This window comes from Melanerpes formicivorus, unplaced genomic scaffold, assembly GCF_026170545.1.
Source record: "Melanerpes formicivorus ecotype bairdi unplaced genomic scaffold, bMelFor1.0.p_v2 SCAF_6, whole genome shotgun sequence".
In the NCBI taxonomy this organism is placed as follows: Eukaryota; Metazoa; Chordata; class Aves; order Piciformes; family Picidae; genus Melanerpes; species Melanerpes formicivorus.
In genome coordinates, this window is record NW_027142358.1 from 28,836,882 (window position 1) to 28,908,386 (window position 71,505).

Below are 71,505 nucleotides of genomic sequence, written 5' to 3' on the forward strand. Positions count from 1 at the left end.
CTGAGAGGGTGGCTCTGAATGGTAACCTGGAAATACCAGTTTTGTATGTTTCTAGGTTGTGTTTCTTATTTGTGTTTCTTATTTAAGTTCTAATGCTAAATTTAAGTTCTAATGCTGAAGACTACCTGATGTATTGTCAGAAGGACTTGTCTTGCTACAATATGGAAGACTTCTCAAGTTTTGCATCACAGAAGACATCTCTTCAAGGACTGTACTTTCCATAACCCCGCAGACATTCAGATCTGGACTGAAGCTCTCACTTCAATTCCAAACTGAAGGACTGACGGGGTGGGGGGGTATGGGTTTGTTTGTTCTCCTGGCTTCCAGGAGGAACAAGGATGCTTTCACCTTGTGTAATTACCTGGTTTAATTTTGTTATATTTTCTTAGCATTGTCAATCTTGTATAAATCCCTGTTGTATACAGTGATTCAACATGTAGTGTCCAACATGCAGTTTGTGTCTAATGATGGTGTACAACAGATTTGTGCTGTTAGCCAATCAAAACTTATGTCTATTGCAAAAATTGTTTAAAACTTCTTTCCTTCCTTTTCCACTTCTTTCCTTTCTTTCCTTTCTTTCTTCCTTTTATCTTTGATTGACGGGGTGGTGTGACAGTCTAATAAGTTTGTCTCTCTCTATGTGAGTCAACAAAGATAAAAGTGATAGCAGAGCCACTGGAAAGAAGGTGGAAAGAATCCTGTCCACCAATCCTGGATGCAAATCAGCTTGTGATTGCATCGTGATAACACGGGACTACAACAATGGACCCAAGGACCCAGCCATCACACCTTTAGGGCAAGATAATCACCACCTGTTTCCTGAGCTTTGTCTGGATGGAGACAGAGTAGACGGAGATTCCCCCCTCCTCCAGCCAGGGTCTTGCCTAAACACACAGATTTCCTGCCACTGGAATTCCTGAGGGACAATATTTGACTACATACCTAAGGACTAAAAAACTGTATAAAAGACTTGAGCAACTACTGGTTTGTAGAGAGAAACAAAGGAGAGAAACAGAGGAGAAAAACGGGGAGAAAAATGGAGATGAAGAAAAACACAGGAGACGGGCCAGGCCGCTGAGAAGCCGGGACAATGCTGCTCCGGGGAACAGAAGCTGCCCGGAGGACCACAGCTCCAGCCCTCTACAGACCCAGGCTGCCCAGAGGAGCCTCAGCACTGTTCCTGTATCAACCCAACATCTCCCCAGAGGACCACAGCTGTTTTCCAGCAAAAGCCTCACCACGGTGTCTCTACAAACCAAACATCTCCTGCAGCACCTTTCCTCCACAGACTTTAACTGTCCTGGGGGGGATGAGGGGTGTGGTAATATAATTCCTTTCCTCTTCTATCTCTCGTCCCTCTCTCTCTCTCTCTCTTTTCTCTCTTTCCCTTCTTATGTCCACTTTCTCTATTTTCTCCCTCTTCCTTTCTTATGTCCACTTTCTTTAATATAATTCCTTTCCTCTTCTATCTCTCGTCCCTCTCTCTCTCTCTCTCTTTTCTCTCTTTCCCTTCTTATGTCCACTTTCTCTATTTTCTCCCTCTTCCTTTCTTATGTCCACTTTCTTTATGTAATAAATAGTCTAGCTGTTGATACTTTGGCCTCGTTTGTGCCTTTAATTTCACAACACGGGAATATTTAAAAGAACTGTGTCTCTGGACCGAGACATCTAATGTCTCCGGACCGTGACAAGTCTACTTTTTAGGTATGTGCAGGAGAACTCTCCCATTAACAGCTTATGTTTTGTCAGAGCTCAGAGCTGGGTTGGCCACCAGAGGCGCGCCAGAGGCTCTCCATGAAGCCTTCTGCATTCCCAAAGGGAAGAGAAAGGCAAGAAGGGACAGAGACTGTTGGGGTAGGAAAGAAACTCAACCAGCTAGGATGGAAAGAAGAGCAATGCCATGGAACAGAGACACAAAGCAGTATGGAACTCAGCCCTTAATGTCAATGATGATGCTATTAGCACCACTGCTGCTGGGGGCAGGACTGGGCAAGCCCCAGTGGGGAAGCAGATTCAGGAGCTGGATTCTGGAACTGGATTCTGGAACACAGGGATGGGAAAGTAGAAGGGACAAAGTCCTTCTGTGAGAGAAGCCAGTGGAGACAAGAGGCTTCTTAGTGCACCCTCAGCTTCCCCCTGCAGATGCCATCCATGGGCTGCAATCTCTTGTTGGGATTGGAGTCCCCTGTTCAAGCCCTATGAGGAGAGGCTGAGGGAGCTGGGGCTGCTTAGCCTGGAGAAGAGGAGACTCAGGGGTGACCTTATCACTCTCTACAACTACCTGAAGGGAGGTTGTAGACAGGCTGATGATGGTCTCTTCTCCCAGGCACCCAGTACCAGAACAAGAGGACACAGTCTCAGGCTGCGCCAGGGGAGGTTCAGGTTGGATGTTAGGAAGAAGTTCTATACAGAAAGAGTGATTGCGCTATGGAATGGGCTGCCCGGGGAGGTGGTGGAGTCGCCGTCATTGAAGGTGTTCAGAAGGAGACTTGATGGGGTGCTTGGTGCCATGGGTTAGCTTTTTGGGTGGGTTGGATTGGTTGATGGGTTGGACGCGATGATCTTGAAGGTATCTTCCAACCTGGTTTGGTTTATTCTAATAAAGGTTTATTCTATTCTAATTCCTCCCTGCAGCTGCAGCATAAGGTGGGGCTCAAGCTGTGGCACTGCCCTTGGTGTGGCCAGGAGCAAGTCTCAGGCAGAGCCTTTGTGCAGCCCAGCCCTTGACAGAACTCTCCCCATCAGCTTCTCCCTGCTAGAAGCAGCCCCTGGCTGTGCAGCCTTGTCCTGAACTTCAGCAAGTGCCTCCCTGAGCAGAGCCTGAGCTGGGGAGTCCCAGCCCTGACCAGAGCCAGCTCTGCTCCAGCTCACACCAGGATGTCTGTGGACGGGAATGTGCCAAATCAAAGCAACCCAGAAGATGCTTACTGCTCATCACTTCTTGTCAAACACTGCTATTCTGAGTCATTTGAATGCTTCAAATCACACCTTTTGCAATTTATATTCCACCCTATTTATGTATTTTATCATTTCTACTTCACTTTGAACATTAAAATCCCAGAATCCCAGCGTGGTGGAAGTTGGAAAGGACCTCTGGAGAGCATCCAGTCCAACCCCCTTGCTAAAGCAGTGTCACCCACATAAGGTTGCCCAGGCTGACAATGTCCAGATGTTCACACATGGAAAAATGATTTAATTCAATAGACACTGGTTTGGGAAAAAAAATCCCAGATGGAGAGTTCAGTGTTTGACAGCACAGCATAGAACCTGCCTCATCTCTGCAATCTCCTCAGGTAAGATGAGCTTCCTTCAGTGAAATGTTCATTTTGAAATCTATTTTATGGGCATATTTAAAACCCTTCTGGATGTTGTAAATTTTTATATCTTATTAGTTGCAAGTGGTTAACTGCTAGCACTTGAATCAGGCTGAGCATTTTGTGCAATATGGGGAATATCAGCTCAGATATGGAAGCTATCTGTGGTGGGATGTCTGTAGGGGTCTCCAGGTGAGCTGTTTGAGACCAAGCAATTAGTGAAGGTAGGACCTTCATGCATGGTGTCCTGCACTGAGCTAGAGCAGAAGTGATTCTGGTCAGGGCTGGGATTTCCCAGCTCAATCTCTGCTCAGGGAGGCATTTTCTGAATTTCAGGGCAGGTTTGCACAGCCAGGGGCTGCTTCTAGCAGGGAGAAGCTGATGGAGAGAGTTACTAACAAGTGTAGACACGAGGCAAATAGTCTATCTTCCATCAAAGTCATAGAGAGCCATGAAAAATACCCATTCCAGGTGCAGGATCTACAGGGCCAGGATCTTTCAGCCATTCTGCTGAAAGAATTCCTAGCACAATATTTTTCTAATATTCATAAGTTAGAATATTGTCTTCTAATATTTCATAACCCAGTTTCTGTTCCATTGCCATTGTGCTCCCAAAGACCTCTTTCACTGTTCCTCTCTTGCTGCTAATTACAGATCTCTAATCAGATAAAAGAATTCCCTGTTGTTGGAGGCATAGCTCTGGTGATGAAAGGGTAGAAGACTTTGAAGTGAAATAAACAGTGAAAGTATGAGCATGAGGAACATAAATGAGATCCCATAGGAGAGGAAAAATTACTGTCACTTTAGATCTTCTACTCTTGAAGTACTGTGTGTTGTGTAATCAGCACTACAGTCCCAGAATCCCAGCACAGCGGGGTTGGAAGTGACCTCTGGAGAGCATCCAGTCCAACCCCCCTGCTAAAGCAGAGGCATCCACAGCAGCTTGCTCAGGATCACAAAGAGCAGGTATGTTTGGAGTCTCTCCAGAGAAGGAAGACCTGGCAGCCTGTTCCAGGGCTCCGGCACCCTCACAACAAACAAGCTTTTCCTCCTGTTCAGATGGAACTTCCTGGGTTCCAGTTTGTGCCCATTGCCCCTTGCCCTATCACTGGGCACCGCTGATGAGTCTGGCCCCATGCTCTTGCCCCCCACAGCTCCTTTAGCTCTTGCTGAGCATTGATCAGATCCCCTCTGGGGCTGCTCTTCTCCAGGCTCAACAGCCTCAGGTCTACTCAGTCTTTCTGGGCCCCTCAGTTTAGGAAGGATGTTGACTTGCTGGAACGAGTCCAGAGAAGGGCAACGAAGTTAGTGAGGGGCTTGGAACACAAGCCCTATGAGGAGAGACTGAGGGAGCTGGGGCTGCTTAGCCTGGAGAGGAGGAGACTCAGGGGTGACCTTCTTGCTCTCTACAACTACCTGAAGGGGGGTTGTAGACAGGCAGAGGTTGGTCTCTTCTCCCAGGCAGCCAGCACCAGAACAAGAGGACACAGTCCCAGGCTGCGCCAGGGGAAGTTCAGCCTGGAGGTCAGGAGGAAGTTTTACACAGAGAGAGTGATTGCCCATTGGAATGGGCTGCCTGGGGAGGTGGTGGAGTCGCCATCACTGGAGGTGTTCAGGAGGAGACTTGATAGGGTGCTTGGTTACATGGGTTAGTTGATTAGGTGGTGTTGGGTGATAGGTTGGACACGATGATCTTGAAGGTCTCTTCCAACCTGGTCTGGTCTGGTCTGGTCTGGTCTATTCTATTCTATTCTATTCTATTCTATTCTATTCTATTCTATTCTATTCTATTCTATTCTATTCCTCCTCACAGAGATGCTCCAGGCCCCTCAGCATCTTTGTAGCCTCCCCTGGACTCTCCCTAGCAGTTGCCTGTCCCTCTTGAACTGGGGAGCCCAGAGCTGGATGCAGCAGTCCAGATGTGCCTTCACTGAGGCAGATTGGAGGGGGAGGAGACCCTCCCTAGACCTGCTGGCCATGTTATTCTTCATGCATCCTGGAGACTGTTGGCCTTCTAGGCCATGGGGGCACATTTTCTTCTTAGCAGTGAGGAGAAGATTTCATTTGAGTCTTAGGTTCAGGATAGTGGGTCAAAGTGGACTTAACAGGTGCTGTTAGACATCACAGCAGTTGGACATCTCAAGTGGTGTGAGTCTGGGTGTGTCCTCACACAGGTTATATGAAATAGAATCTTGGTCCCTGGCCTGTGTGTAGCTGCTGAGTCTTGTGCTGTTGATTTTCTAAAGAATTGCTAGCATTTTTTTTAATTCTCCTTTGTTTTAGTGCAGAGAAACTTTGCAGCTCTGCTGCCTTGCAGACATTAAGAGCTTCATTTGCATTTGGGGCCATTCAGTATCACCAGAGTTTGAGGTAGTCTTCAGAGAAGCTATGTGTGAAACTTTGACTCAAAGCTAAAATAAATGTGCAGAAAAAAACATGGGCATTTTGAAACCCACCATAATTTAGAGCATATTGTGTGACTGGATTGCAACCTAATCCATCATCTTTTTTTCCCCCCTACTTGTCAGAAAAGGTCACACCAGGCAGTAAACAATCAATGTCTCAAACCAAGAAGTTCAACCAGTTTTTCATGAGCTGTGAAGGTTAAATGAGGCACTTGCTAAGATCTATTGAGTCATCCAAGCTTTACATATTTTATGGTATGCTTAGTGGCACACTCATTACCATTACCATTAATGGTTTATGATTAATCAGAAGCACTTGGTTTAGATCCTACATGTGGAAATCCTATCATCCATCTCGTCTTCTGGGGATTATCCTGAAGGAACTGCTCTATGGATGATCTTCCTGTAATCTGGAGTTGATAAATTAGGAGCAGCTCTGCCAAAGTTTACAGACTGAGAAGGAAGAAAGGTAATATTTGTGTGTAGCATCACAGCACGTGGCTTTGCATGAAGGGTTGGTAAAGTTATTTGTGCTGTGACTCTTAGAAACATCAGCCTGAGGACAGGCTGTGAGAGTTGGGGTTGTTCAGCCTGGAGAAGAGAAGGTTGTGTTGAGACCCTAGAGTAGCCTTCCAGTACCTGAAGGGGGCTAGAAGAGAGTTTTTTTCATAGGATGAGGGGCAATGGATCTGAGCTGGGAGATCTAGACTGGATATTAGGAGGAAATTCTTTAGAGTAAGGTTTAGTGGTGACCTGGTAGGGCTGGGTTAATGGCTGGACTTGGTGATCTTAAAGGTGTCTTCCAACCAAAATGATTCTTGCAAAGGGCTATAAGGAGGCTTGGATGTTTGCTGTATGAGATGGCAGATGGGGGTGTTGCTTTAATATTCAGAGTATTCCCCATTAGAACCTTTTGCCAAATGCAGGGTTTAGTGGGAATTGGGAAAACAATTGGGAATTGGTGACTCATCCTTCTCTGAACAAAGAGCAAAATCATGGGGCAAGGGGAAAGGCTCTGTGAGAGGCAGATGACAGGTCTGCAAGCAGCATCTGTCCCTGGCTGCCAACATCTCCTGCCTTTCTGAGATCCACCAGCCTCTAGCATTTCCCAGACTGGGATTTTAGCAGGCCAAAAAAAACCCAAAAAACCAACCAAACAAAAAAGGGCAGGAACTGCTGTGCCTGGAGAGAGAGGCCAGCAGGCAGCAGCTCAGCAGTTCCTGCCTCTTAGGGAGGAGATGGCTCCTGATCAACCCACCCTGCGCTGAGCATGGGCTTTGAGTACCCAGAGGGCTGCTGGATATGGCCAGTTCCCCCCAGATGTCAGTGTTGTGGTATTCCAGAGGTGGGAAAGTGACATGTTGTCATGTGGGCAGAGTGGGCAGCCAAGGGAGAGGGGACAGTTGCAGAGAAGATGAAAAGTACTGCGTCTCGGCTTCTCTGTGGTGCAGCTTGAGTCACCGTGTTTGATAGATGCCACCCAAGAATGCTGTAGGATGCGTTTCTATCAGCTCTACAGTGTGAAGGTGCTGCAGATGCCTGAGTCAAGCACTGCACTGCCAAAGCAGGCCCCCTGCCCTCCCTGTGCTGCAAGCTCCCTTGCAACCATCTGAGAGAGTCATTCGTCATTGGAATGTGCTGCCCAGGGAGGTGGTGGAGTCACCATCCCTGGAGGTGCTCAAGAGGGGATTGGATGTGGCACTTGGTGCCATGGTCTAGTCATGAGGTCTGTGGTGACAGGTTGGACTTGATGATCTTTGAGGTCTCTTCCAACCTTGGTGATACTGTGATTTATCAACACAACAGGACCTCTGGGGAGCAAGAGGCTGGGAGCTGCTTTGGGATGGTTCTTTGAGGGAGGGGATTGATAGGTAGGGCTGTGAGGGTGGTTTTGGAGTTGGTTTTTGTTGGGCTGGGGGTTTTGTTTGGTTTGGGGATATATTTATTTGGTTTGGGTTGTTTGGCTGTTGGTTTTGGGTTTTTTTGGGGGGTGTTCTTGGTTGGTTTTGGATGCTTTTGTTTGGTTTGGGTGTTTTTTGTTGTTGGTGGGTTTCTTTTCTTTCTGATTTGCTTTTGGTTGGTTGGTTGATTTGGTTTTGGTTTTGTTTTTCTTGGCTTGGTGTTTGGTTTTCTTTCCTCTTGTGTTTGAGGGGGTTTTTGTTGGCTTTGTTTTCTTTCTATTTTGCTGTTGGTTGATTTGGTTTTGGGTTTGTTTTTCTTGTTTGTTATTTTTTTTCCCTAGTGTTTGAGGGTTTTTTTTTGTTGGATTTGTTTTCTTACTGTTTTGCCGTTGGTTGATTTGGTTTGGTTTGGTTTTTCGTGGCTTTGTTTTCTTTTTTCTTGGCTTTGTTTTCTTTTTTCTTGTGTTTGAGGGGTTTTATTTTGTTGAGTTTGGGGTTTTTATTTGGTTGGGTTTTGGGGTGCTTTTGCTGGGGTTGGATATTTGTTAGGGTTGGGGCTTTTTTTGCTGGGGTTAGGGCTTTGGGTTTTTCAGGTTTTTGTTTGGGTTTTGTTGTCATTGGGTTTGTTTGGGTTTTGTTTGCTTGTTTTTAAAGAGAGAGAAACAGTTTAGCAAGAAGAGAGAGAATGAGCAGGAAGGCAGAAAGTTCATCTATCAGCATTGGCTCTGATGTAAGACAATGGCCTTAAATGGGTTTCAGGAGTTGCTAAATTTGCTGATCCCATTTTTTCAGTGAGGAAGAAATATTGATTAGTAACATTGGGATTCATAAATAACCACTGAAGCTATTAAAGTTTGATATGAACTTAAAAGTAAGAGTCCATGCTGGTGATAATCCTACATTGTTTCAGCAGCATGAGCAGTCTTTGAACTGCTGCTGGAACTATAGAATTATTTTGGGTGGAAGAGACCTTTAAGATCATCAAGTCCAACCTTTAACCCAGCACTGCCAGGTCACCACTAAATCATCACAGAATCACCAAGGTTGGAAGAGACCTCAAAGACCATCAAGCCCAACCTGTCACCACAGACCTCATGACTAAACCATGGCACCAAGTGCCACGTCCAATCCCCTCTTGAACACCTCCAGAGACGGTGACTCCACCACCTCCCTGGGCAGCACATTCCCTCAGCACACCATCATGTCCCTCAGCATCACATCTACACAGCTTTCCAATACTTCCAGGGATAGAGAATCCACCACTGCTCCCTGGGCAGCCTGGGTCAGACCTTGACAACCCCTTTGGGGGAAGAAATTGCTCCTAGTGTCCAGCCTAAACCTCCTTTAGGGCAAATTGAGACCACTTTTTCTTCTGATATCTCTTGTTCCTTGGGAAAAGAGACCACCCCTCCACCTGGCACCAAGCTCCTTTCAGGGAGTTGTAGAGAGCCAGGAGGTCTCCCCTAAACCTCCTTTTCTACAGGCTGAACAACCCCAGTTCCCTCAGCTGCTCCTCACCAGACCAGTTCTCCACACCCTTCACCAGCTTTGTTGCCCTTCTCTGGACGCTCTTCAGTACCTCAATGTCCTTCTTGGAGTGAGGACTCAAAACCAAACCCAGGATTTGAGGTGTGGCCACACCAAAGCTGAGTGTTAATGTCATGCAAAAACTCAGTCCTTAAACCCATGAGTAGCTGCTTCCTCCTTACTCAGATTTTTCGCTGTGATAAAAATCAGGGGCCTTTCTTTGCCAGCTGGCAAAAGGCTGTGGTTGATGTCCTTGCTGGTATAGGAGCCAGAACGTTTTGCAAGCCAGGTTAGATGTAGCAAGCTGGTCTAGTAGAAGGTGTCCCTGCCTGCTGCTGAGGGAGTTGGAACTAGATGATGTTGACGGTCCCTTCCAACCCAAATCATTCCATGGTTCTATGCCTGCTGAAAATTAAGTCAGCGAATATTTTCCCACATGCAGATCCTGTGACTTGCCTGTGAGCTGGAAGCACTCAGTTTTGCTACTTATCTGTGGTTTGGGCATTTTTTAATTTAGTTTTTGAGTTTTTTCTTTCTCTTCTTTAAGTTTGCTGTGGTGAAGGAGGTAGCTGAGCAGGCATTAGGAGACGTGGATGACTTTATGGGCCTGCTTGCTGTTGCAATATTATTCTGCTGCCAAGGATAACAGTGTAAATCTCAGCACAGGGGCACAGATTGCATCAGGTTGGAAGGGACCCTCAAAGGTCATCTTGTGTCTGCAGTCAGCAGGGACACCTTCAACTAGATCAGGCTGCCCAGGGCCAGATCAAGTGAGATCTTGAATGTTTCCAGGGACAGGACCTCAACCGCATCCCTGGGAAACCAGCTCTGGCCAGCCTGATCTAGTGTGGGGTGTCCCTGCCCATGGCAGGGGGTGTTGGAACTAGATGATCCTTGTGGTCCCTTCCAACCCTGACTATGATACCATGAAACCTGTTCCAATATTTCACCATTCTCATTGTGAGGAACTTCCTCCTGATGCCCAACCTCAATCTATCCTGCTCCAGTTTCAAACTCTTGCCCTCATCCTACCACCACAGGCCCTTCTAAACAGTCCCTCCCCAGCCTTCCTGTAGGTCCCCATCAGATGTTAAAGTGCAGCTATAAGGTCTTCCCAGAGCCTTCTCTTCTCCAGGCTGAATAACCCCAACTGTCCCAGCCTGTCTTCATATCAGAGGTCCTCTGGGCTCTGATCACCTTTGTGGCCTCCTCTGGACCCCCTCCTGCAGAGCTATACACAGCACTCCAGGTGAGGTCTCACCAGAGCAGAGCAGAGTGTCAGAATCACCCATTTTGACCTGCTGTCCTTGCCTCCTGTGATGCAGTGCAGCCCAGGATGCCATTGCCCTTCTGGGCTGCCAGTGCCCATTGCTGGCTCATGTCCAGCTTCTCATCCACCAGCACCCCCAAGTTCTTTTTGGCAGTTTTGCTCTCAATTTCATTATTCCCAGCCTGAATTCTATCTCAGAGAGGTTATATATATGTATGTATGTATATATATATATATATGATTTGCATCCTAACCTCTGTGTGCCTCCCCACCCCAGCAACCCAACAGCTTTCCTGTGCTGCTGCATTCTCAGAGGAGACTTTTTTAGGGATAAATATGTGCTGTAGTCCTTGCAGAATGGAGCCTTGAATGTGAAGCAAAGCAAACCCAAGAATATTGCCACCATCCTTCCTGTTTAGAAAGAATTGGTGCTGAATTCTCTCTGCTGAGGCAGAAATACCTCCCTGGACCAGCAAAAGGCACTTGGCATCCTGGCCTGCATCAAAAGCAGTGTGGTCAGCAGATGCAGAGAGGGGATTCTGTCGCTCTGCTATGCTCTGGTGAGTCCTCACCTGGAGTGCTGTGTCCAGCTCTGGATACACTAGCACAAGAAGGACATGGACTTGATGGAGTGGATCCAGAGGAGGGCCACAGATGATCTGAGGGCTGGATCACCTCTCCTACAGGGACAGGCTGGGAGAGTTTGGGCTGTTCAGCCTGGAGAAGAGAAGGCTTCAGGGGGACCTTAGAGCAGAGTATCTGAAGGAGACCTACAGGAAGGCTGGGGAGAGGCTGTATAGAGGGGCCTGTGATGACAGGAGAAGGGGAAATGGTATGACACGGGAGTAGGGTAGACTTAGGCTAGACACTGGGAAGAAATTCCTCACAATGAGAGGTGAAATGTGGGAACAGGGTGCCCAAGGATGTGGTGGAGGCCCCATGCCTGGAGACATTCAAGATCAGGATTGATGTGGCCCTGAGGAACCTCATCTAGTCTCAGATGTCCCTGCTGACTGTAGGAGGCTTGGACAAGTTGACCTTTGGGGGTCCCTTCAAACCCAATGCATTCTGTGATTCCCTGACCAGGTCTTGGCTCTGCATCATCTGGTCTGTCCCACTCAAAAGTAGGACACAATTTTGGGGGACTTCAAGGTGAAATTGAAGTGACTGTGCTCAGAACAAAAATGCAGAAGCTTCCCTTTTGAGAATGTCCATCACAAGGGCTGGAGGTATTGTTTATGCTGTAAACTCCTCACCCCCTCTTCAGAATGGACATAAAAAAGCCCTGCTGCCTCAAATCCCAAGTTGGTAGTGTGTCATATCAACCAAGAACAGCCCAAAACCAACACTGACAAGAATAACTCCCAGCAGAAGTCCCACTACTGAAGCAGGAGCTCCAAGAAGGCCCTTAGAGATTTGGTTTCATTCTGCTTTATGAGGCAGGAAAACGGGCAAGGAGATGAAGAATGCCAGCTGAAAAGTCTCTAAAATAAATGATAAGGATTAGTTCTCTCAATCCAAACTCTGGGCAGCTGGGTAGGGTTGGCCATAGAGTGGAAAACCAATGTGGGGAGCAACCTGTGAGTCCCAGGGAGCCTGTGGATGTGTCACTGATGCTCATTACATCTAATGAGGACATAGTCTCAAGCTGTGCCAGGAGAGGTTCAGACTGGATGTTGGGAAGAAATTCTACACAGAGAGAGTGATTGGCCATTGGAATGTGCTGCCCTGGGAGGTGGTGGAGCCACCATCACTGGAGGTGCTCAGGAGGAGACTTGATGGGGTGCTTGGTTGCATGGTTTAGTTGATTAGGTGGTGTTGGATGATGGGTTGGATGTGATGATCTTGAAGGTCTCTCCAACTTGGTTTATTCTGTTCTAATGGGGGACATGGGATGTGCACCAGCATGATGGGAAGCCCCTGACTCCCAGGGTCTGCTGGTCCCAAGGGCAGAAGTACCATCAGCTTCCATCCTGGGCATAAAATCGTAGAATTGTTTTGGTTGGGAAAGACCTCTATGGTTCAAAGTCAGACTTGATGTGGCCCTGGGCAGCCTGCTCTAATTGGAGGTTTCCATACTCAGTGCAGGAGAGTTGGTCAAGATGACCTTTGAGGGTCCCTTCCAATATGTGAATCATCAAATCCAACCATCAACCCAACACCACCATGGCCATTAAACCATGCCCAGAAGTGCCATGTCCACACAATTATAGTATCATAGTATCAGTCAGGGTTCAAGGGACCACAAGGATCATATAGTTCCAACCCCCCTGCCATGGGCAGGGACACCCTACACTAGATCAGCCTGGCCAGAGCCTCAGCCAGCCTGGTCTTAAACACCTCCAGGGATGGGGCCCCAACCACCTCCCTGGACAATCCATTCCAGGGCTTCACCACTCTCATGGTGAAGAACCTCCTCCTCACCTCCAGCCTGAATCTCCCCACCTCCAGCTTCATTCCATTCCCCCTAGTCCTATCACTACCTGAGATCCTAGGATTCTTGAATTCTTGAACAACTAAATGATTCTTCATCAAAATACAGTTTGCTGTTGTCCTTTCTGTCACAGATTTGATTCAAAGATTGATGGAGTCACTATCCCTGGAAGTATTCAAAAGAAGAAGTAGATGTGGCATCTTGGGATATGCTTCAGTGGTTATGGAGGTGTTGGGCAGAAGGCTGGTCTTGATTTTAGAGGTCTTTTTCAACCTTAATGGTTTTATAACTAGCAACAACCAAATAGAAATAGTCAGGTAGCAAAGTTAGATGTAATGAGTTAATTTAGCAAGACCCTGTCTATGGTGTCCATAGTTTCACCACCCTTTATCCTGTTGTAAACTGCGATGCTGAGTAACTTCTGCATGTGGTGGCACCAAAATTCAAAGCCTTGTTAGGTGATTTCACTTAGGAGAAACTTGTGACTTGGTGTTTGAGTCCTCCTTGTTTATGAAATATTTGAATATCAAGAGAAAGGCAACCAAGAAGGGTCTGGAGAACAGGTCTGGTGAGGAGCAGCTGACTGAACTGCAGTTGTTTAGTCTGGAGAAAAAGAAGCAGTTGGGGGAGACCTTCAAGCTCTCTAGAACTCTCTGAAAGGAGGTAGGAGCCAGGTGGGAGTCTATCAGTTCTATAGGACAAAAGGAACAACCTCGAGGTGCCCCAGGAGAGGTTCAAGCTGGATATGAGGAACAATTTCTTCCCCTAGAGGATTGCAAGTGCCTGGAAGAGGCTGCTCAGGGCAGTGGTGGAGACTCCATCCCTGGAGGGGTTTCAAAGCCACTTAGATGTGGTGCTGAGGGCCACGGTTTAGTGGTGACCTGGCAGTGCTGGGTTAATGGTTGGACTTGATGATCTTGGAGGTCTTTTCCAACCTGAATAAATCGATGATTCTCTAATCTTAACCCCTTCAGACAAAAGAGACAGGAGCTGTTTCATGTGTTTGGAAGTGTATGGCCAACAGATGCCACTTCTGAAGGAAAGGCTCATATCTGACCTTTCAGGCTGTCTCCTATCTCCTTGCAGACAAGGCATTTCCTTTTTTGCCTCTTGTCAGCCTCATGCAGCTGCAGCCCATCCAACCCTGCCCTCCTGTTGCATCTGATGAAAGGACATCTAGCCTTGAGTATCCACAGAGATGTCACTGAGCTTCTTCACCACATCATCAGTGAAGACAGAAAAAAGAGTAAAAATTACTTTATCCTTAAAAGTAGAAAGGAAGAGGCCTCAGAGGCTGATGTGCAGCTGATGGAAAACTTTGATAGGTCCCATAATGGCAGCACTGTGATGAGATGCAGTTATGGATTCATTAAGTCCTTCTATCTTCATTTCAAAATGATCACTTTCCATTGATGGGTGGCAGATCCTCCATGTCCTGCTGTACAATCCATCATCTCCTAGCTCGCCTTCCAAGGCTGTCTGACTGCTGACGGAGAAAAGATCTGAGGGCTTTCTGCTGTCATGAAACAGATTTAGACTGGAGATTAGGGAGAAATTCTTGACAGTGAGGGTGGGGGGACACCAGAACAAGTAGCTCAGGGAGACTGTGGATGTGCCTTCCCTGGAGGTGTTCAAGGCCAGGTTGGATGAGACCTTGAGCACCCTGGACTAGTGGAACTAAATGATGTTTAAGGTCCCTTCCAACCCAAACCATTCTATGAATTATCATCCCTGGAGGTGTTCAAGAGGAGATTGGACGTGGCACTTGGTGCCATGGTCTAGTCATGAGGTCTGTGGTGACAGGTTGGATTCCATGATCCTCGAGGTCTCTTCCAACCTTAGCGATGCTGTGATACTGTGACAAGAGCTGAGGTTTGTGAACAAGGATTTTCTGCTGGCATGATGGAATGGAGGCTCAGGGGAGACCATATTGCTCTCTACAGCTACCTGAAGGGAGGTTGTAGACAGGTGGGGGCTGGTCTCTTCTCCCAGGCAACCAGCACCAGAACAAGAGGACACAGTCTCAAGCTGTGCCAGGCGAGGTTTAGACTGGATGTTAGGAAGAAATTCTTCATAGAGAGAGTTGTTAGCCATTGGAATGGGCTGCCCAGGGAGGTGGTGGAGTCACCATCATTGGGGGTGTTTAGGAAGAGACTTGATGGGGTGTTTGGTTGCATGGTTTATTTGATTAGGTGGTGTTGGATGATAGGTTGGACTTGATGATCTTGAAGGTCCCTTCCAACCTGGTCTATTCTATTCTATTCTATTCTATTCTATTCTATTCTATTCTATTCTATTCTATTCTATTCTATTCTATTCTATTCTATTCTATTCTATTCTGTTCTATTCTGTTCTATTCTACATCCCTTGCTGTGAATCAGGAAGGGGTTTACTGTGAAGACAATTCCTTCTGGGAATGAGCTTGCACTACCAGCACCTAATAAACTAATGCAGCAGCCTTGATTTCCATAACAAATCTCTGGTGTTTCTGCCAAAAATGAGTCACCTCTTCAACTCTGCAGACAAGAGTTGGTTACAGTTAGCTCAACAAATCTCTGCTTAGTCACCTGAATCTGTCTTGCAGGGATAGTCATTTCCCACGCCCCGAGGGGAAATGAAAGTGACAGATATTTAACCTCTCTGGGAAAAAAAAAGAGATGTTTCTTCTTTCTAGGGAACCCAGAATCTCTATGGATTGAGGCTTGAGAAACTAGTCTGGTAGGAGGTGTCCTTGCCCATGGCAGGGGGCTTGCAACTAGGTGGTTTTGAAGGTCTCTTATAACCCAAACCATACTATGATTCTGTGAATGATTGCTGGCATGGAGTGGTGGAGTACACATCCCTGGAGAGGGTTCAAAGCTATGGAGGTGTGGTGCTGAGGGACATGGTGTAGCAGTGACCTGGCAGTGCTGGGTTGGACTCAGTGATCGAGAGTTGATGGGTTTAAGTACCACAGAATCGTGTCTGAGCACTTGGACCAGGACAAGGTGATCCAAACCTTTCTAAAACAGTCTCATATTAAGCAAGTTCATTTCTGGAAGAAATACTAAGCAGAGCCTTTGTGCAGCCCAGCCCTTGGCAGAACTCTTCCCATCAGCTTCTCCCTGCTAGAAGCAGCCCCTGGCTGTGTAGCCTTGCCCTGAACTTCAGCAAGTGGCTCCCTGAGCAGAGCCTGAGCTGGGAAGTCCCAGCCCTGATAAGAGTCAGCTCTGCTCCATCTCACACCAGGACATCATCTCAGCAGACACTATGGAAACCTTTGTTCTTTGTTATCCCTTCTTGCTCCAGGCTTTAGTCACTTCTGAAGGTGGCAAAACCCCCTTATTCTTTCCTGCAGCAGTGGTCAGGCATTGCAACAAGCTGCCCAGGGAGGTGGTAGAATCATCATCCCCGGAGGTGTTCATGAAGCATGTGAACATAGTTTAATGGCCGTGGTGCTCTTAGGGTGATGGTTGGACTTGATCTTAGGGGTCTTTTCCAACCCAAACAATTCTTGCTGCACCTGCTAATTGTGTGAGGAATAATTCATAGTATGTGCTTGGCAAGATTCATGAAAGCTTCCATGGGAAACTGTAGATCTTCAGGGACTTGCCTCCTTTATATTCACAGGGCTCATTTTCCATAAATATCCAATTTTCTAACTGTACTTTCCTGGTCTGAGCTAGAAACATATTTCTCATGCAGAAAACTTGTTTTCTTCTACTTTTTGGCAAGTGCATTGTGAAGTATCACAGAATGGCTTAGGCTGGAAGGGACCTTCAAGATCATCCAGTTCCAATCCCCCTGCTATGGGCAGGGACACTTTCCACTAGAGAAGGTTGCTCAAGGCCCTGTCCAGCCCGACCTTGAGGGCCAGTAGAACAATAGCAATGTACTGGGGTTAATAGGGCTTAGACTGCTGCTTGTCTTCTCAGCTCTCAGCATTTTGAACTCTCATCATCAGCCATCCTCAGTGTGTTCCTCCCCTGAAAAGGCAAAATACGGTGGCTTTGCGGGTCTCTCTGTCTGACCTTGTGGGTCTTTGCTTCGTCATTCTTTTTCTTTATGGTTCTTGGATGAAGCTGAAGTGTGGTTAAAGCAGGATGTCTCCTGTGCTGTGCCCTCCTCAGTTTAGGGATCACTGGTGGTTGTAGGTGTTTGCCCAACCTGAAGTCTCACCTCAGGTGGGCACCACTGAGAAGAGTCTGGCCTCATTCTCTTGCCCCCCACAGGTCCTTTAGGTCTTGCTGAGCACTGATCAGATCCCCTCTCAGGCTGCTCTTCTCCAGGCTCAACAGCCCCAGGTCTCTCAGCCTTTCCTCCTCACAGAGATGCTCCAGGCCCCTCAGTATCTTTGGAGCTTCCCCTGGGCTCTCTCCAGTACTTCCCTGCATCTCTTGAACTGGAGATCCCAGAATTTGACCCAGCACTCCAAATGTGGCCTCACTGGGGCAGATTAGAGGGGAAAGAGAACCACTCTTGACCTGCTGCCCACGCTCTTCTGAATGCCTCCCAGAAGGCCATTGGCTTTCTTGGCCAGGAGGGCACATTGCTGGCTGATAATGATCTTGTGCCCCAGCACTGCCAGGTCCTTGTCTGCAGAGTCACACACACTGTGAAATGTCACACAGGGCATCATGTTTCTGTGTGAAGAGTGGTCCAGGAGCCTGTGCCCGAGCCCTCCAGCTCAAGTCAGCCAAGAGCAGAGGCAGGAAGTGTCTGATGGGCAATTTCTGTAAGTGAAGCTTTTGTCAGAACTGCAGAGCAAAGAGAAAAACATATTTTTAGGACTTCAGTGGCTGCATCTTGAGCTGATGCACCCTGTCAGATCAGATCTCTCATGTCAAACTACAATCTGACTTCAGATGTCACAACCCAGCACATCAGCTGCAAATCTGCGAAGCTTGGTCTTCATGTGAGAGCTCTTCAAGGAGGACGCTTATGGGAAGAGCTTTTATTTTTGGATCCACTTCTCATAGCCTGTTTCAGACCAGCTACTTCTTCTAAAAGCTTTACTGGATGGGGATGTGTGTGGTGTTTTTATATCTCCATGTTGCAAGACTGTTTCAAGTACAAGACTAATGGTTGATGTCTTTCAGGTCTTGTTTATCTCCAGTTGTCATTTCCTGCTGGCCTCAGGTGTTTGGTCACTCACTGTGTCACCTGCTCAAGACAGGGTTCATTCTGGTGGCACAGGCTGGCTTGCAAAGTTCTGCAGGCATGAAAAGCAGGGTTTAGTTTAGACAAAAGCACTTGGCAAGTCCATGTTGCATCCTATCTTCACTGTGGGTAAACGCACAGCTTTCAATCCACAGAGGCTGCTTTTACCACCCGAGGACCTGTCCCAAAGCTCCTCTTGAAGCTGAGCTGTGTGTTAGTTCTGTGGATAATGCACTGGAGCAAGCTGATGCCAGGGAGAAATGCTGATTTGGCAAGCAGAGAGAGCTTACTGGCAGAACATTTTTACTCTGCTGTACACAGCTGGAGGATGTGTTGGCCATGTCTTGATGCAGAAATGTCTCCTCCTGACTGCATGGGAAGGTCTGCAGAGCAAGTTGGGCTTTGTGGTTATCTGGGCCCTGTTTTGGAGAGATAAAGGTTATCTCTGGTGTTCTATCAGCTTTCTGATGTGCATTCATATAACAGAATCATAGAATGGTTTGGGATGGAAGAGACCTTAAAGATCATCTAGTTCCAGCCCCCCTGCCAAGGGAAGGAACATCTTCTGCTAGACCAGGTTGTTCAAGGCCCTCTACTGCATGAAATAAAAATATGGTAGCTCAACTTGAATGACAGTTCAGGTTGGTGCTGCCACTTGGCTTTTGGTTCTTACAAACAGCAAAATAATGATTCCCTCCTAATTGTGTGTGCATATTGTCCTGCTGTGAGCTGGAGCAGAGCTGGCTCTGGGCAGGGCTGGGAGCTCAGGGTCTGCTCAGGGAGACACTTGCAGAAGTTCAGGGCAGGGCTGCATAGGGAGCAGGGAGAAGCTGACGGGAAGAGTTCCTTGCAAGCATTGGGCTGCACAAAGGCTTTGCCTGAGACTTGCTCCTGGCCACACCAAGGGCACTGCCACAGCTTGTGCCTCACCTTGGGCTGCAGCTGCAGGGACAAGCAGCCAGGACAGGGGACCCTCAACTGCCCAACAAGGGATTGCAGCCCATGGATGGCATCTGCAGGAGAGGGCTGAGGGATCAGCAGGACCAAGCCTCTTCTCCACTGGCTGCTGTTCCAGAAGACTCTCTCCCTTTTGCTTTCTATCCCTATCCCTGTGTTCCTGAATCCATTTCCAGAATCCAGCTCCTGCATCTGGTTCCCATCTACTGCCGAGTCCAAGTCTAGGACTTGCCCAGTGCAGCCTGGTCCCTCACATCTGGTTGATGCAACCTGGTTTATCTCATCTTTTTGAACAACAACAAAAAGAGCCTAATTTCATCCCTGGGAATCATGGTCATGCGGGAAAAAAAAGGGAGGGTATATCTGCAGGATGCATTTTCATAGTGCTGCTGACTACAGATCTCTGCTGTCCCACTTCTGTCACCAATGATCAGACCATTCCAGAGGTGAAAATGTCTTTAAAAACCTCTTTCTCTTTACACTTCATGCTTGTGGCTGTCCCCGGTGCCAAGTCCATAATGTGTTCCCATTATGTCATCAGGCCAGAGTTCAGAGCTTGGGTGCGTGATAGAGAAATGATGTCCCCTTTGTCAAGCACCAACATCTGCCCTAGGAGAAAACACTAAGTTGGTTGCAAGTAGCACTTTTTACAACCTATTTCCTGCACAGTTAATTAACCTTCCAAACCAGAGGCTGAATGACGCATTTTCCTTGGCAGAAGTAGACTTTGAGGACCATGATTTAATTAAGATGACTAAAGGGAGGTGGTTGGCAGGAGAAGGTGTTTGCCTCTGCATCTTCTGACCAGCTTTGGGCATGTAGAGTTTAACAGGAGTAAATAATTGCATTTGGCACCTGCTTAGCACATCACTTCTCCAGCCCTGCTTCTAGGAATTAAAACCATCCACTTTATGCTTTACTGTACATATATATATTTATCTTTTTGTTTAAATGTATTATTGATGGCACCTTCTAAAATGAAATTGCATCCCATTTGTCGTGAGGCAATTGAAGAGTTTCACTCTATTAAGGTTTGATTGCTGGAGGGGACAGTAGCTGCTTGTTGGAGCTTCATGATGCATCCCACAGGGCAGAGAAGTTTGCTGGAAATATGGAAAATTCAGTTCTCAATAAATGTATTCAATTCCTACATCTTGTTCAGGATCGTGGCTCACTTGCACTCTAATGTTATTTTCTTTAATGTTCTGGAGGTGGTGGTGTCTCCTGTGCCTTTCCTCTGGGTACTGAAAAGGTACACCAGGAGCACAATGTTTATTTAATCTTCTTAATATCTCTCAATCAGCAGCGTGGGATGTTGTTGTGAGGACAAGACCTCTTAATGCAGCCCTGTGCTACAATAGCCACAGGGCAGGAAAGACTAAACCTTCCTGAAGACTGTTAAAAGCTTGTCAGTGGTCTGGGCTGGCGACCAGAGGAATGCCATGAAGCCCTCTGCCTTCCCAAAGCAAAGAGAAGTAGAACATTGCCACGGAATAGAGACACAGAGACACAAACCAATATGAAACCCAAGCCCTGATGACAATGAGAGCACCATTGGCATTGCTGATGCTGGAGGCAGGTACTGGGCAAGTCCTAGACTGGACACAGCAGTAGATGGGAACCAGATGCAGGAGCTGGATTCTGGAAATGGATTCAGGAATATAGGGATGGGGATGGAAGGCAAAAGGGAGAGAGCCCTGCTGCAACAGCAGCCAGTGGAGAAGAGGCTTGGCCCCACCGATCCCTCAGGTCTCTCCTGCAGATGCCATCCTGGACACTCCTCCCCACAGCTGCAGCCTAAGGTGAGGCACAAGCTGTGACAGTGCCTTTGGTGTGCTTGGGAACAAGTCTCAGGCAGAGCCTTTGTGCAGCCCAACGCTTGGCAGGAACTCTTCCTGTCAGCTAGCTAGCTCCCTGCTAGAAGCAGCCCCTGGCTGTGCAGCCCTGCCCTGAACTTCAGCAAGTGTCTTCCTGAGCAGAGCCTGAGCTGAAGAGTCCTAGCCCTGACCACAGCCAGCTCACAGCAGGTCTGAGCCCTTCCTAGCCCAGTGCAGCAAATCACAATGCTTTTTGCCATGAGTGTTGCTTCTGGGGATCAGTTCCTTGCTTATTTGTGACCATTTGCCAGGCATACATTTCTTTCCCTGTTTCTCTTTAACATGCAGTTGGGACTCAGCAGTTGAGGCACAGACAGCTGCTGCTGGTTAAGGAACATGTGCTCATAGTTGCTTTCTCCTTGCAGGAACAACCCACTTCCCAATCCTCTCCTTTTGTGGAATTATGAACTCCAAATCTCCCCTTGACACACCTGGGGAGAACCAGTGGGAAGGTGGGCACGGGCTGTTGTCTGAGTGAATCATCATCATCATCTGCCAGGTAAGGGATGTTTCTTCAGGGAGGTGAGGAGTCCATGCAGCTAAAAGCCTGCTCTCAGATGGGAAAAATGACTCTTTAATAGAAAAGTGAGGCTCAAACTTAACTTTCTTGCCAGCCTAGCTGTTGAGTTTGCTGCAATGAGCAAACTTGCTGAACTAAAATCAAAACTCTTTTGAGATAAATATAAGGAAGAAATCTTTGACACTGAGGGTGGTGAGAGCCTGACCCAGGTTTCCTTGAGAGGAGAGAGATGCCCCATCCCTGAAGCCATTGCAGGACAGGTTGTTTGGGGCCATGAGTAATCTCTAGTTGCAGATGTCCCTCCTGCCTGCATGTGGCTGAGACTGGATGAGCTTTAAGCATCTCTTCCAATCCAAAACATTTAACAAATCTAAGTGCCGAGTGCTGCACTTTGGCCACAACAACCCCATGCAGTGCTACAGGCTGGGGTCAGAGTGGCTGGAGAGCTACCAAACAGAATGAGACCTGGGGGTGCTGATTGACAGCCAGCTGAACATGAGCCAACAGTGTGCCCAGGTGGCCAAGAAGGCCAATGGCATCCTGGCATGCATCAAGAACAGTGTGACCATCAGGAGCAGGGAAGTCATTGTGCCCCTCTACTCCGCACTGGTTAGGTCACACCTTGAGTCCTGTGTCCAGTTCTGGGCCCCTCAGTTTAAGAAGGACATTGAGACTCTTGAACGTGTCCAGAGAAGGGCAACAAGGCTGGGGAGAGGTCTGGAACACAGCCCTGTGAGGAGAGGCTGAGGGAGCTGGGGTTGCTTAGCCTGGAGAAGAGGAGGCTCAGGGGAGACCTCATTGCTCTCTACAACTACCTGAAGGGTGGTTGTAGCCAGGTGGGGGTTGGTCTCTTCTCCCAGGCAATGAGCACCAGAACAAGAGGACACAGTCTCAAGCTGTGCTAGGGGAAGTTTAGGCTTGAGGTGAGGAGAAAGTTCTTTCCAGAGATGAGTTGTTAACCATTGGAATGTGCTGCCCAAGGAGGTGGTGGAGTCACCATCCCTGGAGGTGTTCAAGAGGGGATTGGACGTGGCACTTGGTGCTATGGTTTAGTCATGAGGTCTGTGGTGACAGGTTGGATTTGATGATCTTTGAAGTCTCTTCCAACCTTGGTGATACTGTGGTTTTATGAAAAAGGATTATTTTTTTTTAAGTTAAAAAGGGAAAAATCAATGTTAAATGAAGTAAATTTGGTTAACATGGGATCTTCCCCCCCTCAGAACTACAGGAAAGCCAGTGCAGAATATGAATTTCATTAAAAGGTGAGTGGATTAATATTATTAATACTGTAAATTCAGCTAAAGAAAGGTATATTTATACTGATGCAAATAAGCAAGTCCCTGTGGAATTGCAATGTCTGATCACACCAGAGAAGTGGATGGTGCATGGTGGGTCAGAGCTGCACCTCTTTCATCATCTCCTTGTCTAAGAGTTGGATTTCTGAATGAGTCACAATTTGAGGCATAAAACCCAAACTGTGGAGTAAAATAGCCAGTGGCCTCATCTAACAAATAGCTGTGTTATTTCTGCTGCTGCAAAAAGAGCATTTGCAGGATGCCAGGCAGATGGGGAAAAGATGCTGTTCACTTGGCTGAGGTAGGTTTTGGGGTCATATTTCAGACTCTGTTCTCTCCCAGTTTGCATCTGATGGTCTCAAAGTCCCCACTTGGGGCCATGTGTTGGGTTGCAACAACCACGCAGAACTTTACAGCCTTTGGGCAGAGTGGGTGGAGAGCTGCTTGGAGGAGAAAGACTTGGGGGTGTTGATTGATGGTTAGTTGAAGGTGAGCCAGTATGTGCCCAGGTGGCCAAGACGGACAACAGCATCTTGGTTTGCATGAGTAATGGTGCGGCCAGAAGGCCTAAGGATGTGATTGTCCCCCGTACTGAGGGTATTCAGTATCACTAAGGTTGGAAGAGACCTCAAAGATCGAGTCCAACCTGTCACCACAGACCTCATGACTAGAGTAGGGAGGACACTACTGCTCGCTGCAGGCTTGAACTCATCGACCTTCCCATTATAGTTTCATAGTTTCATAGTTTCATTCAGGGTTGGAAGGGACCACACGGATCATCTAGTTCCAACCCCCCTGCCATGGGCAGGGACACCCCACACTAGATCAGCCTGGCTAGAGCCTCATCCAGCCTGCTCTTAAACACCCCCAGGGACGGGGCCTCGACCACCTCCCTGGACAACCCATTCCAGGGTTTCACCACTCTCATGGTGAAGAACCTCCTCTTCACATCCAGCCTGAATCTCCCCACCTCCAGCTTCATTCCATTCCCCCTAGTCCTATCACTACCTGAGATCCTGAGAAGTCCTTCCCCAGCCTTCCTGTAGGCCCCTTTCAGATACTGGAAGGCCACAATTAAGGGTCTTATGTGCTACCAACTCAGCCACAGTGTCCTCTCAGCACTGATGAGGCCACACCTTGAATCCTGGGCTCAGTTTTGGGGCCCCTCCCTCTAAGAAGGACATTGAGGTGCTGGAGCATGCTCAGAGAAGGACAACAAAGCTGTTGAAGGACTTTGAACACAAGTCCATTGAGATGCAGCTGAGAGAACTGTGGGGCTGCTTAGCCTTCAGAAGAGTAGGCTGAGCAGAAACCTCATCATCACCAACTCCCTGAAAAGAGGTTGGAGTGAGGTGAGTGTCACTCTCTTCTCAGAGGGAACAAGTGATAGGGTGAGAAGAAATGGCCTCAAGTTGTGCCAAGGGAGGTTCAGGTTGGATATTATGGACAATATTTTCCCAGAAAGAATTCTCAAGCATTGGAATGGGCTGCCCAGAGAGGTGGTGAAGGCACCATCCTCAGAGGGGTTTAAAGCTGCATGGATGTATGCTGAGTGACATGGTTTAGTGGTAGCAGCTAGGTAGCAGTGGTGGGATTGTGAGCTCTCAGCAAGTGGTGGGGTTGATGACCTCAAAGGTCTCTTTCAACCTCAACAGTTTTATGATTCTGTGATTTCTGCTGCTCCCCAGCACTGTGTGTTCCTCTTCCATGTAATCTTGCTTAAGCTAAAATCTGTGTATGCAATGGAAGCAGAGATGTTCTCTTCTTCAGGGAATAAAATCATCTCTCAGCTACACACAGGTATGCCCAACATCAACTCAGAGGGTGCTTTCTCTCCACTCTTTGGTTTTCATCTTCCTCCCCATGAAAACAAAGCAACAGCGAGCCCAGGAGTACAAACTGCTGTGAGGAAGGCAAAACAAACATCACTCACTTGAACCCAGCCTAAAGTTAAGCTTCAAAAAGCCTAGAGTTAAAACCCCACTGGATTTTTCGTGTTCAAAGGAGGAAGATTTCCCCTTCTAGTGGCTTAAATCCTGTTGGCAGTGTTGAAAGTTTGCAGGTAGAATCTTCCACCAGTTGATTTGAGTCCTGGTCTCCAGTGTGAGAGAAGAGCATTCCTTGGTGAGAGTTCAAGTGAATAAAAACCATCAAACAAATGCAACTGAAGACACTTCCCAAGTTTATAGTTCAGTTATTTTTCTCCTTTCCTTATTTTCCTTTTCAGCAAAATCAAATCAAATTTGTTTCTTTCTGGGTATCTTTTTTTTTGGTTGTGGTTTTTGTTGTGTTCTGTTTTGTTTTGGTTTTTCCCTTCTGGGCTGCTGATGGCGCCCACAGGTGCTCAGCAGAAATGTCCCTCTGACTGCGAGCTGGAGGGAGCTTCTTCCATACAGCTCCACACCCCACAGGCAACTAGTCCCAGGCCATTTTCTTCTTGCCCCTGCTGTGTTTCCATGGCACTAAGCACAACATGGCCCTGGGCTTCCTTGGAGCAACCCTAATGCAGATAACAAGATGCTTCAGAGAGAGGAGCTGCAGCACAGCTCTGCTCTGCTGAGCTTCCAGAGGTCAGGGATTCCCACAAGGATCCTCCAAGAGCAGAATAAATTAGAACAGCCTTGAAGCTGTTGTAATTCATGCTCAGGCTGGCTGAGAGTGCCCATGGGACCTGGTAGTATCTCCAGTGTGCTCTGCCAAGGAGAGCCCAGTCTCAGGATGTGTTCAGCTGGTGCTCTTTGCTCTCCAGCTTTGGGTGAGTGTGGGAAAGAAGATGTAGAACAGAATCATGGACACACAGACTGGATGGTGTGGGAAGGGACCACTAAAGGTACTCCTGTCCAAGCCCCCTTCAGTCTGCAGCAAGGGCAGGATGCTCAGAGCCCCAGACAACCTGACCTGCAGTGGTTCCAGGGATGTGGCATATTCCACATCTCTGGGCAACCTGGACCAGGCTCTCACCACCCTTAGTGTCAAACATTTCTCCTTTTCTCCTGTCTGAATCTCCCTCTTTTAGTTTAAAACCATCACCCCTAGATCATCAAGTCTAACCATTAATCCAGCACAGCCAAGTCCCCACTAAACCATGTTCCTCAGCACCACATTTCCACTGCTTTGAAACCTCTTCCAGGCCTTGGCAACCCTTTGGGGAAAGAAATTGTTCTTCATATCCATTCCTCAACCTCCCTGGGGCAACTTGAGACTGTTTCCTCTTGTCCTATCATGTTTTCCTAGGCAGAAGAATCTGATCTCCACCTGGCTCCAACCTCCTTTCAGGGAGCTGTAGAGAGCCAAAAGGTCTCCCCTCAGCCTCCTCTTCTCCAGATTGAACATTCCTGTTTCCTTCTGCTGCTCCTCACCAGACCTCCAGACCCTCCACCAGCTTTATTGCCCTTCACTGGACCTGCTCCAGCCCCTCAATGCCCTTCTTGGGAGTGAGTGGCCCAAAACTGAACCCAGGATTCACGGTGTGGCCTCACCAGTGCTGAGTGCAGGGGCACGATCCCTGCCTTGGTCCAGCTGGCCACACTATTGCTGAGAGAAGCCCTTGGGCACAACCCTACCTAGTCTTTGTTTTGCTGTAGCTGCATCTACTTCGCTCCACCAGCCTTTATATTTTCATGTTTTTTGGCAGGGTGCTGTAGGAAGCACATCTGCAACCAACAAATCATTGCTGGGCTTGTGGTCCAATTTGCCAACGCCAGAAAGATTCTCTCTCCAGCAGGAATGATATTTATAAAGTCTGAGAGGATTAGCTCGGCATCTTTTAGCAATTCAATAAAGCATTTTATGATCAATTTTAGCTGGCCCCAGCGTTTCTGCAGGTGATTGGTCTCTGCTTCTGACAGGAGGTTGGGTGGATCTTCACTGATGTGAATGAGAGCTGAAGGGCCTCACCACCTGACAGGGATTAGGTGGTTGAAAACAGCAATCAATTGCTGCAAAGTCCAACTTCTGATGAAACTCCAGCAGCAGAAACAGCCAAGTGTTCAGCCAGGATCAATCAGGGGAGTTCCACTGGGTTTAGCAAAGCTAGCTTACATCACTGGGAGGTGTCATCTGCTCCTGAGATGCTTTTTGAGACAGCAACAAAAGGATTTTTGTTTGTGTGTTTCTGAGCCCCTGTGTGTGTTTCTGTGTTTTTCTGAGCCTCTCGAATTACCAGATGAACAGGCCAGGCATGAACAACAAAATGCAGGATGATCCAGAAAGTCTTTTAAATTCATAGATTTACAGAATGGTTTGGGTTGGAAGGGACCTTGAAGATCATTTCATTCCAAACCCTCTACTGTGGGTGGTGACACCCTTCATTAGGCCAGGGTGCTGAAGATCTCATCCAGCCTGGCAGATGAGGTGAAAACACAGGACTTGCCAACATTGTGATGAAACACATTTCCAAATTTCCATCTAACTTAGAGAGGCTTCACTTAGAATTGGAGAATCATTGAAGCTGGAAAAGGTCTCCCAGTCCAGCATGCCCAACCGTGATCCAACGCCACCAGAATCTGGTGCCAAACCACATCCCCCAGCACCTTCTCTGACTGGAGATTAGGAAGAAGCTTTTCACAGTGAGAGTGGGGAGACACTGGAACAGGTTGCCTAAGGAGTTTGGGGATGCTCCCTCCCTGGAGGTGTTCAAGTACAAGTTGGATGAGGCTTTGAGCAACCTGGTCAAGTGAGAGGTAGCCCTGCCCATGGCAGGGAATGGAAATAGATGGTCTTTAAAGTCCCTTCCAACCATTCTATGATTCTTCCAGCTTAGGGGTGCCTGTGATGACGCTTCATCCTGTGTTTAGAAAAAGAAATCAGTCACAGCTAGGTGGTGTTTTAAGATGCAGCTCTTGCTCAATGCAGCCCATAAGATGATGCTGATGTTTATATTCAGCAGGAACTGATAGTGTTTTCTCACCCCTGAAGATTCAGCCACTCATAGCTCAAATTTGGAGACTAGTAGCATGCAGAGGGATAATTTAGTCAATGAATTAATCAAAAATGGAGCAGTTTTAGCGATACAAAGAGGAATATATGTTACTGCACAAGTGCTTGTGGTGTCGCCTCTGCATGCTGTGGGTAAACCACTGTGCTCAGTGTGTTTGCTCTCTCTTCTGGAGGTTCTTGATATCCCAGAATCCCAGCATGGAGGTGTCAGAAGGGACCTCTGGAGATCATCCAGTCCAACCCCCCATGATAAAGCAGGGCACCCCCAGCAGCTTGCCCAGGATCACAATGGCCAGGTGGGGCTGGAATCTCTCCAAAGAAGGAGATGCCACAACCTCTCTGGGCAGCCTCCTGCATGACTCCAGCAACCAACCACTAAAGAAGTTTCTCTCTGGTCAGATGGAAACTCCTGGGTTCCAGTTTGTGCCCATTGGCCCTTGTCCTTGGGCATCACTGACCAGAGTCTGACCTCATCCTCTTATGTCTGCCCTCCCACCCCAATTTTAGCTCTTGCTGAGCACTGAGAAGATACTCTCTCAGGCTGCTCTTTTTAAGGCCATTTCAAACCACAGACAAGGATTTCTTGTGATACTTTTAGGCTCAGGCTTAGCTTAAATTTCAAGGTTAAAAAGTCCCATTATCCCTTGTGTGGAATTATTCCTGTGTCCTGCTCAGACCTGCTCAGTTGGCACCTGCAGAAGCACAGAAGAGCTTCTATATCCAAGGAACTTTGGTCCCCCCATCCTTTAGCTCTTACTGAACATTGATTATCCCCTCACAGGCTGCTCTTCTCCAGGCTCAACAGCTCCAGTTCTCTCAGCTTTTCCTCCTCACAGAGATGCTCCAGGCCCCTCAGCATCTTTGAAGCCTTCACTGGACTCTCTCCAGTATTTCCCTGTCTTTCTTGAACAGGGGAGCCCAGGGCTGGACCCAGCACTCCAGATGAATCCTCACCGGGGCAGAGGAGAGTGACAAGATTTGATCCCCAGAGTTTTGGAGTTGATGGACACAGCTGCCAACTGCTGCAGGGAATTTTCCATCTGAATCAGGTAGGAGATAGCTAATGCTGCATCCTGTGGGAGTAGACACACGATGGCGTGGGCATTAGCAGCTGCGTAAAGAGAGGATTTAAAGTGTTCTACTCTTTATTTCCCTATAAAAGTTTCATATCTGAGGTGGTATCAAAGATGCTCTTCTGGCTTTTGAATCTTTTTGGGCTTGTTTGGTATTTGGATGTTGTGTGTGTGGTGTCAGTAGTTCAGTATCTGGAGGAGCAGCATTTCAGCAGCTCAGCCTAAAAACTGCAACTATTCCTTTTGTAGCTGTCAGAGTGTGCTTGGTAGAAGGTGTGCAGAGCAAAGAGATGATTTTGCTCATGGAAGGCTCTTTAGGAACACATTCTGTTGGGTTATCTAACAGAATGTTTCTTATTAGTGCAGGGGATGTTTAATCTCCTGCACACTAGGTCTTTCTGAGGAACAAAATAGCTGAACTCCTCAAGGTTTAAAGTCTTTTAAGAAGAAAATAATCCAACAGCAGCAAGAGTAAAATAAAAACACTGCAGCAGGAGGAACAGACACTGTCAGCTCGTCCTAAGCATGGTGAGATGGATTGAGAAGAGGCTACACAACAGAGCTCAGAGGGTTATGAGCAACAGTGTAGAGTCCAGTTGGAGACCACTAGCTGCTGATGTTCCCCAGGGGTCAATACTGAGTCCAGTCTTATTCATCACAGAAGCATAGAATTGTTTGGGTTGAAAAAGCCCTCTAAGATCATTGAGTCCAACTTTCACTACCATGGCCATTAAACCATCCAAGTCCCTAAGTGCCATGTCCGTATGTTTCTTGGACATCTTCAGGGATGGTGATTCCACTGCCTCCTTGGGGAGCCTGTCCCAATGCCTGACCACTCTAGCTGATCCTGCTCTGGCAGAGGGTAGGACTCAAGGGATCTTCTAAGGTCCCTTCCAACCCCTAATGTTCTGTGATTCTGTGTGGATAGAGTGGACCTTCAGCTAGATTGCTGATGATACCAAAGAGGGAGGAATGTCTGACACCCCCTTAGGGTGAGCTGCCATTCAGCAAGATCTGGGCAGGCTGGAGAGCTGGCTAAAGGGGAACCTTATGAAGTTCAACAAGAATAAGTGTAGAGTCCTACACCTGGGTAGAAATAACCCCACAGAGCAGTAGATGTGAGGGGTTCACCTGCTGGAAAAGAGCTCCATGGAGAAGGAGCTTGAAGTCCTGCTGGACAACAAGTTGCCCATGAGTCAGCAGTGTGCCCTTGTGGCCAAGAAGGCAAATGGTCTCCTGGGGTGCAGTAAGAAGAGTGTGGCCAGCATATCGAGGGAGGTTCTTCCTCTCCTTCTGCTTTGCCCTACTGAGGTCACAGCTGCAGTACTTGGTCCAGTTCTGGGCTCTCCAGTTCAGAAGCAACAGGGACCTACTGGAGAGAATCCAAGGGAGGGGACTGGAACGTCTGTCTGATGAGGAAAGGCTGGGAGACCTGGGGCTCTTTAGTCTGGAGAAGACTGAGAAGGTACCTTCTTAATGTTAATGAATATGTGAAGGGTGGGTTTCAAAAAGAAGGGGCCAGATTCTTATCAGTGATGCTCAGTGACAGGACAAGGAGTAACTGGCACAAACTGGAACCCAGGAAGTTCCATCTGAACAGGAGGAGAAACTTGTTTGGCATGAGGGTGCTAGACCCCTGGAGCAGGCTGCTCATAGAGGTTGTGGAGTCTCCTCTCCAGAGACTTTAAACACTCATCTGGTTACATTCCTGTGTGACTGTCTCTAGGTGATCCTAGTTTGGCAAGGATGGTGGACTGGATGATCTCCAGAGGTGCCTTCCAACCCCCACTGTTCTCTGATTCTATGCTTTTTGCTCAGGAGATCGAACCCACTTCAACTTTTAAATCAATTCAGCTCATAGGATTCCATGGTGGCCAAATAGGAGAGGATGCTCCTAGAGTAAGGAGGATGAAGAGTGGGCAAGAGGGAGGCTGTCCCCTTAACAGGAAGAAAGCGAGCAGAGAATAACTGGATTGTTTTTCCAGTAAGGGACAGAGCTGTGGCTTTGTTTTGTGCTTCTGGTGTGTGGTTTGTTGTTGTCTTATTTTTTTTTCTCCCTGAGGGAAATAGCAGATGGTTCGAAAAAGAGAGAGGAGGTTTGGCTGAGGTTTGAGTGCTCTCTGGTTGGGGAGTTTGGCAGGCTCCTGGTCATCTGCTCTGTCTGGGAGGACTCTTAAGAAATTCATCACTACAGGAGGGAGGGGAAAAAAAAAAAAGGCTCATTTAGTTCCCCAGCACAGCTTGTAGCCTTGTGAGGGACAGCAGTGATGTCTGAGCAGAGCCAGCAGGAGGGGGGCATGGCAAGAGCAGGCAGCTGGCATTTCCTTTTCTTCTGCTTTTGCATTTGGGTTGTCTTCTGAAGAATAAACAATTCTTGCAAAGACAAGTTCAAATAATATCAGATACCAGTTTCCTTCCCAGCCTTGAATAGATACTCAGAGAGCAACTTCAGTTAAGCCAGAGCTGGGAAGTGTCTTTTCAAAGAGACAGACAATTTAAAGAGGTTTTCCTGAATGACAAAGATTTTCTGATGGTAAAAAATGCTGTTCAGCCTAAGGATACTTTGAATGTAGCTTCTGGTTTTGATACACAAACATGGAATGATTTGTGTGCTGCAACAGAAGGAATCCTTATTTTTACCTCCTGGCTTGTTGCTGGGCTCCCCAGTTCAAGAGAGACTGAGAACTACTGGAGAAAGCCCAGTGGAGGCTCCAGAGATGCTGAGGGCCCTAGAGCATCTCTGTGAGGAGGAAAGGCTGAGAGACCTGGGGCTGTTGAGCCTGGACAAGAACAGCCTGAGAGGGGATCTGATCCATGCTCAGCAACAGCTAAAGGATATGTGGGAGGCAAGAAGATAGGACCAGACTCAGTGGTGCCCAGTGACAGGACAAACTGGAACTCAGGACATTCTACTTGAAGGTGAGGAAAAACTGGTGTGAGGATGCTGGAGGCCTGGAGCAGGCTGCCCAGAGAGGTTGTGGAGTCCTCTTCTCTGGAGAGATTCCAAACCCACCAGGGTGTTGTGATCCTGGGCAAGCTTCTGTGGGTAAGCCTGCTTTAGCAGGGGTGTTTGACTGTATGATCTCCAGAGGTCCCTTTCCAGCCCCCTCCATGCTGGAATTCAGGGAGTCTGTGATTGTTGGCCAGTGTAGGTATTTCCCTCCACTTCCCAGCCCGAGGAAGAATACCTCTGCCCACTTCCTTACCACCGTGTCTGACAGATGAGATCTGGTGTCCCTCTCACTGCTGCTGCCAGTGCCATGGGCAGGGACACTTCCCACTGGACCAAGTTGCTCCAAGCCCTATCCAATGTGGCTTTGAACACTTTCAGGGATGAAACATTCACAGCTTCTCTGGGCAACCTGTTCCAGTACCTCACCACCCTCATGGGGAAGAATGTTTTCTTACTTCTAATCTAAATGGAGTCTCTCTCAGGTTAAAACCATCACCCCTTGTTTTATCACTATGCTCCCTGAGTGCACGTCCTATATTTCCTCAGGTAATATCTTTGGAGCTGTTTCCCTGACTCTCTGTCATTTTAATTTCTTCAGTGGATAATAATTTTTCTCCTATCCTGTTAAACAAAAATATTTCAGCTGCTAAGATCCTCATGATAGCCAAGAGAAAACAGCTTGTCTGGGCAGCAGATAAGAATATATCTTCTTTTGTTGCCTCCAATTCCCTTAAACATTAAGAAAAGGGATTGGGGAAGGAAGCTGTAAGAATATCTCCTGCAGGCCCTGGTTATGAGGGTGAGCATTGTTTGTGCCATGGGGCTTTTGTTTGTTTGTTTGTTTTATTAAGAAGGAAAAATGCTTCACAGTTTACAAAAGATCAGAACCGTGCGGCGAGATTGGATGTTAGAGCCAGAGGCACGCAGAGATCTACAGATAGTTCTATTTTATATAGCTAAGTAATTTCTCTTTCCAGAGCTGTGTCATAAAGAGGGGGGATTATTGTGACATGTCACAACAGCATGGATCGAAGTCTGACAGCTCCTGCTGTCAGCATGGGGTGTGATGGGTGTGATGCTTTCCGTGCTGGATGTGATGCTCTCTGCGGCAGATCACATGAAAGCCTGGGGAAAATCTTTTGCTCTATCCATGCAGCAGTATCTAGGGTTTGTAAACCTTGCCATAAATCTTTCTTAATATTCAGGGGTTGGGTTTTTTTTTTTTGAGCAAAGGATTTGTTCTTCTGCTTTATGGAGATGTTTTTACCATCTCAGTATCATAGAATCACACAGAATCATAGAGCTGTTGAGGTTGGGAGAATCCTCCAAGAGTTCAACTCCTCACCTGCAGCTCACAATCCCACCACTGCAGCTCACAATCCCACCTCTGCAGCTCACAATCCCACCTCTGCAGCTCACAATCCCACCACTGCAGCTCACAATCCCACCACTGCAGCTCACAATCCCACCACTGCAGCTCACAAGCCCACCACTGCTGCTAACAATCCCACCACTGCTGCTAAACCATATCCCTCAGCACCACATCCATGTACCTTTTAGATACCTCCAGGGATGGTGATTCCACCACCTACCTGAGCAGCCTATTTCAATGCCTGACAATGCTTTCTGGGAGGAAATTTTTCCTCATATGCAGCCTGAAACTAACTTGGCAAAACTTGAGGCCATTTCCTCTTATCCTCAGCTTTCTCCTGCAGATGCCATCCATGGGCTGCAGTCCCTTGTTGGGCAGTTGAGGGCTCCCTGTCCTGGCCACTCCTCCCTGTAGCTGCAGCCCAAGGTGGGGCACAAGCGGTGGCAGTGCCCTTGGTGTGGCCAGGAGCAAGTCTCAGGCAGAGCCTTTGTGTAGCCCAGCTATTGACAGGAACTCTCCCCATCAGCTTCTCCCTGCTAGAAGCAGCCCCTGGCTGTGCAGCCCTACCCTGAACTTCAGGAATTGCCTCTTGCTGGGAAATCCCAGCCTTGCCCAGAGCCAGCTCTGCTCCAGCTCACACCAGGACAAATGTGTGGACTCTGGTCCTTGGTGTGGTACTTAAACCAGCAAATATAATTAGGAAAAAAAAGGGTGCTGGAGTGTGATGCTGCAAGCATTTTCCTGTTGGCATGTAATTAGAGCATTCCTGAGGGTGAGCTCTTCGGGTCTGAACAACAAGATTACCTGTGGCCATTCTAGCTTCTGAATGTGCTGGTTATTTTGAGTCATTGTCACTCATGTTTTGTCCATCACCCAATTAATTCCTTCCCTTTTAAGTGCATTTGTTACTATGGAGACAGGAAAAGAGATCAGGAGAGGGCAACTTGGCCTATGGATGGGGCTCAGAAGGAAATGAGTTGGTGGAGGGGCTGGAAAATGAGGTGTTGAGTGGTAGATGAAGAGGTGTCTTACATAAGAATTAGATATTTGCAACACAAGAGGATGAAATTCATGTCTCCTTTTGGAGGTTTATTAGAATAACCTGGTCTAGAGGAAGGTGTCCCTGCCCATGGCAGGGGGTTTGGAACTAGATGGTCTTTAAGGTCCTTTCCAAACCAAACCGTGCTGTTTCTGTGAATTTATGACCATACCAAATGGAAGAGATGACTCCTTGTTTTCAGAAGGGAAGTGGATTTGAGGCTGTTGTTGAATTGTCTGCAGCTCTGAGCAGGGTGGGAGCAGAGTTTTCTGAGAACCAAGCTGAGACCTGAAGCTTTAATTAGAACAGAAAGGAACTGAAGTGTTTTTGATGCATATCTACTTTGAGGCATCAACGACTCTGGGTGGAACAGCTGCTGCACAGCCATTTGCCAAAACACCTCCATTTAATTGGACAAATGCTGCAGCATTTGCCAAATCATGGACAAGGCAGACTCTGATTCCAGATACAAGGTCTTGCTTGCTACAGCAATCACTCTGGGGTCAAAGAGCTCCCATGTAAATTGGAAGCAAAGCACTGTGGCTAAGTGACTTAAACCAGCTTTGTTCTGCTACAGGAGATGCCGAGTCTGAGCACCAGGAGAAAAATGGTGTGAAATGTTAACACAGCTGAAGTAGGAAAGCACCAAAACTGTGTTAAGATGTCTTTATTCATGACTTTCAATGTGACAAGTGACAAATCATTGGAATCCTTGATGTGTCAGTAAATTCTTGCAAAGCAGCACAGAAACCCAGCATGGTGAGGTTGGAAGGGACTGCTGGAGATCATGCACTCCAACCATTCCTGCTAAAGCAGGGGCACTCACAGCAGCTTGCCCAGGATCACAATGGCCAGGTGGGGTTGGAATCTCTCCACAGAAGGAGACTGCACAACCTCTCTGGGCAGTCTGCTCCAGAGCTCCAGCACCCTCACAACAAAGAATTTCCTCCTTCTGTTCTGATAGAACATCCTGGGTTCCACTTTGTACCTGTTACCCTTTGTCCTGTCACTGGATACCACTGAAAAGAGTCTGCCCCCATCCTCTTACCCCTAACAAGTCCTTTAGCTCTTGCTGAGCATTGATCAGAGCCCCTCTGAGGCTCTTCTTGTCCAGGCCAAACAGCCCCAGGTCTCTCATCCTTTCTTCCGCACAGACATGCTCCAGGCCACTCAGCATCTTTGCAGCCTCCATTGGAATCTCTCCAACAGTTCCCTGTCTCTCTTGAGCTGAGGAGCCCAGAACTGGACCCAGAACTCCAACTGTGTCCTCATGAGGACCGAGTGGAGGGGAAGGAGAACCTTCCTCAACCTGCTGGCCACAATCTTCTGAATGCACCCCAGAAGACCATTGGCCATCTGGGCCATAGGATCACACTGCCTTAGAATTTTCCCAATGAAGGTACCTAAGGATGGGAGCTCCTTGCTAACCCCCCTGAACTGTATTATCTGTACTTTATTTAGCAATATGAAGCCTGCAAACCCAGTGTGCTGGTCATTCATCAGGATGGTGGCACATTTCCTAAGTTCTTAAGGCCAAGCTGGGCTGGTTTTGTGGTGCAGAAAGGTGGTGGTATATACCCTGGCCTTCCAAGCTGGATTCTGTGAGCAGCTGAGGAAACTGGGGTTGCTCAGCCTGGAGAAAAGGAAGCTGAAGGGAGATCTTCTGGCTCTCTACAACTCCCTGAAAGGAAGTTGGAACCATCTGGGGGCCAGTCTCTTTGAAAGAACAAGCAATAAGACAAACAGAAATTGCCTCAAGTTGTACCACAGGAGGTTGAAGTTGGACATGAGGAGCAGTTTGTTCTCCAAAAGGGCTGTCAAGTCTTGTCCCAGGCTGCCCAGGGCAGTGGTGGAATCCCCATCCCTGGTGGGGTTTCAAAGCCCTGGAGATGTGGTGCCGAGGGACATGGTTTTGTGGTGACCTTGCAGTGTTGGGTTAAAGGTTTGGGCTCTGTGATCTTAAAGATTTCTTCCAACCCCAAATGATTTTGTGATTCTGTGTTGTGGTGTTGAGTCTCCTCACACTTCATTGATTTTGTCTGTCTTTATGGGAAGCTCTGCCTGGAAGGTTTCTTCTTTCATTATTGTTTAACAGCACATCTCTGCTGGAGTCACAGGCTCTTGCTAAAAAGAGTGCAGAAGGCAAAACATCACTTGAAAAGATATTTTACCTTTGGTTTGTCCATCTTCATCATGTGAGGCTCTCTGCCAGGCAGCCCTGTGTGCTCTATCAGGTCTTGGAACTATTTGGTTGGAGAATTTTGGGTCTTCCATGGGGATTTTTGGTTTTGAGAAGTAAATTGGGTCAGCATGGTGATTTGAGGTGAAGCAACTCACTGGTATCATATATATATAGGACTAGGGGGAATGGAATGAAGCTGGAGGTGGGGAGATTCAGGCTGGATGTGAGGAGGAGGTTCTTCACCATGAGAGTGGTGAAGCCCTGGAATGGGTTGTCCAGGGAGGTGGTTGAGACCCTGTCCCTGGAGGTGTTTAAGCCCAGGCTGGATGAGGCTCTGTCCAGCCTGATCTAATGTGGGGTGTCCCTGCCCATGGCAGGGGGGTTGGAACTAGATGATCCTTGTGGTCCCTTCCAGCCCTGAATGATACTATGATACTATGATATTGAGCCCTATCAAGGATGCAAATTCATGGCACCATGCCCTTTCTACCTGTCTTTGGTCCATTTTTCTGTTGCTCCTAAGTAAAAGAATCATAGAATCATGGAAGGATCTGGGTTGGAAGGGACCTTACAGATCATCTAGTTCCAACCCTCCTGCCATAGGGTGGTTGTGGGCAATGTCTCCTCAACAAGGCTGTCACTCCAATGCTTCTCAAAATCTAACTCTGCTTTGGTGAGACCTCACCTGGAGTACTGTGTCCAGCTCTGGGGCCCTGGAAGATCATCCAATTCCAACCCTCTGCCATGGGCAGGGACACCTTCCACTAGACCAGGTTGCTGAAGGCCTCATCCAACCTGACCTTGAACGCCTCCAGGGAGGGCACATCACAAACTCCCTGGGTAGCCTGTTCCTGTGTCTCACCCCTCTTCCTGTACCTCTTGAAATGCTTTGGTTCAGTATCTATGCTAGATATTAAATATCATCTCATAAAATAGGTGGCTACAGAGAATTCCAACAGACACAATATCAAGGTAAGAGAAAAATAATAAACCCACCCCAGTCTCTTTTCTAAATGCCCTGTGGAACCAGGGTACAACACAGCAAAAATGACTCTTTGCCAATAATTCTCTTTCTTTTTTTGGTTCTTTAAAGCAATCCAGGCAAATCTCTGCTGACTTCATTCCAGTGGTTATGGGATTTGTGTCTCTGCTAACTGCAAAATTTAATTCAGTGCTGAGTTGTTGCAGATTTAAAAATCAAAACTTCAGCACGTCACCGAGATTGGGCTGCTTCTTATTAGTCTGAGGTGAAAAAGAGTCTAATTCAATCAAGTTCACGGGCATCAGTGCTACATTGGGGCTTACTAAAGAGGAAATGTGATTTTAATACCAAGGAAAAGCTGCAACATCAAGGAAATTATGCAAATGCAACTGCATAACATGAAAAGAATCACCTCTATGTTCCAGGGAAAGCTAGGAAGGTCAAACTGGATGGTGCTGCTCCTTCTGTCAGCAGCACAGGTCCAATATGCAAACACATAGTGGAAGTGGAAAACAGGGAGCTTGGAGGTCCCACCAGAACATGAAGTTTGTAGGTGCTGAGTATGTGGAACTTCTTGTCATAGAATCATAGAATCATTTGGTTTGGAAAGCCCTCTAAGATCATCAAGTCCAACCATCAACCCAACACCACCATGGCCACTAAACCACGTCCCCAAGTGCCATGCCCACACATTTTTTAACAGCTCCAGGCATGGTGACTCCACCATCTCCCTGGGCAGCCTGTTCCAACACCTGATCACTCTTGCAGCAAAGACTTTTTCCTCATGTCCAACCTCATGTCTTTTGGCTCAATTTTAGGCCATTCATTCTCATTCTATCACTTGATGCTATGGAGAAGAGGGTGGTGAGACACTGGAACAGGTTGCCCATGGAGGTGGTGGAAGCCCCATCCCTGCTTTTTTTTAAGGCCAGACTGGATGTGGTTCTGAACAACCTGATCTAGTGTGAGGTGTCCCTGCCCATGGCAGGGGGCATGGAACTAGATGATCCTTGAGGTCCCTTCCAACCCTCACAATTCTATGACTCTCACCTGGCTTCAACCTCCTTTCAGGTAGCTGTCATATGAAGGAAGATGGTCTGCAGTGTGCAGCTGGTGTGTGACCCACATCCATATGATCTTCTGTGTATTCATGACCATGGTTTGCAAGAAAGGTTTGAAAGGCAGTGAGATCGTAAGTGTGGTGTTGAGGATTGTGGATGAACTATGCATGGGCATAGAGCCCTCTCCTTGCATCCTCTGGATGCTGTTTGTACTGTTGCAGGAAGGTGCAAAACCATCTGAAATGTTGGCTTGGTGAGAAATGAGAGGCTCTTCATCATGCTGAGGGGCCTGGATCATCTCTGTGAGGAGGAATGATGGATGAGGCTCTGGCCAGCCTGATCTAGTGTGGGGTGTCCCTGCCCATGGCAGGGGGGTTGGAACTAGATGATCCTTGTGGTACCTTCCAACCCTGAATGAAACTATGAAACTATGAAAGGCTGAGAGACCTGGGGCTGATGAACCTGGAGAACAGCAGCCTGAGAGGTGATAATCAATCCTGGAGAAGAGCAGCCTGAGAGGGGATAATCAATGTTCAGTAAGAACTAAAGGATGGGGGGACCAAAGTTTCTTGGATGTAGAAGCTCTTCTGTGCTTCTGCAGGTGCCAGCTGAGCAGGTCTGAGCAGGGCACAGGAATAATTCCACACAAGGGATAATGGGACTTTTTAACTTTGAAATTTAAGCTAAGCCTGAGCCTAGAAGTATCACAAGAAATCCTTGTCTGTGGTTTGAAATGGTCTTAAAAAGAGCAGTGATGTTCTTAATGCTTTCTCCTTTCAAATTTAAAGATTCAGCTTTTCCCCTTAAAAAGCCCCTGGGACCTCTGCCCATGAAGCTGACTTGGTGAGGAAGATATTTGGGATTTTATGGCTTTGCCTTTTTAGCCATTTTCCCAATGCAAAAGTTTGGTTTATGGTCTCCTGTCAGACCCTGTGGAAAGGGAATAATATAATCAGGTCCCAACATTTTCTTGCTTTACAGCTCCACCTAAATCTTGATTAGAGTTTGTAAGTGGTGAAATAACCTTTGGCTTGAGGCACTGAGGAGGTGATGCAAAACTTTCCCACCACTATGGGAAGGCTGAGGTCCAGCAGATGCTCAACCAGGCTCTTCACTTCCCCTCAACTCTCTTTTTGCAGGCATCATTCATCCATCATTTCATTTAAATCCCTTTTTCTCCTTAGGGACTTGCTGCTAGTTCAACCTTATTACCTTGGATGGTCAATGGAGGAAATAAGAGAAGATGTATGTGCTTGAGGCCCTGTCCCTGGAGACATTCAAGATCAGACCTGATGTGGCCCTGGGCAACCTGATCTAGTTGGAGATGTCTCTGCTTACTGGACAAGATGACCATTAATGGTTCCTTCCAGCCCAATGCAATCTGTGAATGTCTGAGCCTGTGCTTCAACCAGACACTGGAGGAAATCCTGAGAGGCACAGGTAAGGCTGGAGTGCATTGTCCTCTAGCATGAAGATTACAAGGGAAATGGGTTTTTTTTTCCTTGTTGGAAAGCAGCTCTGTGGGGAAGGATCTGGCAGTGCTGGTGGACAACAGTAAGGCCAGTGATCTCCTGGGGTGCATGAAGAGTGTGGCCAGCAGGATGAGGGAAGTTCTCCTGCCCTAGTGCAGCCACACCTGGAGTGCTGGGTCCAGCTCTGGCACAAACTGGAATCTAGAAGGTTCCACCTCAAGATGAGGTGAAACCTCTTTGGTGTGAGGGTGATGGAGCCCTGGCACAGGCTGCCCAGAATGGTTGTGGAGTCTTCTTCTCTAGAGAGAGCCCAAGCCTGCATGAGTATTGTGATCCTGGGCAAAGCTGCTGTGGGTGTCCCTGCTTTAAGCACGGAGGTTGGACTGGATGAACTCCAGAGGTCCCTCCCAACCAACCCCATGCTGGGATTGTGTAGCTTTGGTCTGCTGTATTGTACAGTACCATGTCTAACAGAGAAACTCCAATCAATGGGATATAGATTTTGCGCTCTTCCTTGTCCTACACTTCACACCCACCTTGCCCATGCCTCTGGTTGGCTCTGACTCTGCTCCAAATGTCAGATGTAGTGATTGAAGAGTCCCAAAGCCACACAGGGCTCACACTAGCCTGTGAGTAGCTGGTTGCTGTGAAAAGGGTGTTCATGGTAGAACATCTCTCTGATCTCTTTAAGCTGACAGAAACCATTACTGCTGCTTTTGTGTGGTGGTGACAATGTTGGAAATGACATTTGGTGATGTCTTGCCACCTTCAAGTCTCTGCAGTCTGTCTGTCTTTGTGCTTTGATTTTACTCAAATATATTTATCATAAATCCTTGTAAATGTCAGGGGCTGCTGTTAGTCATCTGTCTCAGATCTTGCATTGAAAGCTAAGAGAAATCCACCCCCAGGACATTTTGAGGGGGTGGAGATAAAGTCTTCGCATGGAGGGGGAATAGGGGAGGGTAAGGGAGCAAGTAAACACCTGAGGCAAAGCCATGTGTGCTTGTAATTAAATTGACTTAGAATTACAGTATTGTTTCGGCTGGAAGAGCCCTCTAAAAATCATCAAATACAGCCATCAGCTCAACACTACCATGGGCATCAAACCATGTCCCAAAGTGCCACATCCACACCTTTCTTGAGCACCTCCAGGGATGGTGACTGCACTACCTCCCTGGGCAGCCTGTTCCAATGCCTGACCACTCTTGCAGAAAAGAAATTGTTCCTAATCTCCAACCTAAAGCTTCCCTGGCACAATTTCAGGCCATTTCTTCTCATTCTACCACCTGATACGAGGGAGAAGAGACCAACCTCCACCTCATTCCAACCTCCTTTCAAGGAGTTGTAGAAAGCAATGAGGTCTCCCCTCAGCCTTCTTTCCTCCGGGCTGAACAACCCCAGTTCCCTCAACTGCTCCTCACCAGACCTCTTCTCCAGACCCTTCACTAGCTTCATTGCCCTTCTCTGATCCTGCTCCAGCCCCTCCGTGTCCTGCTTGGAATAAGGGGCCAAAAACTGCGTTTTGTATTTGAGGTGTGGCCTCGCCAGTGCTGAATACAGGGGAACGATCGCTGTCCCATTCCTGCTGGCTAGAATAGAATAGAATAGAATAGACCAGACCAGGTTGGAAGAGACCTTCAAGATCATGAAGTCCAACCCATCAACCAATCCAACCCACCTAAACAACTAAACTATGGCACCAATCACCCCATCAAGTCTCCTCCTCAACACCTCCAGTGATGGCGACTCCACCACCTCCCCAGGCAGCCCATTCCGATGGGCAATCACTCTCTCTGTGTAGAACTTCTTCCTGACATCCAACCTTAACCTCCCCTGGTGCAGCCTGAGACTGTGTCCTCTTGTTCTGGTGCTGGCTGCCTGGGAGAGTCTATTCCTCGTCCAGGCCAGGGTGCTGGTGACCTTCTTGACATCTGGGTACTCACCTTCAGCTGCTGCCAATGAGCACTACCAGGTCCTTTTCCAACAGGCAGTTTCCAGCCACTCTGCCCCAAGCCTGGACCATTCATGGGGTTGTTGTGACCCAAGTGCAGCACCCAGCACTTGGCCTTCTCTAACCTCATACAGTTGGTGTTGGCCCATCAATACCCTTTGAGCAAACTTGCAGATTTTGCTTAATTTTAGATCTCAACCTGGGGAAGGACCCAAGCTGAAACAAGCAACCATAAACAGCCAAGAATGGCTGAAACCGGTCCTCGGTCTAATTACCATGGGACATGTTTCCTGTTGAAAAGAATCATAATTAGCAGTAGGTTGAACTTAAAACCTCTGGCATGGTAGTTATTAAATTCCATGACATTTCAGCTTGATTAACTCTCTAAGAGATATGACTCGGGGCTGTTGCAGGCAGCCTTCTAAGGTGGATGGAAGATCTGATGACCTACCTCACCAACAGTCCCAATTATTCAGTCTGAAGAAAATGTGTTATAAAACCTCATTAGCAGAAAAAAAAAAAGCCCCAACCAACCAACTGATACAGCCATTGCTTGATCTTTTTCTCTTTTAATGTTGGCTGAGATGAAGGAGTGAGATGGAGAACACAGCATCCTCCTGCCCCAGAGGTTTGTGGCAGAGCAATGAGAGGTTTCCTGAGCTCCAGCTCTACCTCTGCCCTGACAGTGAGATTTTACAGGAGTTAATTATGACTTGTGCACGGAACATTCATTTATTGGTGGCTATTATTGTCTTTCACCTTTTAATTTATCTTTCCATTACCATCACAATATAAATCACTGTTCTGGGTTCAGTTTTGGGCCCCTCAATCCAAAAAAAAAGACATTTTAGTGCTGGAGCAGGCCCAGAGAAGAGCAGCAAAGCTGGTGAAGTGTATGGAGAACAGGTCTGGTGAGGAGCAGCTGAGGGAACTGGGGTTGTTCAGGCTGGAAAAGAGGAGGCTGGGGCGAGACTTCTTGGCTTTCTAGAATTCCCTTTCCAGGGAGGTTTTAAATGGGTTGGGATTGAGCACAAGCCCTATGAGGAGAGGCTGAGGGAGCTGGGATTGTTTAGCCTGGAGAAGAAGAGGCTCAGGGGTGACCTCATTGCCCTCTACAACTACCTGAAGGGTGGTTGTAGCCAGGAAGGCGTTGGTCTCTTCTCCCAGGCAACCAGCACCAGAACAAGGGGACACAGTCTCAAGCTGCACCAGGGGAGGTTTAGACTCGAGGTGAGGAGAAAGTTCTTCACTGAGAGAGTCATTCATCATTGGAATGTGCTGCCCAGGCAGGTGGTTAAGTCACTGTCCCTGGAGGTGTTCAAGAGGAGATTGGACGTGGCACTTGGTGCCATGGTCTAGTCATGAGGTCTGTGGTGACAGGTTGGACTCGATGATCCTCGAGGTCTCTTCCAACCTTAGTTATACTGGTCTCTTCTCCCATAGAACAAGTGATAGAACAACAGGAAATGGCCTCAAGTTGCACTAGGGCAGGTTTAGGTTAAACATCAGACACGATTTCTTCCCTAGTGTGTTGCCAAGGCCTGGATGAGGTCGTCCATGGCAGTGGTGAAGTCCCCATCCCTGGGCAGGTTTCAAAGCCATAGAGATGTGGTGCTGAGGGACATGGTTTAGTTGTTACCTGGCAGTGCTGGGTTAAGAGTTGGACTTACCTTAAAGGTCTACTCCAACCAAAGCAATTCTGATTTCCATTTCCATCACCATTGCCATTTCCATTCCCACCAGCAGTCAAGGATTTCAGATGACCACATGATTTAAAGTGGACCAACATCTCCTCATATACTTTGTCAAATTCCCAGGACAAAAGCAGGATAAGGGTAAAAGATTTGGATCCCCAGTTGCTAGCATTTCCCTAATTGATTTTGTAAGTATTATTTATACATTATGAATGAAATAAGTGGAAAACTATCATGGTCCAGTGTGATCTCACAGCCCAGAAGCCAAGCATGTCCTGGGCTTCCTGGGATCTCCAGCAGCATGGGCAGCAGATGGTGGGAGGGGATTCTGCCCCTCTGCTCTACTGAGACCCCACCTGCAGTGCTGGGTCCAGCTCTGGAGTCCTCAGCACAGCAGAGACATGAACCTGTTGGAGCAAGGACAGAGGAGGCCACAGCAGTGATGGGAGGGCTGGAAGTCCTCTGCTCTGAGGCCAGGCTGAGAGAGTTGGCATTGTGCAGCCTGGAGAAGAGAAGGCTCCAGGGAGACCTTCTGATTGTTTTGTAGTGCTTAAGAGGGCCAGAAGAAAGATGGGGACTTACTTTGAGCAGGCCTTGTTGTGACAGGGCAAGGGGTGATGGTTTGAACTCGAAGTGGGAGATTCAGATTGGAGAGAAGGAAGAAATGTTTGACCTTGGTGAGTGGAGGTTGCCCAGAGAGGCGGGAGATGCCCCATCCCTGGAACCACTGCAGCTGAGGTTGTTTGGGACTCTGAGCAGCCTGCTCTAGTTGCAGCTGTCTCTGATGACTGCAGGGGTTTGGACTGGATGAGCTTTAGAGGTTTCTTCTAACCCAAACCATTCCATGGTTCTGTCATTCTATGGTTTAATGGCTTGAGGTGTTGGTTAATGGTTGGACTTGATGACCCTAGAGGTGTTTTCCAACTAGCACAATTCTATGATTCCAGAAGTCTTTTTTCTTCCTTTTCTTTTTCTTCCTTCTTCTTCAAATAATAAGAGCAACAACAATAACTTCTTCTGGCATCTATTTTTTCCCAGTTAGAATGGCCATTTTTCACCATCAGCACCTTATTTCCACCCTAAACAGCTAAGAGATAATCTAAGCATGATTAGTGATAATCAGTTTTGCTGCTTTAGTACCTCAGATCCTGGCTAAGAAGTTGGTAGATAATTAGTATTTAACCAATTAAGCTTTGTGCAAGTTCCTTAAGACAGGTCTATGATGTTTTATTTTTGTCCCTGGCAAATTCAGTGAATCCAGTCATTTAACAGCTCTAAGTAGAGGAGCTGGTCAAAGATGTCTGGTTTTGTTTTAAATTTAATAGCAACTCCAGGATTTCACCTTTCCCTCCCAGCTGTCTTCCCAGCTCCCTCTGATTTCTCATTAGACCTTGTTAGATTAGAGGTGTTAGATTATGGCTTGGACTCCTGGTGACCCCAGAGTGTTTATTTCCACTTATCCTTAATGTAAAATAGTAGAAATACTGCTCTGTGAATGATCATAGACTCATAGAATTGTTTCAGTTGGAAAAGCCCTCTAAGGTCATCAAAACCAACCATCAGCCCAACACCACCATGGGCATCAAACCATGTCCCAAAGTGCCGCATCCACACCCTTCTTGAACACCTCCAGGGATGGTGACTCCACCACCTCCCTGGGCAGCCTGTTCCAATGCCTGACCACTCTTGCAACAAAGAAGTTTCCCCTAATCTCCAACCTAAAGCTCCCCTGGCACAATTTCAGGTTGTTTCCTCGCCTTCTATCACCTGATACTTAGCTCCCCCAACCCTGACTGCAATCTCCTTTCAGGGAGTTATAGAGAGCAATGAGGTCTCTCCTCAGCCTCTTCTCCAGACTGAACAACCCCAGTTCCCTCAGCTGATCCTCTCCAGCCCTGTTCACCAGACCCTTTACCAGCTTTGTTGCCCTTCTCTGGACCTGCTCCAGCACCTCAATATCGTTCTTGGAGTGAGGGACTGAAACCTGGACCCAGGATTCAAGGTGTGCCCTCACCAATGCTGAGTGCAGAGGGGCAATCATTGTCCTACTCCTACTGGCCACATCATTCCTGATGCCAGGATGCTGGCGTCCTTCTTGGCCATCAATGTGTCAGTCCTTCCATGTTTACCTCGTGGTCTATGGCTACATCCTGCAGTTTCTGTAGCACCTTGGCTTGAGTCCTCTGTGGCAAACCAGGAAGGTGCTGCCCTTTCTGGAAGAGCAAGATGCTTAATAAATGGTTTGTGATTATTTGAGGAGGAAAACAAAGTTTCATGGGTGAATAATTCCATCTGTGTTTCTGAAAGCAGAGCTCTTGTGTGATGAGAGACCTAAAACAAGTTAATTTTGTGTTGATTGCTAATTGATGTACTAATTGCTACTGATTCCCCCCCTCCCCCCCCCCAAATTGCATGAACTCCAAGGGAATTTTAACCTTCTTGTCTAATGATCCTTTCTTGCAGTTGACACAATGGCCAACTACTAAAGGTGCCTGGATGGTTTGGTTTTGAGATGTCTTTGAGTCTGAAATGGTAACCCAAACCATCATCTGGACCTCAGGTTTCTCTCATCCCTTTTGGTTGAATCTCTCACATGGTGACAGAGGACAGAACTTTTCTGGTGGTAGGTGAAGGTCACCAGTTTTGAGAGACTTGCTATATCTCATGCACTAGTTTGCATTTGATGGTCAGGTATAGCTCTATGAGAAGAATTCTCTGAACATTGGCTTCTTATGTATGGAGATTTTTCTTTCCAGACCTCTCAGCTCAGGGCTTTTGTTATCCTCATTTAGATTTTCTGCCCCTCTGCTCTGCTCTTCTGAGACCCCGCCTGGAGTTCTGGGTCCACCTCTGGAGCCCTCAACACAAGAGGACACAGAACTGTTGGAGTAGGTCCAGAGAGGGCCACAAAGATGATCCAAGAGCTGGAGCACCTCTCCTGTGAGGACAGGCTAGGAGAGCTGGGGCTGTTCAGCCTGGAGAAGAGAAGGCTTTCAAAAGACCTTAGAGCATACTTGCAGAATTTGAAAGGACCAACAGGAGAGCTGGGAAGGAACTTTTGGCAAAGGCATGGAGTGACAGGAGAAGGGATGCTGGTTTCACACTGCAAGAAACTGGATTTAGATAAGACATGAAGAAGAAATTATTTCCTATGAGGGTGGTGAAGCACTGGAACAGGTTGCCCAGAGCAGTTGTGGAGGCTTCAACGCTGGCAGTGTTCCAAGCCAGGCTGGATGGGACCATGAGCAGTCTGGTCTAGTAGGGTTGGAACAAGATGATCTTTAAGGTCCCTTCAAACCCAAACCACTCTAGGAATCTGTGCTAACTTAGCAACAGCACTTAAAGGCAGGTGGAAATGAGAAGTCCTTGTCCTGTGGCTCATGTGGTGTTGATCAGACCTGAGGTAGTAAGAGATAAAAGCTGGAAGATGAGGGGGCAATTTGAGGAGTATTGCTGTTTTGCTTGGACCATGTGGAAGGTTGTCTTGCTGACAAATGAGTTTAGGGGGAAAATTACTGACTGTATTTATGAAAATCTGAACTATTTATGAAAACCTCAAGCATTTCTGAAGTTATCTCAGAAAAAAACCCCAAAGCAAACAAACTAGAAGATATTCTACCTTCAAAAGTATCCCACCTGAAGGACTGCCAGAGGAAGCCCAAGGTAGGAGCTTTTTGTGTGTGTGTGTGTGGTTAATCACCTTGTTTCTACAGAAACTGGTTTATCTCCCCTGAGAGCAAACTCCTCATTTATCTGCAGTTCCACTTGCTCTAAAGTTACTTTCTGCATGCAGGCTGAGGGGAACACACCAAGAGACTGCTCTAATTAAGATATGCTGGAGTTAATTGTCAGGCTTGCTTTCTGATACTGACAGGAACCTGCTGTAATTATTATGCAGTTAGGGTAATGGACGTGTAGTTAATGTGGTTCCTGCTTGCAAAGAGCCAGCCAAAGGTACCAGTGTAAGCAGGGAAGAAATTACCCTGAATCCCAGCATGGTGGGGGTTGGAAGGGGCACCCACAGCAGCTTGCCCAGGGTGATAACTTCCAGCTGGGGTTGGAATCACTCCAGAGAAGGAGACTCCATAACCACTCTGGGCAGCCTGCTCCAGGGCTCCAGCATCCTCACACCAAGGAAGTTTCTCTTTCTGTTCAGATGGAACCTCCTGTGTGCCAGTTTGTGCCCATATTCCCTTGCCCTGTCACTGGGCATCACTGGCAAGAGTCTGTCTCCATCCTCATGTCCCCCATAGGTCCTTCAGCTCTTGCTGAGCATTGAACACTTCCCCTCTCAGGCTGCTCTTCACCAGGCTCAACAGCCCTGGGTCTCTTAGCCTTTCTTCCCCACAGAGATGCTCCAGTACCATCCTCAGCATCTTTGTTCCCTTCACTGGATTCTCTCCAGTAGTTCCCTGTCTCTTTTGAACTGTTCATGGTTTGGGTTGCAAGGAACCTTCAAGATCATCTAGTTTCAACTCCCCTGTCATGGGCATTGACACCTCCCATTAGACCTGGTTGCTCAAGGCCTCATCCAACCTAGCCTTGAATATTATCACAAATTCTTTCAATAAGAAGTACTGAATTTACTAATATTTACACTTTTATTTCTTTGGCTAAGAGAAGAACAGATGATGGCCCCTCCCTGGGGGTGTCCAAGAGTGTGTGTGGCTATTTTGGGATTTTGCAGCAGAAGTAAGATTTGAACTTCTTTTTAAAGGAGAAAACAGTGGGTAGAACAAGAGAGTGTGACATTGAGACTTTCAGATTTGCCTTTTTCTAGTGACAAAGTCCTCTGGCACTTGTGAGACAAGTGTCCCATCTGCAGAGGGCTCACCTGATCAGTGAAACTCTTCATCAGGAAGACGCTGGTATAGAAAAGGATGGTGCAAAAGTTGTGTATGTGGCACAGGTTCCTGTAACATGCTGATACCAAACAAAGATACTCTGTCAAGCTCAAATCCTCCTCAAGTGGAGGTGTAATCTTCCCTGTAACCTCTTGGGATGTCACCTGAGAGTGGTGGCAGGTGGCTGTCACCTCGAGCGGCACCTGCTCCGTAACCTGTGTGATCTCCAGTCTTGTCGTGCTCCCATGAGCCAGAGCATTAGGATTTGATGTGACATCCTAATAGCAGAGCTCAGAAAGGTGTCAGCTGTGGCAGGTAGAAAAAGGAGAGTGATGATGAATGGAGCAGGTGAGGAGCACAAGAAAAACAGCTGTATTATTTTATCAATTAATGTCTAAGTGGAGTAAAAGTAGAACTGAAAATGTCTGTCAACTAACATGGAAACACATCACAGAATGGCAGGGTTTGAAAGGACACCATCCAGTCCAACCCCCTTGCTAAAGCAGGGACACCCACAGCAGCTTGCCGAGGATCACAATGTCCAGGTGGGTTTAGAAGCTCTCCAGAGACAGAGCATTGATCAGATCCTGTCTCAGGTTGCTCTTCTCCAGGCTCAACAGCCCCAGGTCCCTCAGCCTTTCCTCCTCACAGAGGTGCTCCAGGTGCCTCAGCATCTTTGCATCCTCTTCTGGACTCTCTTCAGTAGTTCTCTGTCTGTCTTGAACTTGGGGGCTCAGAACTGGACCCATTACTACGGTTGTGTCCTCAGTAGGACAGACTAAGAGGGGAAGGAGAACCTCCCTTGACCTCATGGCCACACTCTTCTTCATGCACCTCAGGATACCACTGGCCCTCTTGGCCACGAGGGCACATTGCTGGTTCATTGTCCCTCATTTCTTTCTTGCCTGTTTCTAGCTTTTTAGATGGTGACAGTTCAGGATGTCCACATGGGCTGCCTTGAATGTGGCTTTAAAATTGAACCACTTCCACTTGGAATGCCACAAAGAAACATTTCCAGGTGCTACCTTGAGGACTTGATGCTGTGGCTACATCTGAGGGACTTTTTTCTCTCCCCCCTCCCCCCCCCCTTTTTTTTAGGGAGGGGGTGGGGGGGTGGGAGTGGAAGGGGACATGGGGAGAAGAGGAAATAAAACCACAGTGGTGTAGAAGGGAGCTGTTCAAACCCCGGTGAGTGAAGTTGGTGTCAGCAGTTACCTTGAGCTGGGCGCAGAAATCATCACTGATGGAGCTCTAAAATCTCCATCCAAATGAATTCCTTGACTATTCAAATGAAAAGTGAAGAAAAATGATATTGCAGAGGTGCCAGTAGTGTTTGAATGTGACTATTTCCCAGGCTGATTTCATCAACTTAATTTGACCACGCACGAGCGCTGCGGTGGTCTGGTAGAGCAGGTTGAGCTGTTAGCATGCAGACAAGAAACATAAACTGCTTCTCTCTGTCATTGACAGATGGCTCATTTCATACAATCCCATCAGCAAGTGGAGTAAAAAAAAAACCACCACAAATAAAACCAACAAAAAGACATTTAGAAGGTTTCTCAAGGGGTCCTGGCTTTGAGCTACCAAGACCATGAATCTTCCAGTACCTGAAGGAGGTACAAGAAAGCTGGAGAGGAACTGTTTATAACAGCCTGTAGTGAAAGGACAAGGGGCAATGGTTTGAAACAGGAGTAGGGTAGGTTTAGTTTGGATGTTAGGAGGAAGCTCATTACAACAAGGATGGTAAGACACTGGAACAGGTTGCCCAGGGAGGTTGTGGATGCCCCTTCCCTGGAAGTGTTCAAGGCCAGGTTGGAACAACCCGGTCTAGAGAAAGGTGTCCCTACCCATGGCTGGGAGGCTGGAATTAGATGATCTTTAAGGTCCCTTCCAATCCAAACCATTCCATGATTCTACATAGAGTGCTCAGAATGACAGTCTGTAGCTCATGCCTCTTCCTGAGTGCAGAGCTTGGAGTGAGTTGTGCCTGTCTTCACAGAATTATCATGGATGGAAAAGACTTCTATGATCATGTCCAACCATTAGTTGTGACTTCCTTTCTTCTATATTGCTACTGTAATAGCTTACACTGCTTTGATGGTGTTCAGTTGTAATTCAGATGGAGAAGTGAACAACAATTCTGGTGGAGAGCTTGAGGTGATGTCTACATGATGATGCACCTTGTGTTGGAGAATCATAGGATTGTTTTCTTTGGAAGAAACCTTTTGGATCATTAAGACCATGGGGAGACTTATCAGAAACAGCAGGAGGGTAAGAAAACTCTGACCAGTAGGTCAATTTGGTTCTTCTCTCCCTCTATTCCTCCCTGGTGAGGCCACATCTGGAATCTTGGTTAAAGTTCTGGGCTCCTCAGTTTAATAGAGACAGGGCCCTGTGGGGGTAAGAGGATGGTGCTAGACGCTTATCAGTGGTGCCTAGCGACAGGACAAAGGACAGTGGGCACAAACTGGAACCCAGAAGGTTCTACCTAAACAGGAGGAGAAAGTTGTTTGGTGTGAGGATGCTGGAGCCCTGGAGCAGGCTGCCCAGAGTGGTTATGGAGTCTCTTTCTCTGGAGAGATTCCAACCCCAGCTGGCCTTTGAGACCCTGGGCAAGCTGCTGTGGGTGCTCCTGCTTTAGGATGGGGGTGGTTAGACTGGATGATCTCCAGAGGTCCTTTCCAACCCCCAGAATTCTGTGCACTTCTGTCAGTATCCAAATTTGAAGATGAGGAATGGGTCAAGAGCTTGGTTTGGGGTGCACTGAAGGTAACAGAAACAATTACTCCATCCTAGGGTTAAAGAAACCTTTTTTCCAATATGTTTTTCTTCCATACTAAAGCTGATTTGTTGTCCTATCAGAGCTAAGAAAATGTCAATTTATGAGCTCTTTGGAAGCTGAGAGGAGCTGAGCCTCAAAATAACATCCTACTAAAGCAGCTGATGACACAGAAAAATGAGTATCAGAGTGTAGCTGCAGCTAATGGGCCTTACAACATCTCCACCTCTCCTGCTGGGACCCGGAGATGCTTGCAGAGGGTGGCTGAGCGATTAATATTTACAATGAACCTGAATTCCTACAGCTGTCTAATGAAAATGTTGGGTTTCCTCCGACCTTTCCCTCGCTAGGAGATGTGGCAAGGAGAACCCAACAGTGTGGTGAAGGCTAGATTATGTTTTGAGGAAATGTTGTCTTAATTTTCTGAGTCTTCACTTATGGTGCCTGATCACCTCTGGAGAAGTTGTTCTCTGATGTTTCCACGGTGGTAAAGATTATTTCCATCAAGTGCATTCTGCAGACTGGGTGCCAGCAGGTGGAAAATTGAACAGAAAGATTAAAATTCACTCATTTAGGGTGGAATTATGAAGAAGGAACTGAAACCTAAGTTTAGCCTGGAATGATGAGCTTCAGAAAGCTCTGCAGCCTGGGTGCACCTCTGGGTTATTAGTCACTGCTGCACGGTCACTGACACCAGCAGCTTCTCATCATCAAATTCATTCAAAGGAATAGATGATTTGCAAATTCATTCAAAGGCATGATTCAGCTAATAAATGGTTGCAAACACCTCTTTGGATAAAGTGGGGGTTTTGAGTGAATGCAAGGGTCATTCCAAACACGTATGCAGAGTCTGGAGGATGAAAACTTCTCTCAGTCTGCTGAATGAAGAAGAGTGTGGCCAGCAGGTGGAGGGAGGTTCTCAGCCCCCTCTACTCTGAACTAGTGAGGCCACAGCTGGAGTGCTGGGTGCAGTTCTGGGCTCCCCAGTTCCAGAGAGACAGGGAGCTACCAGAGAAAGTTCAATGCAGTCTCCAAAGATGCTGAGGGGCCTGGAGCATCTCTGTGAGGAGGAAAGGCTGAGAGACCTGGGGCTGTTGAGCCTGAAGAAGAGCAGCCTGAGAGGGGATCTTCTCAATGCTCAGGAACAGCCAAAGGACGTGTTAGGGACAAGAGGATAGGGCCAGATTCTTGTGAGTGGTGCCCAGTGACAGGACAAGGGACAATGGGCACAAATCAGAACCCAGGAGGTTCCATCGGAAGATGAGGAGAAACTTGTTTGGCCTGGAGCAGGCTATCCAGAGAGGTTGTGCAGTCTCCTTCCCTGGGGAGATTCCAAACCCACCTGGCCATTATGATCCTGGGCAAGCTGCTGTGGATGCCCCTGCCTTAGCAAACGTATTGGACTGGATGATCTCCAGAGGTCCCTTCCAACCCCCACCATGCTGGGATTCTGTATCCTTAGTTTTATGAGAGGAAAGTTAACAAAAGGATAATCCGATTTTTTTTAAGCCAATAGCCCAGCACAAATTTCTGCAACTGACTTGTATTCCCATGTTCCTCTTTAAACAAGAGTGCATGATTCTATCCATGAATCCATGATGCCATCCATCATTCAGGTTTTATGTGTGTGTATGTATATATATATATATATGAGTGTTCTTTACAACTTAATAATAATAAACCAGGTTGGAAGAGACCTTCAAGATCATCGTGTCCAACCCATCAATCAATCCAACCCACCTAAACAACTAACCCTTGGCACCAAGCACCCTATCAAGTCTCCTCCTGAACACCTCCAGTGATGGTGACTCCACCACCTCCCCAGGCAGCCCATTCCAATGGGCAATCACTCTCTCTGTATAGAACTCTTTCCTAACATCCAACCTAAACCTCCCCTGGCGCAGCCTGAGACTGTGTCCTCTTGTTCTGGTGCTGGCTGCCTGGGAGAAGAGACTAACCTCCTCCTTAATGCTGCAAGTCTTCAATTTAAAAGCAAGAAATTAATGTGAACTTGGGAAAGAGAGATAAGAAGAACAACAACTCACCAGAAACCTGAACCAAGCCAACCAAAGCTGGCAAGAACCAATGTGAGAGGTTCCCTGAGCTTGCGGAAGTCCCATCAGCAGAACAGGGCTGGATGCTCCAGCTGCTGGTGCAATGGGAGTTACTAACAATGGGTGCTAGAAACAAATCCACTAACAATGGTTAAAGATATAATGCACAGGAAAGATTTTCTGTTTATTGTCCTTTTTAATTTTCTTACTTGGAATTAAAAAAAAAGTAAAAAAATATGCTGCACAAAGTGATTCTCTGATTAAATCCAGTGACACCTGCATCTGGTAATGATGGAATTAAGCAAATGATCCTTTTACTGCTTTGTTCTGGAGTCTTTACATAATTTTCCTCACATTATTCTTGTCCTTGCAGTGTCTGGAAACCTTCCATTTACACAGGGTGAGTGATTTCTCTTGTAAGTTTGTTTCTTTCCTTCTTTTTAGAAGAATAATGTGAGCTGTAATTGCCTCGGTTGGTTGATGTGTCTAGGTTTGAACATTTCTTCAGCTACTAAAAGAGGCTCCATGATTAATTGAGTATTTGTTAGGGGAGGAAAAAAAAAATAAAGGCCCAACCAAGCCTGGCATCAGAAGTAGTTTTTATATGTGAGGTGGTAGAAGCTTATCTCCATTGAAGTCTTTTGCTGGATGGGCACAGCAATCGAAGAGGCATCAGAAGGTGCAAGGAAAGGATTGAGGCTTGTGGAAAGGTCCACCTTCATGGAAAGTGGAAACACAACTCTGGGAACCCACTGGAGTTGTGGGAAAACTGAAGATCCAGCATGGTTGTGGTGAGAAAGGTTGGGTCACATTTTTTACCCTTGGTAAGTTGTTCCCAGATGATGCTCAGTACTTACTGGGCCTCTGGAGATCATCCAGTCCAACTCCCTTGCTAATGCAGGGGCACCCACAGCAGATTGCCCAGGATCCCAATGGCCAGGTGGATTTGGAATCTCTCCAGGGAAGGAGACTTCACAACCTCTCTGGGCAGCCTGCTCCAGGACCCTCACAGCAAAGGACATGCTTCAGGGGTGACCTGGCAGTGCTGTGTTTATGGTTGGGCTTGATGATCTGAAAGGTCTCTTCTTACAAAAAGGTATCTATGGTTTTCTAATGAGGATGGCAAAGTTTCACTTATAGTGTGGCCACTGCATGGCCATGTCTTTGGGGGAGAAATTAGGGCACCAAAAGGACCATTTCTTCTGGGTGCATTGAGAGAAAGCACTTTAACATTGTTCTTCTGCCCCACCCCAGCTCAAGAAACAGGAATGATTGTGCTGAAAGCTCCCAGGAAATTCTTATGCCTTTGATGGAGTCTGGTTGGTGCTTAGGTCCCTTAAGTAGGGACTTTATGAAGTGAGTAAGAAATTTCTCTGAAAGAAAGAGATGCTGAGTAAAAAAAATGCCCTGAGTTTGGCTCAAAAGGCCAACCATGTCCTGGGCTACATCAAAAGAAGTGTGACCAGCTTGATGAGGTAGGTGATTCTGCCACTGTGCTCTGGTGAGATCCTACCTGGAGCACTGTGCCCCCAGTACAAGAAGGACATACAACTGCTGGAGCAGGTCCAGAAGAGGCCATAAAGATGATCAGAGGGCTGGAGCATCTCCCCTATGGGGACAGGATGAGAGATTTGGGGCTGTTCAGCCTGGAGAAGAGAAGGCTCCAGGGAGACCAAAAGGCAGCTTTCCAGTACCTTGAGTAGGCTACAGGAGAGTTGGGGAGGGACTGTTCACAACACCTTGTAGTGCTAGGATGAGAGGCAATGGCTTTGAGATGGAAGAGGGGAGATTTAGACTGGAGATTAGGAAGAAATTCTCTACAGTTATGGTGGTGAGACACTGGAACAGATTGTCCAGGGAGGTTGTGGATGCCCCCTCCCTGGAGGTGTTCAAGGGCAGGTTGGATGTGGCCTTGAGCAACCTGAGCTAGTGAGAGGTCTCCCTGTCCACAGCAGGAAGGTTGGAACTGGATGATCTTGAAGGTCCCTTCCAACCCAAACCATTCTGTGATTCTATGAAAGTGATTTCTCAGGGGCCTTTTAGCTGTCGTACGATTCTGTTGAGTAAAAGCATTTAAGTGACAATAAAGAGTCTGTCCCCTTAGGAGACATTTCCCATCAGTTGTGCTGATAGCCCTTCATTAATTTCATGTATAGCTTTTACCATACTCATTTTCTTTTCAGTGATATTTTCAGTACAAAGTGGCTGTTCTCAGTATGCTGTGAGGGGGGAGGGCAGGGGCTTGTTTAGTGTTTTTTTTTAAGCACAGCAATAACCTTTATTTTCTTGGAGGGAGGTGATCATTTTTCTGCTCATGAAGATGAAGGGTCAGAAGTGCTGAGGCTTGGGGCCCTGTGTTTATGATCCCAGGTCAGATATCATGCTGGGTCATCATTTAATGTGGACATGGATATAGTTCAGTGAATATTATGGCCAAGTCCTGCAGTCTGCAGAGCAGAGGTGAAGTTTGCTATATGATCATTGAATCATCACGTTGTTTGGTTGGAAGACACTTCAAAGATCATCCAGTGCAGCCATCAACCCCACACCACCATGGCCATTAAATCATGTCTCCAACTGCCATGTCCACAGGTTTCTTGAACACCTCCAGGGATGGTGACTCCACCAGCTCCCTGGGCAGCCTATTCCAATGCCTCACCACTCAAGCAGTAAAGAAATTGTTCCTTGTGTCCAACCTAATCCTCTCCTGGCACAATCTCAGGCTATTTCCCCTTCTTCTATCACCCAATACTAAGGAGAAAAGACCAACCTCCACCTCACTCCAACCTCCGCTATGTCTTGTGGGCATGATGAGTGGTTAAGTTTTGTCTGCTTGGAGCTCATGAACTGAGTTTAGTTTCCATTGCATTAACCATTTGTATTCTGCCATGGAACCTTCTTAAGACAGCTGGTTAAAATGATGTAGGTGCAGATGTCCCTGCTGACTGCAGCATGGATGGACTAAATGAGCTTTAGAGTTGCCTCCTACCCAAACCATTCCAAGATTTTTCTCCTAGCTATATTGATCGTGATCACCTGTGGATGTGATGTCTTCAGCCCAGCCTCACCTTGTTACATGGGTATCAACATGCAGGGAAAAGCAATTGTCTAAGGGGAATATGCTAAGGTATGTCATAGGGGATAAAACTAAAAGCCCTGAATCTCCATTAGCTGTATCAGGTAAGGGATGTCTTCTGCTAGAAGAAACTTCTACTGCATATGCTATTTCATACTGGGTTCTTATCAGCACCTTCCCAGTTGCTAAGGTTTTTCAACTGGCTCACCCTGTTTACCTTCTCCCATTTCTAGATCTCCACCTACAAAAAGAGTTTTCCATGTTTTCAAGACTCAGGGCTGGGCCAGCCACTAGAGAACTGCCAGAGGCTTTCCATGAACTTCCCAGAAAGAAGAGAAAGGTAAGAAGGGAGAGAGATTGATGGGGTGGGAAAGCAACTCAACCAACTAGGATGGAAAGAACAACCATGGAACAAACACAAACCTATATGGAACCCAACCCCTAATGGTGATGATGATACCATTTGTACCACTGCTGTTGGGGGCAGGTACTGGGCAAGTCCCAGACTGGACTCAGCAGCACATGGGAACTAGATGCAGGAGCTGGATTCTGGAACTGGGTTCAGGAACACAGGAATGGGGATAGAAGGCAGAAGGGACAGAGTTCTCCTGCGATAGTGACCAGTGGAGAAGAGGCTTGGCCCTGGTGATCCTTCAGCTTTCTGATGCAGATGCCATCCATGGCCTGCAATCCCTTGTTGGGCAGTCTTGGCCACTCCTCCCTGCAGCTGCAGCCTAAGGTGGGGCACAAGCTGTGGCAGTGCCCTTGGTGTGGCCAGGAGCCAGTCTCAGGCAGAGCCTTTGTGCAGCCCAGCCCTTGACAGAACTCTCCCCATCAGCTTCTCCCTGCTAGAAGCAGCCCCTGGCTGTGCAGCCCTGCCCTGAACTTCAGCAAGTGAATACTGGACACCGTTGCACTATATCAAGCGCTTCAGCACTGCAGGGCTCAGCAGCTGTCACAGATATTTACAGCCTGTGAGCAAGGAAACCATTGCAGATGGAAGGTGGGGAAAAAAAAAGTACAGATGCATAAATTCAGTGAATGTAGATCTGAGGAACTGGGAGTGCAAATGCAGAGCCTGATCCTCTGAAAGAAAAAGTAGTCAGGAAGACACATGGGCAGCATTAGTCCCTCACGAAACACGTGGTGTCATCACCTTGCTAACACAATTGCTTTTAATTTCACTTTAATGGTGTTGCTTTGGCTGCCACTAGGGAAAATAAGGATTTATAGGAAAGATACACCCTCCCTGGAGGTGCTCAAGGCCAGGTTGGATGAGGCCTTCAGAAATCTGGTCTAAACCAGGTTGGAAAAGACCTTCAAGATCATCGAGTGCAACCCATCACCCAAGACTATCTAATCAACTTAAACCATGGCACCAAGCACCCCATCAAGTCTCCTCCTAAACACCTCCAGGGATGGTGACTCCACCACCTCCCTGGGCAGCCCATTCCAATGGCCAATCTCTCTCTCTATGAAGAACTTCTTCCTAACATTCAGTCTGAACCTCCCCTGGTGCAGATTGAGACTATGTCCTCTTGTTCTGGTGCTGGTTGCCTGGGAGAAGAGATCAACCCCCACCTGGCTACAGCCTCCCTTCAGGTAGTTGTAGAGAGTAATAAGGTCTGCCCTGAGCCTCCTCTTCTCCAGGCTAAACAACCTCAACTCCCTCAGCCTCTCCTCGTAGGACTTGTGCTCCAAACCCCTCCCCAGCTTTGTTGCCCTTCTCTGGACACCTTCCAGCAAGTCAACATCCCTCCTAAACTGAGGGGCCTAGAACTGGACACAGACTCAAGGTGTGGTCTAACCAGTGCTGAGTCCAGGGGCAGAATGACCTCCCTGCTCCTGCTGGCCACACTCTTCCTGATACAGGCCAGTATGCCATTGTCCCTCTTGGCTGCCTGGGCACACTGGAGGCTCATATTCAGCCTACTATCAACCAACCATCCATCCAACCTACCATCTATTAGAAGGTCTCTCTGTCCATGGCAGGGGGCTGGAAAACTGGATGGCCTTTAAGGTCCCTTCCAACCCAAAGCATTCTGTGATTCAGAAGATGCTGTGGTTAATCTTGAAAATCTTACTCTGTCCTGAAAAAGCCTTTACTAAGCAAGATCCTAATCAAATCCTTTCCCCTTTCCCATATTTCCCCTTGGGATATGGTCAGAACTGCCATGTTATAATGCCAGTTCCCTGATTTTTCCAAGTAAAGGGAGCAAATGGCATTTCACAGAATGGATTAACTCCTGTTTGATCCTTGAGGAGTCGCTGTGAGCATGACCTCCATTCCACTAACACTGCCAGACGATCAATTTATTATCCAATTGATAAGAAATACAGCCTGGGATGCTGAGACAATGAAAGCAACTTCTGTAGTAAAATATTTTGCTAAGAGGAAACCTCCTGGGAATGTACCATGGGCAGAAAATTGAGTTAGAAATTAAAAAGGTAAAAAAAATCTTTTGTCATCTATAACAACTCTCTTTTTTTTAATGCAACTTGAGATAGTTTGCTGTAATTTATTTGTAGACTGGGAACAAAAAGAAAGGGAGAATGAAAAGGGAGTTGGAAACTAAAAGGGAGTTGGAGCAGAGAGGGGCTAGGAGAAGAAAGGAATGAAGAAATGGGTGTATGAGAAAGAGTGTAGCCAGCAGGTTAAGGGAAGTTCTCCTCCCCCTCTACTCTGTCCTGCATCTGGAGGCCTCCATCCAGTTCTGGGCTCCTCTGTTCACAAGACAGAAAACTACTGGAGAGAGTCCAATGGAGGCTTCAAAGATGCTGGGGGGCCTGGAGCATCCCTGTGAGGAGGAAAGGCTGAGAGACCTGGGGCTGTTGAGACTGGAGGTGAGCAGCCTGAGAGGAGATCTGACCAGTGCTCAGCAAGAGCTAAAGGACCTGTGGGGATAAGAGGACAGGGCCAGTCAGTGGTGCTCAGTATTAGGACCAAGGAAACTCTGGAGATTCCATCAGAACAGGAGGAAAAACTTGTTTGGTGTCAGGGTCCTGGAGCCCTGGAGCAGGCTGCCCAGAGAAGTTGTTGGAGTCTCCTTCTCTGCAGAGATTCCAACCCTACCTGACCACTGTGCTCCTGGGCAAGCTGCTGTGGGTGCCTCTGCTTTAGCAGGTGCATTGGACTGGATGATGCCCAGATGCTCATTCCAACTCCCACTGTGCTGGGATTCTGTGGTTGTTAAATTCTGTGCTATTGTGAAGAAATAGCTGGAAAGATGGAAAGTGCTCTGGGAAAGAGGGAGCTGGAGGCAATGGCGTTTCTGATCTCTGGAGCTTTGGTTGTAGCCAGGTGGGGGTTGGTCTCTTCTCCCAGGCAACCAGCACCAGAACAAGAGGACACAGTCTCAAGCTGTGCCAGGGGAAGTTTAGGCTGGAGGTGAGGAGAAAGTTCTTCCCAGAGAGAGTTGTTAGCCATTGGAATGTGCTGCCCAGGGAGGCAGTGGAGTCATCATCCCTGGAGGTGTTCAAGAGGGGATTAGACGTGGCACTTGGTGCCATGGTCTAGTAGTCATGAGGTCCTGGGTGACAGGTTGGACTTGGTGATCTTTGAGGTCTTTTCAAACCTTGTTGATTCTATGAAATGTTGGAAGATGCTTCATGCTGGGCTCTCATGGAAACATCCCCTGCCCAAGGGCCAAGCCCAGCATTTTCAGGGATGTATTTGTCTCTGCAAAAGAGGTGTTCCTGGTGCAGTTGTTTCTATTCCAGTTGGAGTTGGAGCTCATGTAATAGCTGCTGCTCCATGGAGGTGTTGCTGCTGAGTGCATGATGATTTCTCACTTCTCTATGTGCTTTGTAAATAGAATAAATCTGCTGCTGGATGAACTCCTGCTTCTCCCATGCTGTGACCAGGGAGAGGTTTTGATTTACCAGTTGCTCTTTTGAAATTTGTCCTTTGCCTTCAATACCCCTGGGGCTAACAGACCTTCCCCTCCCCTGCTCCAGGAGGAGAATGTTCTACCAAAAGCTGCTCTGATTTAGGGTGGGCATGGCAAAGAGATATGCTTTAAACCCTCAAATTGTCCATGCATTTGCAGTTTTACCCTTTTGAACTGTCACCAGGAGGGGTGATTCCCCTGTAAAACTTACAGGCTGCTCTGTTGGACCATCCCCTCAATTCTCTTTGCTCCTCCACCTCTTCCCAGTGTGTCCTGCTGCTCTAGGCATCCTTCCCACCCTCATGCTGAATCCTTAATGTGTTTAAAACAGTCACAGTCTTTACCCTCTGCTTCCAATATTGGCACTTGGCTTATGAAAATAAGGTGAAAGCCTGAAATGTGGGAAAGATGACTCAAAATGAAGCGGCAGTGTTGATCTGCTGGAGAGTAATAAGGCTCTACAGAGATATCTAGATAGATTGGACCAACAGAATAAGGTCACTTGTCTGAGGTTTAATAAGGCTGGGTCCTGTACTGGGGTCACAACAACCACATGAGTGTTCCAGGCTTGGGTGAGAGGGGCTGGAAAATTCCTGGTGGAGAAGGAACTGGTGGTGCTGGTTTACAGCAGCTGAAGATGAGCCAGTGCATGCCCAGGTGGTCAAGAAGGCCACCAGTATCCTGGCTTGGATTAGCAGTAGTGGTACTAGCAGGAGCAGGGAGCTCATTCTGTCCCTGTACACTGCACTGGTTAGGCCACATCTTGAGTACTGTGCCCAGTTCTGGGCCCCTCAGTTTAGGAAGGAGGTTGACTTGCTGGAAGGTGTCCAGAGAAGGGTAATGAAATTGGTGAGGGGTTTGAAACACAAGCCCTATGAAGAGAGGCTGAGGGATCTGGGGTTGCTTAGCCTGGAGAAGAGGAGGCTCTGGGGAGACCTTATTGCTCTCTACAACTACCTTAAGGGAGGTTGTAGACAGGCAGGGGCTGGTCTCTTCTCCCAGGCAACCAGCACCAGAACAAGAGGACACAGTCTCAGGCTGTGCCAGGGGAGGTTCAGACTAGATGTTATGAAGAAATTCTTCGTAGAGAGAGTGATTGGCCATTGGAATGGGCTGCCCAGGGAGGTGGTGGAGTCACCACCATTGGACGTGTTTAGGAGGAGACTTGATAGGGTGCTTGGTGCCATGGTTTAGTTGATTAGGTGGTGTTGGATGATGGGTTGGACACGATGATCTTGAAGGTCTCTTCCAACCTGGTCTATCCTATCCTATCCTATCCTATCCTATCCTATCCTATCCTATCCTATCCTATCCTATCCTATCCTATCCTATCCTATCCTATCCTATCCTATTTTTTTCTGCCACACTGGTGTTCCAACCTTCTTCAAAACAAAGACATTTCCCTTCTGGAGTTTCAAGACTGCTTTCCAAAAGTAGCTTTTTATTCCCCCCCCACCCCCCCACCCCCCATCAGATAGACCTTTGCTCTACTCCGTATCTAATGCCATAAAATCTGGAAGATAATAATGTTTGCAATTAAGTTTTTGAACTCTATGCCAAACCTTCCTCTCGGGGCTGAGAGAATCCAAAGTGCTTGATGATTATTCCTGACAATAGTCAACCAATCGCTGTGAGAAATGCAGATCAAAAGGTCGATCCTCAAATATTTATTGCAATAAAGCTGCACAAGCAGCAGGCTGTAATTCAAACAGGGGAACAAAACCCTTCTTAAATCATCACATCCTAAAGGAAATGGCTTTTTTGAGCTGGCTGTTTCTCTTTCAGCTGTTTCTATAGAGATGTGCTAATTCAGGAGCTTAATTTATTATCTGGAAGAACATTATGTTAGATTTCACACACACACACACCCCACCCCCCTTCCCCCCAAAAAATATTGTTTTGAAGTGAAACCAAAAGATCAAGGAAGCAAAGTGTGAGAGCAGCATCAGAAATTGCCTCCTTCTTTAGGGAACAAAGGGGAATCGTGTCATGCCTCTCCCTGCCTTTGGGTGGTGGAGGAGAATGACGCTCTTGGCTGCTAGGAGGGCGACACAGCTGGTAACTCCTCCTTATGAGGAGCTACTGAGGGAACTGGGATTGTTTAGTCTGGAGAAAAGGTGGCTGAGGGGACACATCATTGCTCTCTACAATTCCCTGCAAGGAGGATAGAGCCAGGATGGAGGTTGGAGCTAGGATGGGGGTTGGTCTCTTTTGCTATAGTAATAAGCAGTAAAAGAGGAAATGGCCTCAAACTGCACCAGGAGAGATTCAAGTCAGACACGAGGAACAATTTCTTCCCCAAAAGGATTGACAAAGCCTGGTCCAGGCTGCCCAGGGCAGTGGGAGAGTCTCCATCCCTGGAGGATTATCAAAGCTGGTGAGAGGCCTCGAGCACAACCCTGTGAGGAGGGGCTGAGGGAGCTGGGGTTGTTTAACCTGGAGAAGAGGAGGCTCAGGGGAGACCTCATTGCCCTCTACAACTACCTGAAGGGAGGCTGTGGATGGAGGGGATTGGTCTCTTCTCCCAGGCAATGAGCACCAGAACAAGAGGACACAGTCTCAAGCTGCACCAGGGGAAGTTTAGGCTGGAGGTGAGGAGTTCTTCCCAGAGAGAGTTGTTAGCCATTGGAATGTGCTGCCCAGGGAGGTGGTGGAGTCACCATCCCTGGAGGTGTTCAAGAGGGGATTGGATGTGGCACTAGGTGCCATGGTTTAGTCATGAGGTCTGTGGTGACAGGTTGGACTTGATGATCTTTGAGGTCTCTTCCTACCTTGGTGATTCTGTGAGGGACATGGTTTATTGATGACCTGGCAGTGTTGGGTTAATGATTGGACTTGATGACCTCAAAGGACTCTTCCAACCATTCTGTGATTCTATCACTCTATGATTTTTTGGTCAGATGTTCTTGGGAGTTTGTCAAAGTACTGGTGTAAGTTTCATCTATCTACAACTACAAACATCCAGGGTGGTAGCCTACAACCCATGTAGGACTTCAACACATTGCATGAGGGAAATTTAGAAAACATCACAATAGAAGATTTATGGATATTCAATGTGTGGCTTCCAGCAGAGAGAAAGCAGTGCTGGTGGTCTGCTTCTTCAAGATAAGCTTGGGGCAGTAAATTTATTGCTAATGGTTTTCTTTTCATTTTCTGGCACGGTACTTGGAGGCTATTAATTTAAAGGGTTCTGCTATTTTCATAAGATAGATCTATAAAAATGAAAAGATTTCTTGGCTCAGAGGTGAAATTATGGCTGTGGGTTGTTCATTTGGCCTCTGGAGAAAATGGTTGTCTTCCTCCTTCTTTTCTAGGAGTTAGGAAGGCAAGAACAAGGTGGATGAGGCTTAGAGCAACATGGTCTAGTGAAAGGAGTCTCTGCCCATGGCAGGAAGGTTGGAACTAGATGATCTTTAGGGTCCCATCCAACCAAAACCATTCCATGACAAGTGGAGAATGTCCATGCCTATGGCAGGATTGGTTCCCCTGTACTCAGCACTGGTTAAGCCACACCTTGAGTCCAGTGTCCAGTTCTGGGCCCCTCAATTTAAGGTGGACATTGAGACTCTTGAATGTGTCCAGAAAAGGGCAACAAGGCTGGGGAGAGGTCTGGAGCACAGCTTTGTGAGGAGAAGCTGAGGGAGCTGGGGTTGTTTAACCTGGAGAAGAGGAGGCTCAGGGGAGACCTCATTGCTGTCTACAACTACCTGCAGGGTGGTTGTAGCCAGGTGGGGGTTGGTCTCTTCTCCCAGGCAACCAGCACCAGAACAAGAGGACACAGTCTCAAGCTGCACCAGGGGAAGTTTAGGCTGGAGGTGAGGAGAAAGTTCTTCCCAGAGAGAGTTGTTAGCCATTGGAATGTGCTGCCCAGGGAGGTGGTGGAGTCACCATCCCTGAAGGTGTTCAAGAGGGGACTGGATATGGCACTTGGTGCCATGGTCTATTAGTCATGAGGTCAGTGGTGACAGGTTGGACTTGATGATCTTTGGGGTCTTTTCCAACCTTCTTGATTCTATGATTCTATCATTGGAACCAGCTGGTTTTGTAATTGCCAGGTAGCTGATATGTTTTATGATGTCCACAAATGTCTCTAGGAAAAGACTAAAGACACAAGCTGTGACGATCTACCAGTGATAGGATTTAGACTCTCATGAGACTTTCCTTCAAATGAATTCAATTAAATGATCTCAGCTGAACTGAAGGAATCCAAATTCCAGTTATTACCTAGAAACGCTGGACCGGATGACCCTTGAGGTCCCTTCCAACCTGGCCTTCTGTGAATAATTCTTTTTGATGTCAGCAGGGCAGGTTACTGATTCTATGAGGTTGCTATTGCCATCTTCAGCATTTCAGCAGGCCTGTTAGCACACAGAATCACAGAATCACCAAGGTTGGAAGAGACCTCAAAGATCATCAAGTCCAACCTGTCACCACAGACCTCATGACTAAACCATGGTACCAAGTGCCACATCCAATCCCCTCTTGAACACAACACACTGCAAATAATTGAAGATATTTTGGCTTCCTTTTCTGCTGGGATTTCAACTCCCCTCCCCCCCCCCTTTTCTTTTTTTCTCTAGATCAAAGATAATTTGAGTATTTCTGAACATAGAATCATTAAGGTTGGAAAAGGCCTCTAGGATCCTCAAGTTCAACCTTCTGCCCAGCATCTCAATGGCCACTAGACCATGTCCCAAAGTACTGAGGAGGAAAATAGGATGTTTGAGCTCTCACTGATGAATTTCCAACCCTGAAATTATGAACTCAATGCTTCTCTGTCTTGACAGCTTCTGAAGCTGCTGGGTTATATTAGAATGGACTGAAAAAGGAATAATAATCACAGTGATTAAGTTTTTTTCTACCACTTTAATTGGTCCTAATAATCAGACTTTGAGTTTTATTATTGTTCTTGCTATCATAAAAATGATCTGTTCTTTGGGAGTAATTACATATTGACTGCTGAGGTGCATTGTCTTTTGAGAATGATAGTTTTATTGGAACAGGGGAAAGTAAGTGAAGCAAGCTAGATGGTAGCCTTGTCCAGCCAGCTTCTGCAAGAAAGGGTGGTGGATCTTGGCTTGAGACTAGGAAATCCTAAATTCTTATTGATCTTTCTGGATCTGCAAACAAAGCTAAGAATTGCTGTTCAGAATCAAAGAACTACACAGAATCCCAATGTGATGGGATTGGAAGGGACCTCTGGAGATCATCCAGTCCAACTCCCCTGCTAAAGCAGGGGCACCACTGCAGCTTGCCCAGGATCATAATGGTCAGGTGGGTTTGGAATCTCTCAACAGAAGGAAGACTCCACAGCCTTCCTGGGCAGCCAGCTCCAGGGCTCCAGCACCCTCACACAAACACCATCTTTAGGTAGAATCTTCTGGGTTCCAGTTTGTGCCCATGACCGCTTGTGCTGTCACTGGGCACCACTGACAAGAGTCTGGCCCCATCCTCTTGCCCCCCCCCCACCCTTTAGCTCTTGATCATTGTAAGGCAGTCTTCAATGTCCTGATAACATCCCCTAGTGTAAGAGACTGACCATGAACAAGACATTTCTGCAGCTTTTGTGGTGTGTCTTGATTGACTGGGGTGAATATGAGGATTTCTGTGACTGTGGCCACTCTGCTGAGTGGCAGAAATCCATGGGGCTGCTGGGAGCAGCCTCCCTAAAGCTGTTTTCATAGCATCACAGACTGGTTTGTCTTGAAAGAACCTTTAAAAGTCACCTAGTCCAACACCCCTGCAGGCAGCAGGGACATCTGCAACTAGAGCAGGTTGCTGAGAGCCCCAGACAACCTGATCTGGAACGGTTCCAGGGACGGGGCATCTCCCACATCTCTGGGTGGTTTTCCTGTGCTGCACTTTGCTTTGCATCTTTGCCATCCTTTGCTGAATGTGTTCCCACATTAATATTCCAACTATTAAACCATTAAAGTCTAGCCATGAGTTAATTGCATTAGAGGTTACTTTTCAAACCTGGCAGTGATCCTCTCCTGAGGACTCTCCTTGGGAGATGCATTTCAAAGGCGCTATTCCACAGCACCCCCTCCCACCAGAGAGTTCCTCAAATAAACTGAGAGCAAAAAGGATTGAATATTTTCTTCTCTTCTTTAAATTGATGTCTCTGAAAGGAGCTCTGGTGCCAGGTACTTGGAAAAAAAAGAAACCCACAGAGATGCAGGAGATGAAACCAGAATAACCAATTTTAGCTGACGCTCAGGTTTTGACTTTGTGGAGTCCTCAAGCACAGGTGGCTTCTTGCCAACTTCAAACATGATCCTTCCTGTGTGACCTGCCCTAGGTGATCCTGCTTTGGCAGAGGAGTTGGACTCAATGATCTCCACAGGTCCCTTCCAACCCATACCTTTCTGTGGTTCTGTGATCTTCTCTTGTGGCTGGCAGTGGTGAGTGCTGTGTCAGCATGGCAGCAGTGTTGTGCTTCTATAGTTATGGATTCAAACGGGTTGAAGCCTGATCAAGAGACATGGACCTGTTGGAGTGGGTCCAGAGCAGACCACAGCAATAATGAGAGGGCTGGAAGCCCTCTGTTGTGAGGCTAGGCTGAGAGAGTTGGAGTTCTTCAGCCTGGAGAAGAGAAGTCTCCAGGAGATCTTCTGGTGGCCTTGTAGTGCTTAGAGGGGCCAGAAAAAAGCTGGCGACAGACTTTTGAGCAGTGCTGTTTGTGACAGGACAAGGGGTAATGATTTGAACACAAAGAGGGAGATTCAAACTGGAGAGAAGGAAGAAATGTTTGACCCTGAGAGCAGTGAGATACTGGCCCCAGTTGCCCAGACAGGTGGCATACGCCCCATCCCTGGAACCCTTGCAGGTCAGGTTGTTTCAGACTCTGAGCAACCTGCTCTACATGCAGATGTCCCTGCTGACTGGTGACTTTGAGTGGTTCCATCCAACTCAAACCTTACTATGATTCTATGATCAGTGCTGTATCCTGCTGTGTAAGGAGAAATTATGGGAAACCTGAGAGAAAAACTCAGTCATCTCCAGTCACAAAACCCAAACAAAGTGTTTGCACAGAGACTGAAAAGACTCTTGTGTAGATATCATCCATAGAGTCACAGAATCATTTTGGTTGGAAAAGACCTTTCAGTCCAACCATTAACCCAGTACTGCCAGGTCACCACTGAACCATGTCCTTCAGCACCATATATACATGGCTTTGAAACCCCTCCAGGGATGGGGACTCCACTACTGCCCTGGGCAGCCTGGACCAGGGCTTGGCAACCCTTTTAGGGGAAAAATTGTCCATGAAGTGCTATAGACAGAACATACATCAAATATCCTGATGCATTTAAATTAACATGGAGGGCTTTTTACCTTGTTGATTAATCATGAAATTGCAGGCTGCATTGGGTAAGTTAATTACAGAGGGGAAAAGACAAAGAAAATGAAATACTGTTGCTCTACTTTATTCTTCCAGTTCCCACAGTTGCACAGGGAGGAAACATAAAAACCCTCCAGGACTCATAGAATCATTAAGGGTAGAAAAGACCACTGAGGTCAAATACCCATGGCTTGGACAGCAGCACTCTGTGCTGGGTTAGGAACTGGCTGGAGGGCTGAGCCCAGAGAGTGGTGGTGAATGGTGCCACATCCAGCTGGTAGCCAGTCACCAGTGGTGTTCCCCAGGGATCAGTGCTGGGCCCCATCCTCTTTAACATCTTTATTGATGATCTGGATGAGGGCATTGAGTCAGTCATCAGTAAATTTGCATATGACACCAAGTTGGGAGCAGGTGTTGGTCTGTTAGAGTGTAGAAGGGCTCTCCAGAGGGACTTTGACAGGCTGGACAGATGGGCAGGGTCCAACATTATGACATTCAACAAGTCCAAGTTCCAGGTGCTGCACTTTGGCCACAACAACCCCATGCAGTGCTACAGGCTGGGGTCAGAGTGGCTGGAGAGCTCCCAAACAGAAAGGGACCTGGGGGTACATTTTGACAGCTGGCTGAACATGAGCCAGTAGTGAGCCCAGGTGGCCAAGAAGGCCAATGGCATCCTGGCCTGCATCAGAAATAGTGTGGCCAGCAGGAGCAGGGAGGTCATTGTGCCCCTGTACTCAGCACCTTGAGTCCTGTGTCCAGTTCTGGGCTCCTCAGTTTAAAGAAGGACATTGAGACTCTTGAACGTGACCAGAGAAGGGCAACGAGGCTGGGGAGAGGTCTGGAGCACAGCCCTGTGAGGAGAGGCTGAGGGAGCTGGGGTTGTTTAGCCTGGAGAAGAGGAGGCTCAGGGGAGACCTTATTGCTGTCCACAACTACCTGAAGGGAGGGTGTAGCCAGGAGGGGTTTGGTCTCTTCTCCCAGGCAATCAGCAAAAGAACAAGAGGACACAGTCTCAAACTGCACCAGGGAAGGTTTAGGCTGGAGGTGAGGAGAAAGCTCTTCCCAGAGAGAGTTGTTAACCATTGGAATGTGCTGCCCAGGTAGGTGGTGGAGTCCCCATCCCTGGAGGTGTTCAAGAGGGGATTGGATGTGGCACTTGGTGCCATGGTTTAGTAATCATGAGGTGTTGGGTGACAGGATGGACTTGATGATCTTTGAGGTCTCTTCCAACCTTATTGATTCTATGATTCTAAGTTCAACCATCAACCTAACATCACTATGCCCACCAAACCATGTCCCAAAGCATCATGTCCACAAGTTTTTTGGCCATGGGACAGCAGCCCTGATGGTTGTAGTTGTAATTCCTTTTTTTTTGACTGAGATGCAGGATGAAGATGTGGGTTGGTTAAAGACAAAGAGTTATGTCAGCAGATGTGCAGTGTAACTCATCGTGGTCACTTTGGTCTAGCTGCTATAAAATCCTCATGTAAACACCAGAAGGCAATTTAGTTCTAATTTGTCAGAGCAGAAGTCCTCTTTAAATCAGAATTCTCCTAAAGATGAGAACTCGGATTTTCTGAGCTATGCTGCTGTGTTTGATTAGAATCATGCAATGGCTTGGAGTAAAAGGAATTTTCAAGGTAATCTACACCCAGTCCCCTGCAATTGGGGGTGGGGAGTGTCCAGCCAAGGAAGAAGCAGTGTCCATCTCTAAGATTTGTTTATTTAGATTATACAGTCCAAGCAAGAAAGTAGTGTTCAGCTTTGAGACCTTTTGTAGACAACGGAGATAGGAATCCATACGGCTGACCAATGTGATCGAGTATTGTTCCTTTATTGTTCCAGTGTTGCAGGCCGATGGTGCAGGCCTGAGGTGCAGGCCTATGGAACAGGCCTGTAGTGCAAGTATAGCACAGTAAAGTGTAGAAGAAACAGGAGACAGGAAAGGCAGAAGTGCGTAGCAAGGCAACCGCTACAACTTGTATAAACTCGGAGTGCCCTGTTGGCATAGCTCCATTGGTTCCCTATGAGTCACCACACATTGCACTGTTACAGATTATTGATCCAACTACTAATGACACAACGAGGTTGTTGATGCAGGTGCATGTCCTATTGTCCCAAGATAACTGTCCATGTTTATAGCTACCAGTGTCTTGTTTTAGTTACATGCTGCAGGCACAGCACTGTTTTGCTACACTGCTAGCTGGCTCTGCATTTATGCTGAGCATGGCCTACCGTCATGTCAGGCTCCAGGCCTGCACTGCCAGATTGCTCACACTGCTCGTCGCTGGCATTGCCACAACCTTTTAGAGTATCAAGTCCAAGCAAGGAAGAAACGAAGTCCACCTTGGCATCTCAGAGCTGCTTTTTCTCAAAGGAGACTGAAGGGACAATCACAGAATGCATAGCTCCTATAATTTTAAGGTTTAAATCCTACCCATCCAGGCTGGATGAAGCTTTGAGCAATCTGATCTAGTGGAAGGTGCCCCTGCCCATGGCAGGGGAGTTGGAACTAGATGACATTTAAGGTCCCTTCCAACCCAGCCCATTCTAAGATTCTGATTCTCTTTTCATAGTCCTTGTCCTCCAGCTCTTGGCTTGGGCTTTTTGCCTTCTCCTGGGAGAGCTTTTGGTTTCTTCTTGTCATTGGGGAGATGAGAGTCTGTCCCATCTCAGATGAAACAACATTATTATCAGATTATTACTGTGAACATCAACTGAGTCCATTTAACCCATCTAGGTATTGTCTGCTATAAAATTACACAGATTGTAATAAGTTGGCCAATTTTCAACGTTGCCTCCATCAGCTTTAATTGAACTTTAAGAGTCATTTAAAACATGGTCATTACTCTCAGGGCGTGCTAGAGTGGGTGGTAATTATATCTGTGTGTAGTAAAATATCAGAATCCTGATGGGGCTTTAAGACACCTTTCCAGTTTCTTCACATTAATTAAAGAATTACATTAAGCCCTCTAACAGGTTATTATTTCTGAGTGGTGGTTTTGACCTTTCTGCATGCAAGTCATAATTTATTTGGGAGGGAAATATTTCCAGATCAGGCAGGAGGTGCAGCAGGTGGAGCCACAGCTTGGAAACGGAGGAGAAATTAAAAGCATTGTGAAGTGATGGCGGTAGGGAGTTGCCTGATTGCTGAGAATTGCAGTGCAACTGGAAAGCAGCAAGGATCCATAGTATCACAGTATGAGTCAGGGTTGGAAGGGACCACAAGGATCATCTAGTTACAACTCCCCTGCCATGGGCAGGGACACCCCACACTACATCAGCCTGGCCAGAGCCTCAGCCAGCCTGGGCTTAAACACTTCCAGGGACGGGGCCTCGACCACCTCCCTGGACAACCCATTCCAGGGCTTCACCACTCTCATGGGGAAGAACTTCTTCCTCATGTCCAGCCTGAATCTCCCCACCTCCAGCTTCATTCCATTCCCCCTAGTCCTATCACTACCTGAGATCCTGACAAGTCCCTCCCCAGCCTTCTTGTAGGCCCCCTTCAGATACTGGAAGGCCACCATAAGGTCACCTGGGAGCCTTCTCTTCTGCAGACTGCACAGCCCCAACTCCTTCAGTCTGTCCTCATAGGAGAGGAGCTCCAGCCCTCTGATCATCCTTGTGGCCCTTCTCTGGACACCTTCCAGCACCTCCAGATCCCTCTTGTAATAGGGGCTCCAGAACTGGATGCAGTACTCCAGGTGGGGTCTGACCAGAGCTGAGTAGAGGAATTATTGGTTTGCAAGAGTCTGCTTTCTCTTAAAAGTGGGTAGAATCATAGAATTGTTTTGGTTGGAAAAGACATCCAAGATCACTGAATCACTTCAACCCAACACCACCATGGTCATTAAACTGAGTCCCAAACTGTCATGTCCACACAATTCTTGAACACCTCCAAGGGTGGTGACTCCACCACCTGCCTGGGTGGAGTTCTTGAACAGATTCATTCATATTTTCATCTGAGAACTTCATGGAAAGGAAATAGAATCATAGAGTCATAGAATGGTTTGGGTTGGAAGGGACCTTTAAAGGTCATCTAGTCCAACATCCCTGCAGTCAGGAGGGGACATCTGCAACTAGAGCAGGTGCTCACAGCCCCAAAAAACCTTACCTGGAATGGTCCCAGGGTTGGAGCACCTACATACCACCTCTCTGAAT

General features: G+C 47.4%; 1 long non-coding RNA gene across 1 annotated transcript; it reads left to right on the forward strand.

Moving 5' to 3' along the window:
• The first annotated feature begins 21,244 nt into the window (after positions 1–21,244).
• LOC137441626 (uncharacterized) lies at positions 21,245–28,546 on the forward strand. The gene is made up of 3 exons (XR_010987454.1): positions 21,245–21,323; positions 22,565–22,606; positions 28,490–28,546. It is a non-coding gene; the product is annotated as an uncharacterized lncRNA (long non-coding RNA).
• Positions 28,547–71,505: the final 42,959 nt, after the last annotated feature.